We start from the raw sequence: 72089 nt of genomic DNA, 5'->3' as shown, positions 1-72089 counted from the left end.
CTATTATCACTTTTAATCAAATTTGAAGAGCAGGTCCAAATGAGTACTATAAAACAAGAAAAGGAAATTAAAGGCATAAGGATTAGAAAGGTTGAAATAAAATTTTCATTCCTTACACACAAGATTGGATACTTAATGAACTCAAGGAATTTATGAACAAATTCTTAGAATTAAGTGAATTTAGCAAGTCAGGGTATGAAAATCAATTTTATTTATTTCAGCAACAGATATTTAAATTGAAAGGAAATGTTATCATCTGAACAACCTGGACTCTCCATCTGAGCCATCTTCCTGTGCCATTCTTTACTGCACACAGGCGCCCTCACAACATCTGCGACCTGGGAGGGGTGCATCTTGGCCATCCTGTTCCATCCTATTTTCATGCCACTCACCACCATTTTTCTTCTAAACTTACTTCCCTCACCTCAAGTTCATTAGACAGATGTGTTTACCCATCTCCTGCTTTAATTTTCTTCATGGCATTTATCTATCTTATTTGCTTGTTTATAATGTCTCCACCATTAAAAATAAAGCTTCCATTACAATATAAATTTAAAAGTATATACATATAACATAAAATAAGTATATAAACATATTGCATATGAGCATATTATGTTGCAAATAATATAACTGTATTATCAATAAATATTAAATACAATATAAAAATTGAAAAGGAAATTTAATGACACTGTGATACAGTTCTGTGTCCACTTAGCTAGGTTCTAGTCTCCAGATATTCATACAAATATATATGCCGCTCTGAATGTATTTTGTAGATATGATAATTAGTTGACTTGAAGTAAAAGATTGTCCTAAATACAGGTGGTCCTGATTGAGTTTGTTGAAAGAACCTAACAGCAGAACTGAGATTTATCTGAATATAATCTGCCTGTGGTTGCAACTTTAGCTGATGCTGAAGAGTTCCAGTCTGCCTGTTCAGCCTTTCCAGTAGATTTCAGACTTGCCTCCACATTCTCTCTCTTTAAATACATATATATGTATGTGACACACACACATATCTATATATATATATGTTTAAACTGGTTCTATTTCTCTGATGAAACCTTGACTGAAAAAGGCATTGCTTAAAATTATATAAGAAATCAAATGCCTAGATATAGATATGAAAGTATAAAAGAATTTTATATTGAATATTAAATCATATTTTGAGAAAACATTTAAAGACATAAGTAAATGGATATATTACAGCTCAGAAGACTGTTGTCAGGATATAAATTCTCCCCTAATTAATATATGGATTCAACATAATCCTAATGAATATCCCAGTATGTTTTTGGAAAATTTACAAGGTGATCCTGAAATTCATAAGGAAATGCGAAGGGCCAGAAATAACTAAGGTTTTGTAAAAGATAGGAGGAAATAGTTACCAGAGAAGAATACCTATGATAAAAAGACAGTAATCAAGAGGCTGTAGTATTGCCAAAAGGTTAGACAAACTAATTCTTGGAACAAAATATAAAATCCAGAATCAGACACATACGTATATGATGATCTGATCTATGGGAAGAAGAAACTGCAGTACTCTGAATAAAAGATGATGTGTTTAATAAATAGTTCTGAGTGAAGTGAATACCCATATGGAAAAAAAATCTCCTTTGGGTAGACTTCCAGAATGGTAGTTTGAGGAGCACAGTAGATCCTATCCTCATCAAAACAACAATTTACCTACAGAAAGCTATTGTACAAAAACATTTAAAGCCTCTGGAAATGTCCTAAGGGTAGTAGAGAAGTAATAAGTCAGATTTATGACTTATATATTTATATAAGCCTTGATATGTTTATATCCCCACTACTACCAGCTCAGTGTGATAAAAATTCTACTCCAAGCATCTGCAATCAAATAGATGGGCTTCCTCTCCACTTAGCTCCCAGCCTAGGACCACAGTTTTATACTGGGAGGAGTTGGCTACCAGTATCACTTATAATCCTAAGCTTCATATTGCTGAGATGATATTCTAGACAATCACAGCAGACCAGTCTTCCTTTTCCCACCCAGGCCCGACTCATAGGATGGAAACTCTCATAAGCATAGCAGGCAGAGTGTGTTATACCCTGAACACACCTGATCCAACTCTCTAAAATGGCAGAGGTTATAGACTTTTAAAAGTTAAGCTTCACACCCAGAGCCCTGCTCCAACAGCAAAGAAAAGCATGCTTCTATCTCTACCTCTCACTCCTTTGCATTGGCATATGTTCTTCCCAGGAAAAAAGCAGACATGAGAACAAAAAGCTCCACAGATAAGACTAAAGGGCCTAATTTTATTTTTAAAAAAGCATGAGCAAGTTCAAGTCCAAAGGCATTATTAAAAACAACTTCAATTTTACCGGTGGCCAATTAAGAGAAAACTGGTAGCTTCATTATATATTTACAATAGACTAAAAGGTAGACCAACTAGAAGTTTATCACAGAGAACCAGGGAAAATACGTATCTATGAAAAGTCCTTAGGTCCTATGGTGACCTTGGATTCTAATAGAGCCCTTTATCATATCGAGGAACTTTCCTTCTCTTAATGATTTGTTGAGTGTTTTCCTTATAAACAGGTGTTGAATTTTGTCAAATACTTTTTCAGGGATTATTGACATAGATAGTCATGTGGTTTTATCCATTATTCAGTCACTATGCTGTATTTGATTAATTTTCATATGTTAAACAAACCTAGAATTTCTGGAATAAATGTCACTAGGTCATGATGTATAATCCTGCTTATATGTTACTGGATCCAGTATGACAGTATTTTGATCCATATTTATATTGGTCTGAGGCTTTATTTTCTTACATTGTCTTTCTCTAATCTTGGTATCAAATGCTTTATTGTCTATTGAGATATCTTGGGGTTTTGTCTTTTATTCTATAAATATGCTATATTACATTTATTTACTTTTGGAATCTGAACCAAATTCACATTTTTAAGATACATTCAACTTAGTCATGTTGCATACTCTTTTCTTTATATGTTTCTGAATTCACTTTTCTGATGTTTTGTTAAGAATCTGGTATTAGTGCATATATCATAAATGATATTGGCCTGTAGTCTCTTATGTTGTGTTTTACGATTTTAATATCAGTGTAATATTGCTCTCATAGTAGTAATTGGAAAGAAGTGATTATATTCTATTTTTAAGAAGAATTTGAGAAGGATTGATGCTAATTCTTTAAAAATACTTTTTTTATTTTAAAGAAGTTTTATGGTAGTTGCCAATGAAGCCATTCAGTCTTGGGCTTTTATTTATGACAAATTATTGATGACTAATTCAAATTCTCTACTTTCCTACACATGTTTTCTATTTCTTCTTTAGTCATTTTTAATAGTTTGTGTCTTTCTAGGCATTTGTTCCTTTTATCTTCTTCACTTAATTTGTCATTCATCATATTCCTTTATAATCCTTTCTATTTCTATAAAGTTGGTAGATATATTCCCTCTCTCATTCTTTTTTTTTTTTTTTTGGCAAAGTAATGTCTCTGCTTTTTTTTTTTTAGTGGTTTTTGTCATACATTGACATGAATCAGCCATGTATTTGCATGTGTTCCCCATCCCGATTCCCCCTCCCACCTCCCTCTCCACCTGATCCCTCTGGGTCTTCCCAGTGCACCAGGCCCGAGCACTTGTCTCAGGCATCTCATTCTTTACTTTAATAATTTGAGTCTTCTTTCTTTTTTTTTTCCTTGGTCATGCTAGCTAAGTGGTTCAACATATGAAAAACAGTCAATGTAATACAACACATTAATAGAATGAAGGAAGACAAACATACCATCTCAACTGATGCAGAAAAGCGATTGACAAAATCTGACATTCTTTCAGGACAAGACACTCAAAAGATCCTACTTTTTGGATAGAATGTAGAAAATCACAAAAGATCATCAACCCCATTCTCTGAACAAGAACAAGCCAGATAACATGTAAAAGCATAATGTTTTTTTCTAATACCATCAGAGATTTTAGGTGCAAAATGTTGGGGAAAAAAAAGAAAACTATTTTTCCAGAAATGATAAGCCATTCTTGAGAGGCTCATGATAATTTTATCCCTAGAAGAATGCCATGGATAATGGTAGGGAGCGATATGCCAAACTTCTTAAAGAAGCATTAAATGTCCTGTGTTGACTGGGATGACATTTTAGATTCCCAAGGAATCTCATTCAATTAGCTAATTTTTACTCACCCCCTAACAGCTTCCCAAAGCCTTCACTAAATGCATGGGGGTAATACACTGAAATCTGGTGATCCAATTAAAGCTGACAGGGATATCCCTCATCAAGTTGTGTTGTGCATAAAAACTGAGAAAAACTATTATGAATCACTGCAGGTCTTCTGTAAGTATAAATCAGAGACTGATAAAAGCCAACAGTGAGTCAGGGTAGCTGACAGACATCTCTCCACAAAAATCTAAATCTTCAACTAATACAAAGTAGCAGCTAAAGTAGTTCTTCGAAGACAGAGGGCAGGTGAGAGGCAGAGTGGGTGAAGGCAGGGCATCAGTATAAAGTGGCATCTCCTGAAGCACAGAAAACCAGAGGGGAGGCAGGACTGGAGACCTAAGAGAACTTATCAGAGAATCAAACAACTGTCATCCAAGCTCTGAAACAGACAGAAATCCTCCGTGGTTCTTGAAGTGAGCAGCAGGCCATAGAGTACAAATCAATCTCCACAGTCATATCTGTGCTTAGATCCTAAACTCTGATATAGGGGAAACTTAAATGCACATTGCTAAGTGAAAGAAGCTAATCTTAAAAGGCTACATATGTACTGTTTGATTCAAACTATGTATATGACATTTTGAAAGCTATACAAACAGTAAAAAGATCAGTGCTTGACAGGAATTCTGGGGGAGGGAGGAAGAGATAAGTAATCAGAGCATTATAACAAGATATTTGGGGCAATAAAACCATTATTTTGTATGATACTGTAAAGAGGAATGTACATCATAATGCATTTGTCAAAATGCTTATAATGTACAACACAAAGAGTAAACCATGGACTTTAATAATAACGTATCAATGTTGGCTCATCAGCGGTAACAAATATACCACCGTAATGCAAGATATTAAATAAAGGGGAAGCTGGGGACATTGAAGAGTATATGGAATCTACGTACTTCTCCTCACTTTTTCTTGTAAACTTAAACTGTAAAAAAAAAAAAACAACACACACAAAGTCTGTTGATTAAGTAAAAACATAAAAATGCAGTGAAAGCAGTACTTAGCAGGAAATTGAGAACTGTATAATACACAATATAAAGGATGGAAAATCTCAAATAAACACCTTTGCCTTCAACCTTCAGACACTGGGAAAAGAAAGGTAAAATAAATCCAAAGTAAATAGAAGGAAGAGATAAATAAGGATTAGAGCAGAAATTTTAAATAGAAAAACAATGGAGAAAATTAAAACCACCCAAAGTTGGTTCTTTGTAAAGATCAACAAAGTCAACAAACAGCTAGAATGACCAAGGAAAAAAAGAAGACTCAAATTACTAAAGTAAAGAATGAGAGAGGGAATATGTCTACCAACCTTATAGAAATAAAAAGTATTATAAAAGAATACTATGAACAACAGAAACAAAGATAATAAGCATAGAATATTCTCTTTAATGAATGCTGTTCAGATAACCAAGTATCTACATGCAAAAGAATGAAGTTAGACCTCTACCTCACATATTCCACAAATATTAACTCAAAACATATATACATAAACATAAGAGTTAAAACTATAAAACTCTTAGAAGAAAAAATTTAGGAATAAATCTTCATGATTTTGTTAGCATATGGCTTCTTTAGTATGAAACTAAAGCACAAATGACAAAAGATAAAACATAAACTAGAGTTCAACAAAATTAAAAACTTTTGTACTGTGAAGTATATAATCAAAAAAATGAAAAGACAGCTCACAGGATGGGAGAAAATACTTAAAATTATATTTTTGACAGGAGACATATCCAGTATTTATAAACAGTACTTAAATCCCAATACTTAAAACATAAAATAGCATTAAAAAATTTTAAATATATATTTCTTTAAAGAAAATACACAAATGGCAATTAAACACACAAAAAGTTACTCAGTATCATAAATCATTAAGGAAGTGTAAGTCAAAAGCACAGTGAGATATCATTTTACACAGACCAATATGGTTATGACAAAAAAAAGACCAAGAATAGCAAACATTGGTAAAGATGTAAAGAAACTGGAAACCTCATACATTGTTTGCGGGATGAGAAAATGATGCAGCTACCTTGGAAAATACCGTGACATTTCCTCAAAGTATTCATATTAAGCATAGAGTTTCTATTTGACCCAAAAGTTCCTCTCCTAAGTATCTGAAGTGAAGTGTTAGTTGGTCAGTCATGTCCAATTTTTTGCAATCCCATGGACTACAGACCGTGAGGCGCCTCTGTCTATGAGGATTCTCCAGGCAAGAACACTGGAGTGGGTAGCCATTCCCTTCTCAGGGGATCTTCCTGACCCAGGGATTGAACCCAGGTCTCCTGCATTGCAGGCAGATTCTTTACCGTCTGAGCCACCAAGGAAGGGCTTCCTACCCAAAAAAACATGTTCATGCAAAAACTTGTACAAACATGTTCATAGTTCACTATTCATAACACTCAAAAGTGGAAATAATCCAAATGCCCACCAGCTAACTAATGAAGGGATAAATAAAATTCAGTTCAGTTCAGTTCAGTCGCTCAGTCGTGTCCGACTCTTTGCGACCCTATGAATCGCAGCACTCCAGGCCTCCCTGTCCATCACCAACTCCCGGAGTCCATCCAAACCCATGTCCATCGAGTTGGTGATGCCATTCAGCCATCTCATCCTCTGTCGTCCCCTTTTCCTCCTGCCTCAATCTTTCCCAGCATTAGGGTCTCTTCCAATGAGTCAACTGTTCACATGAGGTGGCCAAAATATTGGAGTTTCAGCTTCAGCATCAGTCCTTCCAATGAACACCCAGGACTGATCTCCTTTAGGATGGACTGGTTGGATCTCCTTGTAGTCCAAGGGACTCTCAAGAGTCTTCTCCAACACCACAGTTCAAAAGCATCAATTCTTCGGCGCTCAGCTTTCTTCACCATCCAACTCTCACATCCATACATGACTACTGGAAAAACCATAGCCTTGACTAGACAGAAGGTATGTCCATAATATAGAATGTTTCTTGTGAGTAAAAAACAAACCTAGTAATTACATATAAGACAACATGAGCCAATCTTGAAAACATTTTGTGCGAAGTAAAAGAATCTAGTGACAAAAGGCCACAGAATATTTTCTTTACAGAAAATGTCTACAATTATATGTAAGTACTAGGTTTATTTTTTATTTGCAAGAAACATTCTATATTATGGACATATCTTCTGTCTAGTCAGGGCTATGGTTTTTCCAGTAGTCATGTATAAACACAGAATTTAGATTAGTGATTGCCTCTTGGGCTAGGGGCTAAGGAGAAGTGGGGAATGACCACAAATGTGTATGGCATTTATTTTCTGGGGAATTAAATGTTCTAAAATTAGGCAGTGGAGTTGGTCTCACAACTTTATGGAACTAGTAAACCATTAAATGCATGCACTAAATGACTTTAAATGGGTATGTTTTATGGCATCTGAAACATATCTCCATAAAGCTGTGTCTTTTCACTTTTTATTTTACTTTGGAGTATATAGTCGATTAGCACTGTTGTGACAGCTTCAGGTGCACAGCAAAGTGACTCAGCCATTCATATACATTCAGAAAGCTGTTTTCAAAAATTAAGGAAAGGAAAGAAATCTAGAATGGATATATTAATATCAGACATGTAAACTTCAAAACAAGCAACATTAACATGGATAAAAAGTGCCACTACATAATTATGAAGGGGTCAATTCACCAAGTGAACAACAATTCTAAATGTGCATGCATCTAACAACAGAGCTTTAAAATAGAGGAAGCAGGGCCTGGTGGTCTGCCTGGTAGTCCCTAACGCTTGAGAAGGCGACAAGGGGGGTTTGAGCATGAGCATGGCAGAAGGGGATACCCTGATATCAGTGGATTATGAAATTTTTGGAAAGGTGCAAGGAGTGTTTTTCCGCAAGTACACTCAGGCTGAGGGTAAAAAGCTTGGATTAGTAGGCTGGGTCCAGAACACTGACCAGGGCACAGTGCAAGGACAATTGCAAGGGCCCACCTCCAAAGTACGTCATATGCAGGAATGGCTTGAGACAAAAGGAAGTCCCAAATCGCACATCGACAGAGCAAGCTTCCACAATGAGAAGGTCATCTTAAAGCTGGACTATGCAGATTTCCAAATTGTGAAATAATGGTCTGCATTTAAATTTTCCAAGATACTGAGTGGTTTTGTTTTTCATTGTTAATAGAGATAGAACTATTCTGTGTTCAATATTAGAATTTGTCAATAAGTTATTTTAGCATGTTATTTGCTGGTTACTGTGTATTATATGTGTGATGAAAGAATTAAAACTATACACAATTCTAATCAATAAAAATAAAATAAAATAAAATAGAGGAAGCAAATATAGAACTTACACAGAAATAAAGAAATCCACATTTGTAATAGGAGATTTCAACACTCCTTCTCAGTAATTAATAAATCAAGTACAGAGAAATAAATATGTATATAAATGATTTGAGTGATAATTATTAATCAACTTATCTTAGTTGATATATAGAAAATACATCACCCAACAGTAGAATAAATATTGCATTCATATGCACATACAACATTTTCCAAGATTTACATAATTCTGGATCATAAAACAAGCTTCAACAAATTTAAGGAAATTGAGTCAGATAAAGGATGTTCTATGACCATGTATATTTAAATTATAAATAAGTAATGGAAAGGTATCTATAAACTCCCTAGTGTAAAATTAACACTTATAATTTTTCTTTTGAGCAAGAAGGAATAACAGAGACCAAATATACCATTCCACCTGAAAAACTTAAGAAACTGTCAAATATAGGAAAGAATAGTTCCTCAAGACACTGGAAACCATACAACAAAGGATAGTGATCCCAGAAAGATGGGAAACAAATTCAAAGAGTTTGACAATTCTCCAGTTTTATGCCAATTTTATGAAAGACAAAAACCATATTGAAAAAGTGTTTATGTAGAAGAAGTGTTTGACAAAATTTAACATCCTTCATGATAAAAATTCTCATAAATTGGGTAGAGAAGCAAAATATCTCAACATAATAAAGGCCATATATGACAAACCCACAGGTAATATACTCAATGGTAGAAGTTTGAAAACTTTCTCGCTACGATCAGGAAGAAGACCAAGGGGTCCACTCTCAACATTCTTATTCAACATAATACTGGAAGTCCCAGCTTGAGCAATCAGGAAAGATCAAGAAATAAAAGGCATCCAAACTGGAAAAAAGAGGTGTAAAATTGTCTTTATTTGCAGATGATACTATCTTACAAATAAAAAATCCTAAAGACTGCACCAAAAAAACAGTTGGGACTAATCAGCAAGTTTAGTAAAGTTGTAGGATATAAAATCACCATATGGAAATCAGTTGTGTTTATATGTGCTAACAATAAAAGAACAGAAAAAGAAATTAAGAAAGCAATCTCATTCACAGCAGCATCAAAAACAATGAAATATTTAGGAATAAATTTAATCAAGGAAGTGAAAGATCTGTACACTGAAAACTACAAGACTTGGATAAAAGAAATTGAAGACACAAACAAATGGAAAGGTATCCTGTGTTTATGAATTGCAAGAATTAACATTGCTAAAATGTCCATAGTACCTAAAACCATCTATAGATTCAGAGCAATTCTTATCAAAATTCCAAAGACATTTTTCTCAAGAATAGAAAAAAACAATCCCCAAATTTGTGTGGAACCACAAGAGACCCCAAATAACTGAAACAATTCTGAAAAAAAAGAAAAGGAACAAAGCTGAGAGCATCACATTTCTTGATTTCACACTCTATTACAAAGCTGTGGTACTCAAAACAGCATAGTAGTGGCATAAAGATAAATGTGTAGACCAATGGAATAGAGTAGAGAGCCCAAAATAAGCCCCTGCATGTATGGTCAACTAATATTTGATGAGAAAGCCAAAAATACAGTTGACCCTAGAACAATGTGGGATTTAGAGGCATCAACCCCCATGCAGTCAAAAATCTATATATAACTTTACAGTCAGCCTTCTATCCATGGTTCCAAATCAAGGGATTAAACCAACCTCAGGTTGCACTGTAGTATGAGTTTATTGAAAAAATTCAGGTGTAAGTGGACCCACGGAGTTCAAACCCATGTTGTTCAAGGGTCAACTGTACTCAAGGGGAAAAGGATAGTCTCTTCAATAAATAACATTGAGAAAACTGGATAAGCACAAGTGAAAGAATGAAATTGGAGGCCTATCCTATGGCACTCACAAAAACTTACTGAAAATGAATTAAAGACAAATGTAAAACCCCAACCTATGAAACTACTAGAAGAAAACAACATGGGGGAAATCTCAACACTGGTTTTGGCAACACTTTTTTGGATACAACAGCAAAAGTAAACAAGTTGGACTAAATCAAACTAAAAAGCTTTTTTTGTATAGCAATAGAAACAATCAGCAGAATGAAAAGACAAGCTAGTGAATAAGAGAAAACATTTGTGAACCATATGTCTGATAAGGGGTTAATATCCAAAATATATGAGACTCATACAACTGAGGGTTCCCTGATAGTTCAGTTGGTAAAGAATCCTCCTGCAATGCAGGAGACCCCGGTTCAATTCCTGGGTCGGGAAGATCCCCTGGAGAAGGGAAAGGCTACCCACTCCAGTATTCTGGCCTGGAGAATTCCATGGACTGTGTAGTCCATGGGGTCACAAAGAGTCGGACATGACTTTCACTTTCACAACTGAATAACCAAAACAAATAGTCCTATTTAAAAATGAGCTGAGGACTTGAAAAGACATTTTTCCCAAAGAAAAATGACCATTGACATACAAATGGTCAACACATACATTAAAGGTGCTTGATGTCACTAATCATCAGGAAAATGCAAATCAAAACCACAGTGAGGTGTTACCTCATATATCTTTTAGAATGGCTGTTATCAAAAAGATAAGTGATAACAAATAAAGGCAAAGATGTGGACAATAAGGAACATTGCATGTTCCTGGTAGAAACATAAGTTGGTATAGCCACCATGGAAAACAGAATGGAGATTTCTCATAAAATGAAAATTACCATATGACCCAGAAATCCACTTGGGTACATATCCGAAGGAAATGAAAACAGGGTATCAAAGAGATATCTGCACTCCCATGTTTATTACAGCATTATTCATAATAGCCAATACATGGATACAACCTAAGTGTCCATCAGTGGATAAATCAATAAAGAAAGTGTGAGATCTGTATCTATATCTATATCTACACCTATATCTATCTATATAGGTAGACAAGTAGATACAGGCATAGATATATAATTAAGCTATAAAAAAGAAGGAACTTCTGTCATTTGCAACAACAAATGATGCACCTTCAAGGCATCATGCTAAGTGAAATAAGTCAGACAGAGAAATACACACAGTATAACTTCACTTTATAAGTAGATTCTAAAGACATCAGACTCATAGAAAGAGTAGAATGGTGGCTGGGTTGCCTGAGAGGTGGGAAATGGGGAGGTATTTGTCAACTGTAAGATGAATAATTTCCAGGAATATAATGTACAGCATGGTAACTGTAGTTTAAGTTGCTAGGAGAGTAAAGAACTCTAATGTTTTCACCATCATCACCATTACAACAAAATGGTAATTATATGAGGTAAACTATGTGTTAACTAACCTTGTTCTGGTAAACATTTTGAGAAATAGGCATGTATCAAATCATCATGTTATATACCTTAAACTTACACAATGTTATACTCAATTATACCTCAGTAAACTGGAGGAAAATGGGCAGATGGCATGCCCCAATTTAAAGATTTATTGTAAATCTAGAGTAATCAAGAAATACAGTACTTAACATAAAAATAGAAAAATAGATCCATCAAACAGAAAGAACATGCAGAAATATACATAAAATGAATGATCAACCAATTGTTGATAAAGTTATAAAGGCAATTAAAAGGAGAAATTACAGTCTATTCAATAAATGGTACTAGAAAATGTGCATATATGTGTAGAAGAAAAAAATGAACTTCAATCCATGCCTCACACTATATATAAATTCAACTCCAAAAAATTTGTAGACACAAATAGAAAAACTAATTTTTTTTGAGTTTTAGCTTCTTAATATGGTATATTACATTGATTGGCATTCCTAGTCTTCAGAGAAGTGCAAATCAAAGCCACAGTGAGAAAGCATTCACACCACTAGAAGGACTGCAATAATAAAGATAATAAAAATTGTTGACAAAAAATGTAAAGAATTGGAAATCTCATGCTTTTCTGGTAGGAACACAAAATGATAAAGTCACTTAAAAAAACTGATAGTTTCCAAAAATGTTTAAAATAGAGTCATCATATCACCCAGCAATTCCACTCCTACGTACGTATCTGAGAGAAATGAAAACGTATCTCCACATAAAAACTTGTACATGAATTTCAAAACAGCATTGCTTATAATAAGACAAGAAACAATTCTTTTGGCTCTCAACTGATTATTAGGTAAATAAAACCACAAAACTTCCAGGAAAAAACATCAGACAACAGGACCAGGAGTAGTGAGGCAAATGAGGGACTTGGGTACAAAACTCAAGATGTCCTCTCTCTCAGGGATTTGCACAACTTTGAGAGATACTCCTTAAATTTTATACCCTAGACCAATTATCTCCTCCATCTGGTGCAGACTTTGAGAGAATGCTTTGAGAGAATGAGTGTGGAATGGGCAATGATTTCTTAGAAATGGCACCAAAAATAAGATCCTAAACATTTTTAACATGGTAAACTGAGCTTCATTAAAATTATAAACCTCTGATCTTCAGAAGACTCCATTAAGAGAATGAAAAACAAGTCATAGGCTGGGAAAAAAAATTATCCAGAATATAGAGAAGAACTTTCAACACTCAATCAAAAATCTCAGATAAAAATCGGCAGAAGATACTTGACCAAAGGATGGTGGAAATATGAAAAAAGTTCTAGGTTCTTCTATCCATGGAATTTTCCAGGCAAGAATACTGGAGTGGGTTGCCATTATCTACTCCAGGGGATTGATGCTGTCAAACTGTGGTGCTGGAGAAGACTCTTGAGAGTCCCTTGGAAAGCAAGGAGATCAAACCAGTCAATCCTAAAGGAAATCAACCCTGAATATTCATTGAAAGGACTGATACTGAAGCTGAAACTCCAATACTTTGGCCACCTGATGCGAAGAGTTGACTCATTGGAAAAGACCCTGATGCTGGAAAAGACTGAGGGCAGGAGGAGAAGGGGGCGACAGAGGATGAGATGGTTGGATGGCATCACCAACTCAATGGACATGAGTTTGAGCAAACTCCGGGAGATAGTGAAGGACAGGGAAGCCTGGCATGCTGCAGTTCATGGGGTCACAAAGAGTCGGACATGACTTAGTGACTGAACAACAGCTCCAGGGGATCTTCCTGATTCAGGGATCAAACCTGCGTCTCTGGCATCCCCTACATTGGCGGGCAGATTCTTTAGCACTGGGCCATGCAGGAAGCTCCAACATTATTGTTTTAGGTAAATATGAACCAAATATGGCCCATTCATAATGATAATGGAATATTATTTGACATTAAAAAAGAATGAAGTTCTTTACATGCTGTGACATGGCTGAATCTTGAAAATATTATGCTACATGAAAGAAGTCAGTCACAAAAGGTTACATACTGTGTGATTCCATTTATTTTTTATTTTTTATTTTTTTCCATTTATTTTTATTAGTTGGAGGCTAATTACTTTACATCATTACAGTAGTTTTTGTCATACATTGAAATGAATTAGCCATGGATTTACATGTGTTCCCCATCCCGGTCCCCCCTCCCACCTCCCTCTCCACCCGATCCCTCTGGGTCTTCCCAGTGCACCAGGCCCGAGCACTTGTCTCATGCACCCAACCTGGGCTGGTGATCTGTTTCACCCTAGATAATATACATGTTTCAATGCTGTTCTCTTGAAACATCCCACCCTCGCCTTCTCCCAGAGTCCACAAGTCTGTTCTATACATCTGAGTCTCTTTTTCTGTTTTGCATATAGGGTTATCATTACCATCTTTCTAAAGTCCATATATATGTGTTAGTATACGGTAATGGTCTTTATATGAAATGTTCAGAATAGTCAAGCCTGTAAAGATAGGAAGTAGTTTGGTGGCTGCCTATACTTGGGGGATAGGGAAGATAGAACGTGACTGCTAATTAGTATGTGGTTACTTTGGGGGTGATAAAATATTATTAAATTAGATTATAGCAATGGTTGCACAACTCTGTAAATACACTAATGATATTGTAAACTCTAAAATATAGATTGGAAATTATGAATAAATTGGAAATATCTGAATAAAGGTTTTAAGAATAACCAGACTTCTGCTCAGAGCAAGATCACACAGCCCCTTTTCTCCCAAACTCCTCCCTACCAAGTACAACTCTGGAAATATCTGGAAATATCTTCGGAGAAAACCAAAGGAGAATCTAAAACATAGAAGAGGAAGGTTTAAACCCTAGGACAAGAGAAACAGCACAGTACAGACATCTTATTAACTAGTCTATGTGTCTGTGCTCAGTCGCTCAGTTGTGTCCAACTCTTTGCGACCCCATGGACTGTAGCCTGCCAGGCTCCTTTGTTCATGGGATTCTCCAGGCAAGAATACTGGAGTGGGTTGCCATTCCCTTCTCCAGGGGATCTTCCTGACCCAGGGCAGGCAAATTCTTTACACTGAACCACCTGGGAAGCCCTTATTAACTCTTATGCAACAGAAAAAGATGACCTAGGTCTGCCATTTCCTGAACACAAGCTTAGTTGTAGAAAGAGAAGGTGGCCTAAATATGCTCATCCTTTTTCTGGTTGAAATGAAAGGCCCACCCATAACAGTGAGCCAGGCAGGAAAACCCAAAACACTTAAAAAGTAAAGTAACCTTTAGGAAATTTGAACAATATATTGAACTAAATGAAAATACAACACCTCAAAACTTGTGATACACTGTTAAAGCACTGAATATTTACATTAGAAAAGAGAAAATCAATAATCTAAGTTCCTACCTAAAGACCAGAAAAAGAAGAGGAAAAGAAACAATCATAAAGCAGAAGAGAGGATGTATTTGGAATGAGTTAAATTGAAAGAGACTGCTGTTTAAGGGGAATGATGTAGAAAATGGAATATGAATGGGAGGAGAATTAGAGATGGACATAACCTAGGGTGTGCAAGAGGATTGCTGAGTGGCCTGAGGGCTCAGTTGGGGTTGGAAATTCTATTAGATGAACCGATATTTGGAGGGCTACTACATTTCTCTCACGGTGGTCATTATGAGATTGGAGAAATCAAATGCTTAAAAGGACCCAAGACTGAGAGTAAATAGTACAGATGTGGTATTTCCAGGACAAGGGGATGAAGATATGTGAATTAATATGCCCTGAGATCCTGCCTGGATAAGAAAAGAAGGGAAGAGAAAAGAAAATGCTTGGGGTACTGGGCATCTCAACAAGACCAAATAGCAGATGATGTGGGATCCAGCTATTGTTATGAGATTTGAGTCATAACGGGATACTGGAGTTGAGTCTTTTGGAGATGAAATCATGCCCAGTGATGCCAGGTGGCTGCAGGCAGTTGAAATGCTAAGAAATTAAAGGATGAAAGGCCAAGTTGTGTGGGATGGGCCTTCCATGGAGATATTGAGACCACCTAGAAAGAGGACAGGACTTGAAGTGTCAAGGAAGCCTGTTGTGTTGGCCCTTCAAGTATGGGGAAGAGAGAGAATAATACCCATATCTACTCACCACTCTCAGTCCCAACTCCTTGGTTGGTAGTCAGCACTAGGGAGGACTGTAGGGGAGGCAATTAGATCAGGAAAAAACCTGGTGTCAGGGAAGGCCAGGAAGTGAAGGGAAGGTTTTGTATCAATCTAGTCACCTGCTCGCTATCTGGTTCATTTATTGATCTTCAAGCTGAGTGGGAAAAGCACAGGTAAACTCTTCCAAGGACACGTGGTACTATTTTGGCCCCGTGAAGTCCTGGGATGGATGAACTCTGTATGTTCTGCTGGTTTTAATATCTGTGAGTCCTTGATATAACTGCTAGAATCTGCCTGAGATGTCACAGTTACTGTCTAATGGCTTGTCTGAAGAAAGGATCTCTAAGGAAGGAACCTGAAGCTTGCTTGTTAAAAATGCAAATCCAAACAAAAAAAACTGAGTGCAGACATCTCAGTACCTCTTTGTGTCAGAGGAAGAATCCTAAAAGTTTAGAATAAGCCAGTCTAGTCAAGCTATGGTTTTTCCAGTAGTCCTGTATGAATGTGAGAGTTGGACTATAAAGAAAGCTGAGCGCTGAAGAATTGATGCTTTTGAACTGTGGTGTGGAGAAGACTCTTGAGAGTCCCTTGGACTGCAAGGAGATCCAACCAGCCCATCCTAAACCTGAATATTCATTGGAAGGACTGATGCTGAAGCTGAAACTCCAATACTTCAGCCACCTGATGTGAAGAACTGACTCATTTGAAAAGACCCTGATGCTGGGAAAGATTGAAGGCAGGAGGAGAAGGGGATGACAGAGGATGAGATGGTTGGATGATATCACCAACTCAATGGACATGAGTTTGAGTAAGCTCTGGGAGTTGGTGATGGGCAGGGAAGCCTGGCATGCTGCAGTCCATGGGGTTGCAAGGAGTCGGACATGACTGGGCGACTGAACTGAACTGAATATAATCCAGTGGTTAAATTTTGAAGACCAGCTGTTTTCCACCAACCCGATGTGTAGTTTGGGCGGGTTATTTGACCTCTCTGTATCTCATTTTCCTCAAGAAGAAAAATGAGGATAACAGTAACATGTATCTATTAGAGTTGCTGGGAATATTTTTTTAAATGATGCATGTAAAGCTTTAAATATATTTCAAAGAGCTCAATATGTGTGAACTTTCATTATGTTATTATAAAATAATCATTATTATAGGAAGGGCCCAATATTACATTTCTGCTGTCAGTAAAACTCTACAGAAGGAAATATCCTAAAGCAAAGTGTTCAAAAATAAATAATACACACCATTCCTCTTTCTGGAAGCCTGTCCCTGACATGGGAAGTTTCTAAGCATGTCATGAAGTCTTAGGATTTCAAGAAAGTTTGGCCGTCCCATCAGTCAAACAGAAGCATGTTCTCTTGCCCTTGGAAATCATGTCTCCAGGTGTTTCTAGGTTTGCATTTTTGACAATCCAGGGGGAATGTCTTAGTTGCGAACACTGAGTGATCTCTCCCTTTACTCCCCTCTTTCCCCACCTTTTAGAGGGCCTCCTCTTAAGTTTTATTCTTTCCCCATACTTCTCCTCTATCCCTTCTTCCATTTTACTCTCCTGCATCACATACCGCACCCCTTTATTCTTTCTCACATCTTATTCCACTTCTCCGCATCACTTCTATTCTTCACCACCCCTCTTCTTCATTCTTCATCACCCTACTTTATTCCACCTCACTTCTTTATTCCACTTCTCTCCATGCCCTTATTTCATATCACCCCTCCCCTTTATTCCCCAACACTTTCCTTTATCCCACCTATCTCTTGTTTACTCCAACTCGCCCCCTTTATTCCTCTCCATCCTTTTATCCCATGTCACCACTTCCTCTCCACTCCTCATCACCTACTCTCCTTTATCCCGCATCACCTCCATCTTGATGGAGCTTGCCAGCTTGCCTTGCTTATCCAGCTTGCCTCTATTCCACCTCACCACTTTTATTCTACCTTACCCTCTTTACTCCACCTCACCCTCTTTATTCAGTTTCTCTCCACCCCCTTATCCCACATCACCCCCTTCCCTCTATTACTTATCACCTGCTCTCCTTTATCCCACATCACCCCCTCTGTACCCCACCTCACCCCTTTATTCCACCTCACTTTTATACTATTTCTCTCCACCCCTTTATGCCATATCATCCTCCTGTATCCAACTCTCCTTTATTCCACCTCACCCCCTCTATTGCACCTCACCCCCTTTATTCAAATTCTCTCCATCCCTTTATCCCATGTCACCACTTCCTCTCTACTCATCACCTGCTCTTCTTTATCCCACATCACCTCCCTGTATCCCACTTGCCTCTTTATTCCACCTCACCACTTTTATTCCACTTTACCCCCTTTATTCAGTTCCTCTCCATCCTTTTATCCCATGTCACCCCCGCCCTCTATTCCTTATCACCTGCTCTCTTTTATCCCACCTCACCCCTTTATTCCACCTCCCTTTTATTCCGTCTCACCCCCTCTATTGCACCTCATCCCCTTTATTAAATTTCTCTCCATCCCTTTATCCCATCACCCCTCCCCTCTATTCATCACCTGCCCTCCTTTATGCCATATCACCCCTGTATCCCATCTCCCCCCTTTATTGCACCTCACCCCCTTTATTCAATTTCTTTCCATCCCTTTATCCCATGTCACCCTCCCCTCTACTCATCACCTGTTCTCCTTTATGCCATATCACCCCCCTGTATCCCAGCTCCTCCTTTTATTCCATCACCCCCATTATTGCTCCTCACCCCCTTTATTCAATTTCTTTCCATCCCTTTATCCCATGTCACCCCTCCCCTCTACTCATCACCTGCTCTCCTTTATGCCATATCACCCTCTGTATCCCACCTCCTCCCTTTATTCCACATCACTCCCCTTTATTCAATTTCTCTCCGTCTCATTATCCCATCTCACCCCCTCCCCTCTACTCCTCATTACCCACTCTTCTTATCCCACCCCCATATGCCACCTCATCCCCCCTTTATTATACCTCATCCCCTTTATTCCATTTTTCTCCATCCCCTTATTCCATATCACCCCTTCCCCTTTATTTCACTGACTTCATCCCTTTATATCATGTCACCCCTCCCCTTTATTTCACATCACCCTCTTCTCTTTTGTTCTTCTTCCCCACCTCGCTTTCCCCTTCAGCTCAAGCCAGAGCTTCCCAACTCACCAACAAAATTTCACAAAAAGACAAAAAACAAACCAGTAAGCCATGAATATGCTGCTGCCACAATACAGATGTTTATTAAGGATTAAATGCCAGAGAAGTTTTAACTATCACAAATCTTCGAGCTCTGTGGTTGTTACCCATTGTGTGATCAATTTCTATCCCTCAATACAGTACACTCTTCATTCTATGGATCTTGGCCGTGTTACCCCTCAATAACAGCTATAATTTTGGATGTCATACGTAACCCATATCTGTGTGTTACCGGAGCATGTCCCGCAAATTTGTACTGTCCCACATAGAGGAACTACAGAGACGATAATTTAGAACTTCTGTAATCAGGTGAGTTTTACTACTTGGAACTATGTGTTCAAACCTAACTAGCTGTTTTGCTGACAACAGGATGTGCCTGCCAGCTCTCTGTAAAATGGATCTAGGTAATAAAGTCAAATTTTTCCTCTAACTTTTGACTCCAGAAAAGCTCGTTGGGTTTCTCAGTATTTGGGGAGTAGCTGTTTGAAGAACCACTGGCCTGAATAATTTGGAAAACTTATCCTGAGGCAGTGGAGTGACTGCGGGGACACGGCTATGAGTTGGTGTGACATGATTGAGCATTAATTGTTAGTCAGCTGTCAGGAGGCTGACCTAACATCCTGGCATGCCTCTTGAGGGCCTTTCCAATTGAGCTCTTAGGAGGAGGGTAGGAAAGTCAGGAAAAGCATGCAATCCCCTTTGGAGGGAGGGAAAGCACCTCGAGATTTGCGAGCTTCTCTGGGACAGGTATTTTACCACAAATGTCACATCAATGAAAGGGACGGCTGAAGTAAGGGGAAAGCCAGGATCAGGGGTCAAAGAGAGAGGCAAGGTAGCACCAGGGTGCCTGAGCATGACACAGAAACATCTCTGCTTTTACCAGCAGAAGGAACCAAACGTCCCCAGGAAAGGGGCTGGCAGTGTGTTTGGAATTCTCAGCCTGACCCGAGCATCAGGTAGAACTCCTGCTTACCCTCAGATCTTTACCTTCAAGACTCTCCTTAATGTTTCCTGTGACATCCCAGGTCTACCCCCACCCTTTCCCCCTGTCCGGCACCATAGAGAAGGAAAAACATCTAAGGAAAGAAGTAGCCGCCGCCAGCTTTGGCCTCCTTCTCCCGGGGCACACGGAGCAATGGGCGGTCTTGCTCCAGAATGAGGGGGTTACCCGCTCCTTCCTCATCGTCATGGGAACGGGCAGTGCCTGGAGGCACAGCTGGCTCCTCAGAGGAACCTGGAAAATAGTAACAATGTTAACTCATGGTTCAAGACTTCAGACTTTGCACAGCACCCAAGAGACTAAGACCTAATTTTGAGTTTCAAATACAGTATGCAGCAAGAAGTTAGGGCAGAAGTGATTATCCCCATTTAACATGTAAGAAAACTGAAGCTTAACAGTAGAACATATATCTATATATCTAGGCCCACTGTGAGGGATGGAGGGTAAGAAGGCAAGGCCGTGTTAGAGAAAAGTCAGACAGATACCCCATGCTCAGAGCAAATGGAAACCACCACCAGAGAAGAGGGGAAGAGGGCGGCCTCCTAACAGCCACCACCACCCTACAGCCAGCCTGACTAATTTTACTAAGCAAAGGAGTAGCAAAGCCGGACCCAGAAGCTTACAGAACTTCATGGAGAGGCGAAAGCAGGCGTTGTTCTTCAGTGACTTCAAGAAGGACCTGTAGTCCATGACTTGGCCAAGCTGAGACTGGTTCTTAAAGAAGGTGATATCTACAAGAAATGTAACATCTGCATCTTCCTGGCAAAACCAGACGGTCTTTGGATTCTGAACTTCTTTCAAGTCAACGGTGTAAGGCACCGGGACTGTTTCCATATTCATGATTTCTTCAAGATTGACAGCTAGGTCTGGCTGAGGGTCTGGAATTGTACTGAGAATGGAAACATCTTCAAACTCTGCAGTCACATTAACCTCATCTTCTTCAGAAGTGTTGCCTAAGTCTTTCTGAAAAACTGGAATTTCGTTGCGAATTTGAGTGTCCTTAGGCTCTGGAACCACACTGAGAACTGAGTCTTCTTCAAGATTGGGATTTTCTTCCGAGTCTTGGATTTCATAGACAGCAGCAGCTTCTTCGCGCCCAGAGATTTCTTCAACATCTGAGGTTTCTTCACTGCTCAGTATTCCATTTTCACCTGAGGATTCTTCCTGGCTTTGAATTTCATCAGTATCAGGGACATCTTCGGGGCTTGTTACCACATGGAGAGTGGGGACCTCTTCAAGACTGGAGTATTCTTCAGAGCCTGCAATTCTATTGATTTCTGGAATTTCTTCAGTAGCTGGGGTTTCTTCATCATTTGGGACTCGATCATCAAGAGCTGGAGCCTCTTCAAGATTGGGGTCTTCTTCAGAGTCTGAGAGTCCATTGATCTCTGGGGCTTCTTCATGATTTGGGATTTCATGACCACCAGGGGCTTCTTCAGGGATTGGGACTTCATGACCACCAGGGGCTTCTTCAGGGATTGGGACCACATGAACGCCAGGAGCTTCTTCAGGGATTGGGACCACATGAACACCTGGGACTTCATCATAATCAAACTCTGCATCAGAGTCTGAAATCCCATTGATTTCTGGGGCTTCTTGGTGGTCTGGATCTTCTTCAGCATTTAAGGCTTCACCATTTGGGATTTCCTCAAGGGCTAGAACATTGTCAAGATTGGGGTCTTCTCCCAATTCTGGGTCTTCATCATTATCGGAGTCATTGGCATGGTCTGGAATTTCATCAATGTCAGAGGCTTCTTCGTCTGGGATTTCATTAGGATCTGAGGCTTCTTCAATGTTTGGGACAGCATCAAGATATGGAACTTCTGCGAGGTTGAGGTTTTGGTAGTCTTCAACATCTTGTCCTTCACCAAGGTCATGGTCTGGGTATTCTCCAAGGTTTGGGACTTCCTGCACATCTGGAACTATATCAGGGCCCGGAATAAAATCAAAATATGGTATTTCTTCAAAGTCTGGAATTTCAATGAGGTCTGGAATTTCATCATCAGCACCTAGAATGTCCTCAAAGAGAGGAAGATCATCCAAATTCAGGGCATCATTATCATTGTTATCGTCACTGTCATCGTCATCATAATCATCATCATCTTCATCAAGCTCTGGAATGCCTTCGAGATGCGGACCTTGAATCTCAAGGTCATTTGGAATTGCAAGACCTTGAAGTTCAGCAAAGACTAATCCTTGATTGAGATATTCAAATACTAGTTCTTCATTGACTGACATATCGTCGTCAGAGGACTCATCTTGAAGGGGCTCGTCTTCAGCAAAGACCTGGCCTCCAGCAAGGCCCTGACCTTCACCAAGGGACTCACCTGCAGCAAAGGCCTGACCTTCAGCAAGGGTCTGACCGCCAGCAGGGAACTGACCTTCATCAAAGGGCTTGCTTTGACCAAGGATAGCAGCCCGGGCTTCAGCAGAGGTTTCCACTGGGTCAGAAAGTAAAGCATCCTCTTCCATTTTTATCCGTGCACTCCTGAAGGGGAATGAATTTGAAAAAGCAAGTCAGTTGATATACTTGGGTTGACTTAACATAAAGGTGACCTGGGGTCAGAAGCCCCCATAGGAGATCCTCCTTCAGGCTAGGCATGAACAAACCCAGAAAACACTCACTGGATCTTCCTCAAATTCCTGCGTCTGATAAAATCAAGGGCTTCAGGGCTGGATTTCCACACACGCTTAGCAACCTGCTTCTGAATATGGGGAGGCACCTGAGAGTAAAATTAGCAAGGTTAGTCATTATTACACAGCATTTTAAAAATCTATACTCTTCTCTATCAGGTACCCAAAACTGAAGGCACCACGCGCAGCTACTGTACGAAGGACTTTTAGATTGGGAGATTTGTGGCTGCCTGCTTCGGCTATCCCTCAGGGTTGCATGTAGAACTCTTCCTGGTCTTGGGAACAGGAGAGAGAGAGAGCTGTGAAATGAGTGTGTCCAAAGCTTCCACCTACCTGGAAGAGGACATCCCAGTTATCAATCATGGCACGGACCACACTGACGGAGGCAACATAGTGGTCAATCCCCAGTCTGGTTTTCCTGGACTCCCTCTTGGCAGATGCCCCCTTCTTCAGGAGAGCAGATCCAAACACCAAAGCCAAATTGGTGGACGTCATACGATTGCCTGAAACCTAGGTAAAAGGAAAGCAGGAAGTGATCAACTCAGAAGCAGTAATGGCAATTACACAAATAGAAGGGTCGCTTTTGTTCTTGTTATGCTCTCTCTGTCTCTCTCTCATATATTCCCACACATGTCCCCTGCTATGAACCTCACTACCCTTTCCCGAGCTTTTTACCAATTGTCCATCAATGCCAATGGAGTCCTCGCAGTTCTCAGTGACCTTATGCAGGACCTTCAGCAGACGCTCGAGGGTGTCACTGTGGCAAGGTGGCATCAGGTAAACCAGCAACTGCAGGGCAGAAAGCTGATCCTGTGGCTTCAGCGCTACAGGGAGGAAACCAGGGGCTGGCTTAGGGGGCAGCCCGTAGCAGCAGCCTGACACAAAGAAAGCTGTGATTCTGGCTGAAAATTGCTGAAGGCTATGGGGAAGGTACCTAGGCATCTTTTCTTTGCTCATTCCCCTGGCATTTGTGCTCAGGATCCCTAAAACCCAGAAGTGCTCCCATCAAAATGAGACCCCCGCCTCTACAGAATCTAGGTTTTACTTTGCCCTGAGAGGGTACACACAGCCTCAAGAAGCTTAGAGAGATCTCCAAAGAACAGACTTGTAATGGAATCTGGAGAGGTATTTTCATCTTCTGCTATTCATTTTGCCTTAGTGCCTTGGGGTCTTGCAGTCTGAGCTGTCTCCAGAACCCCACATCCCTTGTACTATTTCCTTTCCCTGCCCAGCAAGGGAGATGGGAAGGCTCACTGGCTGTCTGGAGGAAGGACATGTACAGATCATCTGGCAGCAACGAGTCCTTCATGTCCCGGAAAAACTCCTTGAGGAGCGCGGCCACATCGTGTACATTCTGAGAGTCATCCAGCACCACATCCAGACCTTGGTCAAATTCTTCACGGAGCTAGAAAAAGAGAATACTGCCAGTGAAGGCTCTGCCCACCGCAGCCTTCCTTCTGGCCACTCCGTCAATAAATCTCAGCCCTCAGTAGAGATAGTTGGCTATATGGTGTGCCTGAGGGGCTAGAAAGAAGACCATGCCCCCCCCTCACCAGGCATGACAGTCTCTTCAGGTCTATGGGGGAGCCCCCACCCCACCTGCTTTTTCTGACTGAAGGGACAAAAGTGTGAACGTAGTTGATTTATTACCTTACGCACTCTCTTCTCAGAATATTCCAGGGTGAAAATCCCCACTGTGCTTAAGCCTGAAAGAAAAGACCAAGGGAAGCTCAGCATCTCTGCTCACCCCTCCCCCCAGCACTACCCTTTTCCTCCTCCACCGCATGCCAACCCCAACTGGTGGCAGGAATGTTGCAAGCCCTTCCTCCCTTGACCTCTTGCCCTTCCCCATCTCTAGAATACAGTCTCTTTAATTGCCTTCCACCTTGATTTCACTGCCATTCTTGGCCCCTTACCATGTTTCTCTATGAAGCTGCAGCAAGCCTCAACAACATGGGGGATTTGCTTAGCAATCGGGTTGAGGCTCATTTTCCTTTTGGATCCCAGAAGTCGCTGGCCAATTGGAAAGGAAATCCTGAAAAGTTGCAGGGTCTGCAGTAGCAGGGCCCCATCCTCCAGTTCAGCCAGGCTGTCCACAGAAACTGCGCCCTGTGGAGAAACACAGACTCTGTGAAAATGGGGGAGCCGTGGGGGGGGCGGTGGCGGGGTGTCACTCCGGACCTTCCTAAAGATTGCGTCACGTTCGCCACAGGAGACATGCTCTTACACCCCTCCAACGCGTTCTGTTCAGCAGCCCCTTCCCTCTGAGGACACAGGTCTTGACCCTCCCGCCCCACATCCCAGACACTTCACGAAGGGCCCCCGCCTGAAACCTGGAAGGTCGAACTCACTCTACGCCCACGGCGAGTAAACTCCTGGGGCAGGAAGGGCTCATCCCGTCGGCGACTGAAAAAGCGCCGGATGCGGCCAAACATCCTTTGCACCGCGTTTCCCCGACGACGACCGATTGTAGCGGGACCGGCGGCTTCTTCAATCTGCATCGCGGCTCTCAGTTCAAGTTGCTTGCGACGGGTAAGCTCGTTCACCAGCACCTCTTCCAGACGAATGCCAAAGGTCTTGAGGGATACGGCTTGGGAGCCAGGGAGAGAAGGAATGAGAAACGTCAACGCTCCACAGTGCTTAAATCGGGAAGAACTGCAGGGGCTGTAGCCCTCCTCTAAGCAACCACCCCCAGCCACCCCCCACCCCGCCAGACCCGCAGCGCCCCTCCCCCGGGAGGGAGCCAAAGAGACCCTACGGTGATCCGGCTGAACGACTCAGCTCCACTCCACTACCCCGACGAGGTCCCTGTCTTAAGACCTGCCAGGGGGTGACCACCTTGAAGCAATGAGGGCAGTTGCTTCTGGGCGATTTGTCTGGGGTAGATTCACCGGGGATCAGAACTGATGGGACTGCTCGGCACTCCAGCAACTAATGCGCCATTTCCTGAAACCATACCCTGCGGGGTTTCTGGAAGCCGGGGGTGGGGGAGGGGGGAGGAGGAAGGGGGAGGAGGAAGGGCGAGGGGGAAGGGAGGGGACGGGGGACAGACAGCAAGTCCCCCCAGGGGCAGTGGCTCTCCAATGCAGGAGGGTGAAGCATGCTGTTTCTTTCCTAAGGAAAGTACAGTAGGAGAGACCCTCACCCCTCTCTTGTCCTCTCAGAATCAGAAACCACTTCTCCAAGGTGTTTGGACGGTCAGTAGGTAGAGCTATGGGAAGAGAAAAAACGAAAATACACGCACTCTCATACAAAAAGGATTTGATAAGTGACTAAAACATCGCAGTGCACTGATCCCCAGGGACTAAGGTGGGGGGAGGGAGGGGCAAACAGCTTTGTCTTGTCCTCGCGAAGTGTTTTGCTTTCACTCAGCCTCAGTTTCCCCATTTGAAAACGGGACCCATTCTGTTTACCTCCCGAGACTCCAAGGATGTCACCACACCAGATCCCGTACGGCGCCGCGTGCGCAGCGCGCATCTCGTTACGCACCAGCAGTAGCTCAACACGACGCTTAAACCTGAGATTCCAGGGCTGCGCGGCCGCGGGACAGCGCAACAGGCGAGGGGAGGGGCTCTGCTTGCGGCGCCCGGGCGAGTAGGGGTCGCTAAGTTACTGCGGGCGCGCTCGTTCCCGGGGGGCCAGCGACTCCCCGCGCTGCTGCGGCAGGAGAAGCGGCGACCGCCGCTGGACACGCACTGCGACCCCCGCAGCGGCGGCTGCCCGTGGGGTCTCCTCGCCCTTCGCTGCGCTCCTATTTTCGGCTGCGCCCGCCGCGCGCGCGCCTGGCGAGCCCACTGCCCCGTGCACTTTTCATCACTGCGGCGGCGCCCCTTGGGCTCGCGCGACCCCCCACCCCACCTCCCCTCTGCCGCCCAACCTGCGCCCGCGCCGGGGAGACCCCCGGTGCTCTTCGACCCCCGTCCCGCGCTGGGTCCCGCTCGCTCCCCAGCAGCCCGCCGAGGTGGGCAGCGCTCCCGGCGCACCTCCCGCCGCCGCTCCCCGCACCCGCATCCGCCCTCCTGCTACTAGCCGGGATTGGCGCGTCTCTCTCTCGGTCTCGCCATCTCCCTCCAACTCTTGGTCTCTCAACCGCGCTGTCTCTGTCTGTCCCAGTCCCCTCGGAGTGTCTCTCTGCGCCTCCATCTCGTCCCGACTCGTTGTGGTACCGCACTTGGTCGTCTGTCTGTTCACCTGTCCTCTGTCCACCTGTCTCTGATATCTGCCTGTCTCACTGCCCCTCAAGCCCCCAAGCTTCGACCCAACTCAACTCATCTTTACCTCTTCCCAGTTGACCAAACACCCCTCAAGTCCCACTCCCTCGGTTATCCAGGAGCCGGGAGAACCGGCCAGGTCCGGGACCAGAGCAGAGTCCCTCCCACCCCTCGACCCCAAACCCCCAATTCGTTCCGCCCGGCCCGGAGGGTCCACTCAGCCCGAAGGCGAGGATGCCACATACCGGGGTACTGCTCACCTCTTTCAGGTTTGAATTCAGAGAGGAACTGCCTGGCCACGAGTTCGTGGTAAGCAGTCTCTTGCAGCTTCAGACGCTCCAGCTCAGAGAGGCTATGTATTGAGATCATCTTGGCCCTGCGGTTCGGGTTGTGTCCCGGGGCTCCTCCCAGGACGTTCACTAAAAAAATCAAGGCAGACAACAACAGCAAAAGGGGCATGATTCTGGGGTACCGCGTCCTTGCTGTCTTCAGAAAAGGAATGCAGCCACCCATTCTGCAATCATCGGATGATTATGAGGACTGCATCATCCAATTGTCTCTGGACCTGGTGGAGAGAACTCTGGGGGGCGGGGAGGGTGATAAAGAGGGAGGGAAAACTGGGAGGCGGCTTAACCCTCAAGCTGAGCTGCCTCTGGCTGCTTATTTAAAAAAAAAAAAAAAAAAAAAAACTCCAACTTTAAAAAAAAAAAAAACCAGCCCTGAACCGACAGTCCAGAAAAGAAAAAACCTAATTGGGCAAGAAAGAAGAAGAAGAAAAGATTTAAAAAAACCCCTACCACCAACCTTACTTAAAATTTTTCAATGAAAATTAAGGTAAGAATAAGGTAATGTTCTTCCATTAATTATTTAGAACGCTGATGAAGTTTATTTTTATTTTTTAATGATAATGCTTGATGCTGTTCAGTTTGGGTGAAATGGGCACATTCATCTAGGTTAGGAGCCCTGTAAATTTTGTATAGCTCTTCCAGAAAGTAAACTGGACACATGAATCTGAAGCCAAAAGTCATCCCCAGACGCTTTGACCCAGTGATTTCCCTTCTAGGAATCTATCCTAATGAAATCTTCCTATAGAAAGGAAAAACCATGTGTACATGGAGCATAACAGTAAAAAAAGAAAAAACCTAGCCCAGTAACAAGACTAGTTATATACATAGAATAGCCATTGTATGGAAAATTATGCAATCATTAAAGTGATGTTTACAAGGAACTTTTAAACAACAAATGTAAAATACAGAATTGTATCAATTATGATTACAACTATGTGAAGGAAAACATGCATAAAAATAAAAGATTGAAATAAATGCACCCAATTACTGGTGGCGTCTGTATTAAGTGGTAGTATTCTGTTGCCTTTTGTCTATTTACCAGAAATTGTGCAACTTGATTATGTTATTTTTTCCTGAAAAAAAAGTTTGTACCAAAACAAACATCATTTCCAGTCCGCTTCTAATGAGACTTTCTATACAGGATTGGTATATTGAAGTTTCTTTGTGTGTTGGCAAACCTGTTTTAGATGCCCCCTCTCCATGGTGCCCACTATCTCATGCACAGGAGCCCCCCCAGTGGGGATCTCCCTGAACCCCACACAGCATCCTAACTGCACATCTTCACCTCTATTATTAATTTCTTTTTTCATGCATGCATTTAAAAGAGAAGATAGCTTTATTAATTGCCCACTTTCTGCCAGGCACTAAAGATTCAAATATGAGCAAAATAATAATACTCTTTTCATAAAGGGTTTAACAGTGCAGTGAAGGAAATACACAGGTTAGCAACAATTTACAATACCTTGTGATAAGTCAATCGCCCAAGATATAAACAAACTACTGTGAGAATAGAAAGGAGGAATCCTCTAAGTCTGCCTGGAGATAAGGAGGGGGGAGCGTCCGGAAAGAGAGAACAGCTTGTGCAAAGGCAAGGACATGGGAGAGAGGTTGTTATATTCTTAAAGCTGTATAAAGGGGATGGACGGAGATAAATCTGGGTAGGCAGGAATGAGATCATGGATGACCCTATATGCCATGTTAAGAAGCTGGACTTTCTCTTGAAGGCAATAGAGAACTACTGCAGGTTTTTAAGTGGGAAGTGACAGAGAGCTGCAGCTTGGAAAAATCACAGAGCAGTGAAAAGCCTGGTTTGGGTAGAAAGCCTGAAGTAGATAGGTAAGCCAAGAGGCAAGAGACGCTGACAGAAGTCGGTGTCATTGGGGCTGGATTTTATGGGTAGAGTTGACAGGACTTAGAGAAATCTTTTATTGTAATAGGAAGGATAGCTCCAAAGTTTATAGTCTGGGTGAGTGTGTGATGCTTATTCCCAACAGAGAAGATAATTTGGGACATGGGGAACTAAACCTTTTGACAAGAAGGGAAGTGGTCACAAGCAACTTTTCTGAGCTCCCCTTGCCCATGGAGTTTCATGATAATATTCTATACATTATTGGGAGGGGGGAGTGCTTTAAACTCCAAAGATCAGGTAATGTAGTGCTGACAGAGAAAGGATAGGTAGAAGGTTATCATCCAATAATCTATATAAAAGAGCTCTATTCAAAAACAAAAAAAAATCCCTCACTTCTTTTGTTTCCCAAATTCTCTTTTGCCCATTTTCCTAAATGGCCAGAGTCACACATGTCAGAAATAAACACTTGCCTCATAATTAAGTTCAGTAGCAGATAGGATGAGGAGTGTTTTTTACGCCTTTTGAACTGAGCTATAAGGCAAAATCTTAGCATACATCTTTATAAAAGTTCCTTCAACTGCAAAGCAATATCTCTTGGCCCCAAAGTGAATACCTAAGCCCAGCCACCAAACTGCATCCACAAAATGACCATCTTAACCAAAGGCACACGCAGAGAACCTAACCACAGTACCCAATTAAGAGCCAGTAATTTCTGATTCACAAAAACAGGTCCAAAATCAATTAGCCAAAGGTCTCATTCTGACATACACAGCCTAGCTCTGGTTTAATTTTTTTTACGTGACTCCCTTTTTTTCCCTTACCCAATTCAAACATTTTGGTACCTGTTTTGGAGTTGCAGCTATTTCTTCTTGCCAAGAGTTACAAGAGCTGGTTATCCAAAGAGTATAGCTGGTTCTTTCACCCAAAAATCAAGATGAAAATCAATCCTTCTTCTTCTCCCCAAATAAAATGAGAACAAATAAGAGAACCTCAAAACAATGTCAGCCAAGAGAGAGAGAGGGAGAAGCCTTTGAGAGATGAGTCAGCCTAGATGCTTACAATTCCAAAGAAAATCAAAGGCCTTAGAATAAACCGTTTGTCATTGCCTCCTGCTCAAAGATACAGGGCTAAACTTAAGAGTAATCTTATGCTGCAATTCTGCCAGCAAAATTGACACTGTCTTGCATGCCTTCAACCCTCTCGGGGCACCAGTAGATACCAGACAGAAGCAGAATTAAGAAGGTCAGTGTGCCCAGACAAGAAGCAGATGGGGAGGTTGGGGCGGAGGGACCAGTAACTAGGCTTCAACACTATGAGGGGCACATAACAGATTCTTGAGATTTGAATATCTGTCCTAGGGCCTGACTTTCCAAGATGCTCACAAAAGGAGGCTCCTCACAGAAAGCCAGGTGCCAAGAGACCTCTCTTGCTCCAAAGTGTCTTCCCCTTCCCATTCAGCATGCTCTGGCACTGGCCAGAAGTGACCATAACATCAAAAAGGAAGAAGGAAGATGACAGCAAGCCCTCTCAATTTCAGCCTAGAATTCAACACATTTGCAAAAACAATAGCCTTAGAAAAATATCTGTAAAGACCCCTGGGGTCAGAGCTAAATAGGACTGAGTTCAAGGCCAGGCTTTATTACTTCTTAGCTGTGTGACCGACCTTAGGAAAGTTTGTTGAATTCTCTGAACCTTAGTGGCTTCCTCTATAATATGGGGAAATGGTACAGTATCCATTTCAGCAATTGTATAAGAATTGAATATTATATATGTGATATTTAGCATTGGTTTTTAATAAACACATTGATATTCAAGGTTCTTTACTGAGGGCCTGACTTTACCAGAAAGTATCAGGTTTCAAGAGTAATTGCATAATATTAGAATGTGTATCAATGCATCCATCTGACTTAGTTCAATCTTTACAAAATTTGAATTAAAACAGGCAAAAAAGATCTTGGGAGATTGTTGCAAATAGATCTTTCTTCTTCAATCTCCAATGACATCAGGGTCAAGTATTTAAAAAATTATAAAATTTAGAAAAACTAATTGCATAGGTCAAATTTTCAAATGCTACTATTCAGATTAGTAAAATGCTTGTAAGCCTCAAAATTTATCTATCTTTTAAACCATCTAATTTCACATTGTCACTAGCAAAAGAACACATAATTTCATTTCGATCAGTAAACGAGCTAGGATATTAGCAGGTACCGAGAGACAGAATTTGAACAAAAAGCAGAGTACAACCCAATCAACTCTCCAGTAATGTGAAGAGAGGAGACACACGAGTGGCATCAAGCTTGTTCCTCACATCCTCCTGAAATGCACAGCACAGATGGAGAGACAAATTAACGCCAGAAAGGTCACCCCGCTTCGACACTGTGAGGACAGAAATGTTTCAGCTAAGCATAAATCCACAGCCTTCACAATTTGGAGGACTAATTTGCTCCATTGTCCCCATCAAATAGTTAGGGGTGGTGCAGGGCTCACTAGTAAACACCTCTGAAAAAAAAAAAAAAGACTGCACTGATGCTGTTGTTAGAATCCTAATACATTAGGCATTCTATGGCACCATCAGAATTTTGCTTCTAGCCACTAAGAGGTCTTTGGAGTTTAAGAAACTGATAGTGTGCAAGGCTGAGTACCCAGAAGATATTGCATCTACGGTATTCAAACATCTACAGGCAGTAACATTGAATAAAGACATCCCCATTAATATATCACAACATGGGAGAGAGATACAGGTCTCTAGATGAAAACATTCGGGCACCAATTTGGTCTGCTGGCACATTACCTCATTCGTCCCTGGGCATTAATGAGTTAGCCTTTAAGTTGTTATTCCATAACCTCCATTTCAGCAAAGGCTGCAGTCGTGATGAACAAAATGGCTCATTTTACCCTATGCGGTGTACTGCCCCAAGATAATTAATTCGGGGGCAGCATTCTTCAATACGTGAGTCAGCCCATCACTCCAGAGCAGACGCTCATAAACTGAAGGTAGTACTGTTAAAATACATTCAGCAAAGCTCTGGCATCAAAAAATGTTTCCAGAACTTATTAGAATATTAGAATGGATCAGAGGTAGAAGGGACCCTAGCCATCACCTAGTCCAAAGCTTCCACACTACAGTTCAAAAAACTGAGGCTCAGAGACAGGAGTTTGCCCAAGGCCACACAGCAATTTGACACAAAATCTAGACAAGAACCCAGTTCTTCTCAGACCTAGGGCTCTTTCCACTGTCTCATGCACCTTTGCTCTTAATAGCTACAAAATAATTAGCTAAATAATGAAATCAAAAGAATGGATACATAATCAAAGCCTGATTCGATAAAATAAGGGAGATCATATCCGAAGGCAGACAGCCACCACAAATTACAACTTCTTTGTAAAATAAGGACAGTTGTCATTATATAGAATGTGGGTTACCTTTTAAAATTTTATTGACTAAAGAACTCAAGCTCAGAATGGTGAAAGGCAATCTTCATGCTATAAACATCCCAAACAATAGTGTAGACGAGGTAATGCGACATCAAATACAACAAGACATAGTTGTATTCGATATAGATATTCTCCCTGTTATCTGCAGTATGTGTCAGAGTGCATAATACTGCTAGTATCACAAGCTGTGTCACCCTTTATCTTTTTTCCCTTTTGGTTGCTGCTTCTATTATGTTGTGGTAGAAAAAGTAAAAAAAGAAAATATGATGTTCCATCAATAGGAGGTAATTTTTTCTAATGTCTAATTTTTCTTGTGCTTTTCACGTTCTCAAAAGTTTTCCATGTGTCTGTTATTTTCAGACCCTAGCACACAGTAGGTGTTCAATGTGTTTGTTGGGTGAATCACAGGATTATAAATTCTGACAGTTTTGAGAGAACATAAAGGTCTTGTAATTAAAACTGCTATTCGTGACTCATGGATAAATGAATCATGCCATTTTATTCTCACAACAACCCCTGGGAACGAGGTAGGTTTGGTATTACGTTTCCCATTTTACAGATAACAACAAACTAGGAGTCTGGAGAGGTTGTAACTTACCTGAAGTTGCACTAACATACCATGGAGGGATATGATCTGGGAACTAGCCTATCCCCAGACCTGGTCTTGCCCTCCCCACCAAAACATGGCATTTCTTGGTTTACATCACCAACATTTGCTGCCTGGAACTGGAATGACCTGAGTCAAGATTTCCTTTCCTAAAGAGATGGCTAGATTTTGAGGTCTTTCTTTATACACACTATTCTTGGGAAATGGGAATGAAAGGAGGTGATTGACAGACAGGATACATAGATAGAGATAAATGATGATAGAGACATATGGTTTTGAAAAACACTATTATGAAAGGTAGAGAAAAAGAATGGAGAGAAAGTCACCAAAAGTGCTCTGTATTCCACCCATCACATCTCTTGCCTCAGCCCACTCCCCAAACTGACAGTCTGGAATTCTGAAAAGGGCCTGAGACATGGGCTAGAACTCAGGCTCAAATTCCAGCCTTACCACATGTAAGTTTGCACACTCACCAACCAAGTGACCCGGAGCTGATTTTCAAACTTTTATGAGCCTCAGTCCCATTACCTTACAAAATAAAAATCATGGTACCTATTAGGTGTGGCTGTGGTAAAGATTAAATAAAAGACAGGATGAAATGAAAGAATCCTCCAAAGGGTCAGTGCTGAACCAAGGTAGGGAACGGCACCCCCCACAAATACCTGTGAGTCACATTTGAAAGGAAGACTGACAGAAGTACTGCTATATGGGATGAAGCAGACAGTGTCCCCACTGAAGAATGCCCTTGTACCATCCGTTGAGGGGTGAAAGTGGGTACCATACCCTGTCAGCAGATAGCTCACTTTCACAGGGGATGAGTTCAGCTGTTTCTTCACTGGGTCTTGCGTGATCAGAAATATAAGGTAGTTAACTGTGGGGGATGGGGATCAGTCTAGGCTCTGAAACAGAGAAAAAAAAAGCTAACTGGCTCACAAAAGGGATTCAGTCCATACCTTTTGTTCCTTCAGCACAGTGTGTAAGCCATCCATGCTAGAGATGGTGAAGGAAAGGGGGGAGCCATCTGAACTGGAAAGTCTCAGTTCCTGCCTTTGGGATCTCATAGCCTAGCTGCAGGTCACATACACATCAAGAGTCTGAAGGACTATCAAGCAAAGTCCAGGGGTCTAACATCATCCTTCCCTGCCCTACTGAAATACATTTCCTCCCCTTTATTCCTTTAAGGAGTATTAAGAATTGACCATTTCTTCAGGTCCACCAGCAGTGACCAGACTCTTTCAGCTATAGGTTGTTAGTGTACATTCAGTAAACTGATTCATTTTTCCCATCTTCTCAACTCCCCTGGCCCCAAGCCCCCTTCTTTAAGACATATTCCCTTTCAGACACACACATTCCTTCTCATAAACATCCATCCATACACACACATCCTCCTGTGTTCTCATATACGCATCTACACACACACACACACACACACACACACACACACACACACACGGGATAGACTTCCCCAGTGTATTTGCTACAACAGAGGAAGGAGGGGAATGAGATTCTGAATTAAAGAGAGAACCATCCAACATTTGCCCCTCTAGACCACAGCTGGGGCTCCAACCAGTGGACATGAGAGAGGAAAGAACATGGGTACAATTCCTCAAACCATCTGGACAGAGAGAGCTGTCAAGGAAACCTTAGAATAAAGTTGTTCTCCAAATACGTGCTGAGAACTCTCTCTCTTCACCTTTGTTCCCCACCCCCACCTGCTTCCCTCCTCCTTTGTATCTCCCCCAAGAAGCATTCAATTTTCTGCATTTTCTTTTTCAAAATCCTGAGTGGCTGTCATAGGGAATTGGGGCTGTGGGAGATGTTTTTCTGATAGTTTTCATGATAGGAATGGTATTTTAAAACTACACTTAAATCATCGTATTTTTAAAAATACCAGTGTCTGTCTAACTACCTGTATCTATCCTCCTTCAAAAATTAGACCGTCTTGGCCTACGATGCAGTGAGAAAAACCCTTAGACCAGGAGTCAGGCGGTCTGCCTAGTTACCAAAGCAGCTGAGTGGCCTTGGGCAAGTCTGTGAGCATCCTCAAGCCCCAAACACAAGGAGTACCATTTATTTATTATTATCTGGCATATCAGAGAACACGGTAGCTACACAGTCCTCACGTCTGCCGTGTCCTTGATTCTTCTACAGGACTCAGCCGCCTCCAGGACAGAGAGTCACGCTGGCGCTGTCCGCGGCTGGAGAGAGAAGCCTGCCCCTCTGCAGGTTTCTTTGCACCAGAGTAGGGAGGGGACAGAAGCGGGTCTCCCTTTCCCTCCCGCAATCAGCCCCGGACCCAGAGCTAGAAGACCGCTGATGGGGGGTGGGGTGGGGTGGAGACCGGCTGCCGGGGAGGGGGACGGGAACCGGCCGGCCTTGACTTTGCTCCCTCCCCTCGAAGGCACGTCCCGGGCTACAGGTTGTCGCTGCAGCGCGCGGTCAGGCGGGACTGCGCCCCGCGCGTCTCGCCCCTAAGTGGCTCAAGAGCGCGCAGAACCTGCAAAGTTAAACAAAGCCCCGCCGCGCGCAAAAATCACTCCTGCTGCTTGCCGCTGCCGTGAATTTGAAAAATGCAATCTTTCTTGCGTGCTCCACGTTGGAGCCACTGAACGCGCAACGCTGGACACCTTGTCCGGCACCCGCAGGCTTCCTCTCCCTGCCGCACGTCCGGCCTCCGCCCGGAGTGGCCTCACCTCCCCCGCAGCCCTCGTGTGCACTCAGGCCCCTGGAGCCCTGCCCCTGCAATACCTCTTGGCGACTCTCCTGGTCCGGCCACGGAACAAATGGCTGCGTGAGCCGCTGGTCAGTCCTGCGGCGCGACTACGACCCGTCCTGGGACTAGCTGCAGGCTCGCCGGAGAGCTTAGCTCTACGGCTCAGATTCCCCCGCGCTCTCTCTGAAGCTCCTGCGGTGGGGCAGGGGCTGATTCATAGCAATTTTCTACGCAGCAGCCAACTCAGTGCCTTACGCATACCTGTTTGCTAAATTCCCTGGGCTACTCCCACTCTTTCTCACCGTACCCCTCAATCATCTCTCACTTTATTCAAAGCTGATTTCCCTGTCAAGATTCAGCCTAAGAGTCCCTTCCTCTGAGGGCTCCCTTTCTCTTCCCCTGGCCGCGGCACACTATCTCACATTATAGGCACATTAAGGCACAAGTGGAGGTTCAGATGGCTAAGAAACTCACCAAAGGTCATTGAGCTAATTAGTGGCCAAGCTAAGAGGAAGGCCCAGAATTCCTGGAACCCAGCTCAGAATGCGTGTTATTACCCCTCATCACTTCCACTTCCCCTCTGCCCTGACTTCTATGGCACTGAAGGGCAGGTGGCATCCCTTTGGACACAAGGAACAACCCCCAGAGCCTCCTTGCCTCACTCTTCTGACTGCCTGTTTGCCGTCTCATCCAGAGCCTCTGCTCTTCCAAACTCAGAGACAAAAAAGATCCTTTTGTTCAGAGTTCAATAAACAGCAAGAAAAATAAATAAATGAATAAACAGCAAGAGCAAGCAGAATTCTTCCACCCATCTGGATGAGAATGGTTTCAGTAATCCCCTTCTCAACACAGACAGAGTCTTTCTAATCTTCTTGGCATCTGGAGCAGTCAGAAGGCCATTCACACCTGCCCAAACCATCTTACCTTCTAATATTACTTCCAAAAAATGCCTTGTTTTAATCCAACAAACATATTTTCAAATCACTATTCATCCAAGCAAAAATGTATTATTCACAAGCACTAAATATTCTCATCTGACGCAACAAGGGCAATATGGGGTTATGCAGGCAAGACCTCAAATGGGGAGAATTTCAAATACACAATTACACCCCCTCCCAGTTGAATTTTCTCCTCTCCTGGATGAAGCAAATGGATGGAGAGTGTTGTAGACAGAGGGACTGGATGGAAAAGAAAGAGGAGAAGGAAATCAAGAATGCCAGAGACTGGATGAGCCTATCGAGAGGGAAGGAGGCAGAGCAGAGTCTAGGCAGAGGAGAGGAGGAAGGAAGGGGAGGGGAGAGGATAAACATCCGTAGGTGCTGGGGCAGCTCTGGAAGACATGAACTTATTCCCCAAAGGCTCGGAGTTGTGGCTCTTGGATCTGGATTGGGAATGAGATCCAGAAGCCCAGTGGCAAGTCTCTTTTAAGCCGGAGCAAAGGAAGACAGCTTCTGGCTCTCAAAGCAGCCTTGGTGGCGCTCTTTTCGCTTCAAGTACCACCTCAGCACCAGCAATACCAAAAAGGCGCCCTCTTCCCCTGCTCCTCTTTCTTACCACCCCCCCCCCTCAGGAATTAAATCAATCTTACCCAACACAGCAGTGTAATTTGAATGCTCAGGGTGGTTTTCCCTTCCCTGGAAGGAGAGGATCTCTCCCTCTCCTGCTGAAAATGGGCTGGGTACTGCCCCTTTATACATTCTAGAGCACCAGATGAGGAGAGGGGGAGAAAGGGAGGGAGCAGCAGTTTGGAGCTGGTCCAATTTGTCCTTGGCATCCTCTTTCTCCTCTTGGTCTTTTTCTGCAGCCCCTCCTTCTGGCCCTGGCAGCTCTGCTCCCCTTCCTCACTACAGCAGCATCCCGCAGCCAGATCCCCCACCCTCAGGATAAGGGACGGACAGTGGGGTGCAACTTGCGGGTGACGCTTGCGTTCCCATGTGAGATCTTATGCTGATAAGCCAGGGAAAGATCTGAGTTGGGGGTAGGTGGGTGTCATAGAAGATGAAAAGAGAAACCCACCTAGGTAACCAACTGCCTGTAAAGCAACACACGTTGGCATTAGGGGCAGCCGAGAGACATAATCTGAACCTGAGTGCATAAGGAGCCAATTTAGGCAGAGGACTGACAGATAACTGGCTTGAGCTACCATGATTACCTTGGGAACATAAATACATAGAGATGGCATGATATATTAGAAAGCAGACGATTGAGTATCACCCGGCCTCAGTGTTCTCAACTGCAAAATGGGATAAATGCTCACCGTATAGCATTACAGAGAAGACTGTGTGGAAATAACATTGGCAAAATACTTAGCACAGGGCCTCAAGCAGAGCCCCTTTCCCCCTTAACTTCCTTCTGGTGTTGAGAACAGGAAGGAAAAGGACTTGCTCAAGGTCACGCAGCAAGTAACCGAGTCAGAATTGGAAACCAGGTCTCCCAAACATCCCCCAGAAAGGATGCTTTCCGCTCCACTTTCTCCTCTAAGAAGCTGCCTGGCCATCTTTGGGACTGGGGGGAGGGGAAGGGAAGTGTGGAGGTTAGGAGCCAACTATGCGTAACGTACAGACATTCTACCACTGGGTCCCAGCTTCAAGGGCTCACCTTTCTGCTTTAACCTGCTGATCATCACTCAGGTAACATCCCCTTTCCATCTTGGACTAATTCATCACCACTTTAGCGCCACCTCTGCGGCCCAACTCTGAGACAGTGACTCACCTTTTAGCTGGCCAGGGCCTCTGACCTCCAGGAAAGAAGCTTTCTTCTTAATGGACTGCAGAAGCCTTGGCCACAGTGAGACAACCCCCCCCCCCCACCTTTCCGGAGAATTTGAGGGATGGAGGGCTTTGAGGAGGAGTGGACTAGCACTCTGTTTAAAAGCCACTGTTCTCCACCCTCACAGTGCCTGGGGCGCTGCTACTGGATTCCCCTCTCTAGGCTCCTAACGATAACCCCTCTGTACCCTTAAGTCTAGGTGTTTCCAAGGGATTCCACCCAGGGCCTCATTTGCCGCATGTCTACAACCTGTGCTCTAGCTGGCACTGTGCTAGGCACTGGCAAGGCATAAGTTGAGAAGGTGTCCCTGGCATCCAGGGAGTGTTCACTACCGTTAAAAAAATAAGGTGGCAACTTGGAAAGGGGGAGAAGAATTCAGGGTGGGGGTGGGAATGAATCAGGAAGTTCCTTTGAGAGGTGAGGTGAGGGGCAGAGTGGTGGTGAATTGAAATGTCCTGTGGCTAGTGAATGGCACCACTAAAATCACTGCTGCGGGTGTTTCCCTTCAACAAAGCATGTTGCTTAAGTACTTGAATGCTACTGTCTAGCCTCTGGCTTAGAGGCAATACCTGGTGGCCATTTCTTCAGCCTCTGATTCCCCTCTTCCCTAATCTCCCAAATCTTTATCTTTAGTGAGGGTGAGGGAGAGGGAATGGACATCCTTGGGATCTTAACTGGAATAAGCATTTTGCATGTATTTCCTCCTTTAAGTTTCACAACCAACCTGCAGCCTAAGCCAGGTAATCAACTGCAAAGTGGCAGAGTGGGGATTCGAACCTATACAGACTCTGAAGCTTGTGCACTTTGCACCGCCCGGCGCTTTACACAATGCGCCGCCTCAGGCGGAAGTCCTCTTCCTCCTTCTCCTCGCCGACACCCGCGGTCCATCTCTACAGAAAGGAGGCAGGCGGAGGACAGGAGCCAGATGGTCATCTGGACGCGGAACATTCTGGAGTGATCTTTGTAGTTCGCTACAGTGGGAGGGGACCTTAGAGTTTCCGGCGATGGCTGTGCTGCCCGAAGGGCAAAGCACCCTCGGCGACTCTACCGCCCCCCTGCCGCCAGTGGCTCCTCGGCCGAGGCGGCTGTCCTCCGGGGGGCTTGTGTGCCAGAAAAAAGCTCACTGCCTGCCCAAGAGGGGCGACGCTGGTGCTGGGCTGCAGGCAGCCCGGCCAAATTTGGTGACAAAAGGCGCCCTACTGTGTGTCCAACGCGGTGTCGGTGATTCCTAATAGCCATCGCCTTTTATGTGAAAATTAGTGGCTCTGCAAAATAGTGAGGTCTCTAGGAAAAGACGTCTTCAAACTAGATTAGAACGAATTTCGCAAAAAGCTTGTCTGCAGGTCTAAACTCCTTACTTCTTGAAACCAATAAAGCTTTCCACCCCCAACAGTTGCTCACGCTCCCTGGAGGGAGAGGAAGCGGCACCCCCCCTCCCCCTCCCCACCCCGCCCCCATCTCCACCCCCACCCCCACCCCCACCCCCGGTCACGGGGAGCTGGGGTCTAAGCAGCGATGGGATCTGGGAGGGGGGCTGCTGGGGGGAGGAGCCTCCGGCAGGGTCGACCAACGCAGAATCAGGGTCTCCGCGGAGCTCACGTGCCCTCCGCCAGCCGGCGGGTTCCCCGGGCCTTCCAGTTTTCCCGGGTTCCGACTGGACCCCACCTGGACCAACTCACTCACTCCCGTTGCTTGGGGATGGGGAACAGGCGGGCTAATGGGGACGACACCCAGGTCAAAGGGAAAAGAGCCTCTGTGGCCGCAGCGCCTCGCCCGCCCATCCCCCCTCCTTCCTCCCCCTCCTCCCATCCTCGCCCCCTTCTCTTCCGCCCGGAGGGAAGGAGGGGGCGGGCTGTGTGTGTATGTATGTATGCATGGACCCGTGTGTGTGCGCGCGCAAGTGCGGCTCGCCTGTGTGTGAGTTCCGTGTGTGGCTGGGTGTGGGATGTGTGTTGCATGCTTTGGTTCGAGTGCTGAGTGTGAAGTGGGTTTGATTTGAGCTCCGATGTGGAGCGTGTGTGTGTGTGTGCACGTTTGTAGGTTGTACGTTTCTGCCTGGTTGGAGTGGGACTGTGTGGGTGCGGTCTGGATGTGGGTGTGTTCGATGTATGCTCTGCCGGGGTCTGTGGTCGCGCTGTAGTGTATATGTGTGTGCAGGGTGTGTATGCTTGTGTGCCCGGAGAAGCTTGTGTGCATATGTTTGTCTGGTGTGTGTTTACCCTTAGCTGTGTTGGGTCAAGATGGGTTAACGGGCGGTGATTATTGTGGTGTGTAGTGTGTGTTTGTGAGCAAGGTGCCTTTATCTGTGAGCTTACTTAAGGCGTGTGTGTTCAAAGGTTTGTGTCAGGGTGCACTCTGTGTGTGTGTGTGTGTGTGTGTGTGTGTGTGTGTGTGTGTGTGTGTGAAGTGCTCTTGTGTGTGGTGGGGACGCCTGCAGCCAATGTCTGTGCTAGGATGGAGGGCTGAAGACCCGCCGTGTGTGTGTCTTGGAGGGGGTCGCCGTGTGGTTTTTACAGGTGTAGTGTATGAGAGCATGAGGTTGTCTAAAGAGCGCAAGCGACTGTGTGCTTGAGGGTTTTTGTTTTTTAATTGGGGGTTGAGGGGGACTTTGCTCCAGGACTGGGACGAAGAAGGAGCTAGGGGCCCGCGACTTCGGCAGAGTCGCCTGGTGCCCCGAATGGCCGGGTCTGGGTCCGACGGCCCCCCGCGGTGCGCACCAGGCCCCCCGGGGGGCTGGGTGTGAGCTTACCTACCTGCCTAGAGGAGAGAAGAGGAGGGCGCCGCCCAGGATTGGCCAGGTAGGGCGCCTCAGGCGCTGTGCAGGGGCTGGTGGGAGTAAACTGGAGAGATTCTCGGTCACTGATCCCCTCCCCCGCCCTCCAGGAGATCCCAGTGCCTGCCCAGCAAAGCCCAGCTATTTGCTCAAGGCCTGGCTGTTTCACAGTTCTTTGGCTTTGTGTGGGCACCCACGGTTGCCTGGAATCCCTTTCCCCCTGGGCCTCCTGACAAACTCCTACTTATTTTTTAAGAACTCACTTAGGAGTCCCAGAACTTTCTCTGCTTTTCTGTAGCCCTCCCAGTTGAGGGCTCCCTCCTTTGAGCCATCATAGTTGCTCTCTTCATACTTCTCATGATAGCATCATACATAACTGCAGTTATTTGTCTCTCTTTTAAACTTTGGGCTCCTGTAGTAAATGCCTGGTATATGGTACAAATAATAATAGTCATCATGACCATGATCATTATGTTACCATTTATTAAGTACTTATTGTATACCAGGCATTGTGCCTGCATTGTCTGGAGTCTTCACAATGACCTCGTGAGGTAATAGAGCTATGACTTAATCACTGTTTTGCACATCATACATCAAACTCAGAGTAGTTAAGTAACTTCTCCAGGGTCACACAGCCAGTGGGAGGTAGAGATGATATTTGAATCCAGGTTTGCCTGGCTCCCTAAACCTTTCTTCTTTTCCAAGCAGCTTCACCAAGAATCCCCCATTTCTGCTAGGCATTGAGGTCTCTATCAAACAGTATCACTTCCCAACAAATCTGTCTTTTGAGCTTACTGACAGCACCAAGAGTGCTCAGCATGATTATTTTCATTGTCTCTGAGACAGCTGATAGCTTCTCCACCATACCTGCTTTGTTGACACCTCAAAATCTTTTAATTACTCTAGGCTCATAAGCACCTCACAGGCTCCAGTTCTGGGAGCTCTCCTTAGGCTGGTGCTGAAAGAAAGAGCAGAGAAGGAGCACTTTCTAGCCATAGGGTCAGGGGAGTTGAACATGGATGGGAATGGGGGTGAGGGGTCAGGATGGAGTAAGTGAATGATTTCACAGCTCCCCCTGACCCATTTTTATGGCACTACCACCAGAAATTGATATGTAGTAAATTTCAAGCAGACCAGTCATCTCCATATCAAACTACACACAGAAAAATAAGCAGAGCCCCCCCAATAGATTTTTGAATGGGCCCCCTTTTGTATTATTCATGTTTGGGGGAGCACTGTGCCTACCTAGTGGGGTTCCTGCTGCCCTGATGCCTTCCAAGCAGTCTTATCTGAGAATTTCAAATTAAAACAATACATCGCATTTTTTTTTGGAACACATTTATTGGGGGGGGAGAGGGGGGTTGGCTCCATCACAGCTAAAGGGCCGCTGGAAGAACAGATTTCCAGCTCAGCCCCCAGGGAACCAGCCTAGACTGCCGCAAAGAGGTCAGGGGGTGGATAGAGAGGGACAATTCAACAGTGGTGAGTCACTTTGCCACTTTTCAGGGGGGAAAGCAGAAAGCAAGAAGCACGATTTAAATTGCCACTGTTATTATTGTGCCCTTTCAACTGGCACAAATGAGCCTGGTGTGCAGACGAGAAGCAGCTGTAAGATCCATAAAGCTTCCCCGCCAGCTGGGCCTGGGTCAGCACCTCATCCTGGGTGGGCAAGAGAAGCATTGCCTCAACGACTACGTAGCCAGAAAGTGTTGCGTTTTGTTTTTGTTTTTAAGTGCAGTGGGGGAAGTGGTTCTAGAGAAGCCAAAGTCCCACAGGGCACAGCCTAGCTGAAGCCCCTTGCTGAAGTCTGTCCAGGAAGTTCATGCAAACTTTGGTGTCTTCCAGCATCTGGTCTCAGGCCGGTGGCTTTCCTGCTGCTGCGGGGGCCAGCCTGATGCCTCCTCACCCTCCTCTGAATATACAAGTCCACTTCCTCACTGCCATCCTGCGAGGCTTCTGCCTCCCACCCCTACACACAGACCACTCAACCACGGGACCACCTATGTAAATTCTGTTGTCTGAGTCCCACCTGAATTCGTGAAGACTGTCTGGTTCACTCCAGTCCAGTACTCTTACCTGTGAAATGGGGGACAAGCTTCACCTTTAAAGAAGCCGAAAGCTCCAAGGCTCTAACTCCAAAGATGCACTTCTAGGCTGCATAACCCACATAAATGGTGGGTTAGGAGGGGCTACCAGGACCCTCGTCAACATTGCCACCACCATGGGGTAGACACACACACACACACACACACACGCACATGCACGCATGCACACACACTTCCCTTGGAGCTTAAAATCCCCACTATAAGTCTCTCTCTCGCTCTGGAGTTCATAACAGGAGGATTATACGAGGAATTGCAAAGGTGGAAAAAATGCTTTAACAACCTGTTACTGCCAAATGTAAACAGAAATTTGCTTGTTTTCACCCTAAAAACAAGAACCCATACGGGCAAGGCACCAAAACAGGAATTTTATCGAAGAGAAAGATCTTGGTTTTCCCAAGAAAATGTGAGTAAAACCCTTAAAGATAAGGACCTTCAGACAGCTTTGAGTTTGTATCCCAGCTCCATCACTTACTTGCTGTGTGATCTTGGGAAGGTTACTTCATCTCTCTGAACCTCAGTTTTCTCATCTGTAGATTGGAGATGTTAACACCTGCCTTAGACATGCTCAGATGACTGAAGGAGGTAAAATATGGAAAGTGTCAGCCAGATGTCTAACACATCTAGTAAATGTTCAAGAAAAGGATAATGCCCTCTCTTGCTTAAGTCACCCCCCACCCACATAGCCCAAAGTGTCCCAACTGGGGTGTTCAGGGACTGAAGCTGACTGACTAAGCTGCCAATTTTTCTCATTACTGGTGTGTCTGACACTCTTGAAATAGCCCCTCTTCTTTTAGGGTGATGTTTTGATCAGCCTAATGCAGCCCGGAAGAATTGGACCCTAAGTCCAATTCTCACTCTGCAGTTTCTCCTGGCAGTGTTAATGAGACCAAGGTTTCAGATGTAATATTCCATATAGGAAAGTTTCCAACTACCCGCTCAGCATCTAGACTTCCTCCCATCCCAGCTATGGACTGCGCTTCCCAGCCCTCACATCAGAGCCAGTCCTGACCCCGTCTCTTAAATGTGTGCCATTGTACCCCAGAGAAAGACAGGGTGAATATTCCCTGGCTAAACTGCCCCGACGACTTCTGTTATGTTTTTTGTTTTGTTTTCTGAACGCTAACCTAGAAATTAGGAGGGGCTTCCAAGGCCACCCTTTTTCTAGCAGCCACCAACGTTGGGGGGGGGGTAGATGAGGGGAGAGATGATGTTTCTGTGAAATATACTTTGCAACACCTAAAATACTGTTCCAATTAGTTGTTATCTAACCGTTCGCAGTGAAGGGAAAGTAAAACCTCCCCTTTGGTAAAGTATAAGAGAAGACCCCAGTCAGGGCCCTTTCCTCTCTGACGCTATTGCCTCCCTCTAGAGACAAAAACAAGTCACTACAAGCTGAAGCTGCATCTGGGCAGAGTGGGGGTGGAGGTCGGAGTGGAGGCTAAGAAGTTGAGGGGAGGGGGTGGATATAATCCCATGGAGGGATAAAGAGGCTACAGAGTATTGAGATTTATGGCAGAAAAGCTCTGAACGGCCAGGCTCCAGGTGCTCTCAGTCTCTGGAAGATGCCTTCAATTCCTCCCTCTTCTTCACCGCTCGTGTTCATCCTGCATGCTACCCCTCACAGACCCTAGACTCCACCATGTGAGATGATCTATTAGTGAGTCCCTCTGCCGATTTAGGAATTTAAGCTTTAAGTTCCTATCCCTGTCTGCTTCTGAGGAGGACCTGTAGCCCCTGCTTTGCAGAGGAAAGTGGGAGGGGTCAGCTACACCGTACAGAGAATTGCTGGATCAGGGTTCGAGAGCGGCCCCGGCCATTTAATAAGCATCGCTGAGTGCAGGGGCCTCCCAGTTACTGGGTAGCAGGTGCCTGTCCCGAGGAAGCTGTGTGGGGTTTTTCAAGAACTGTATCTGAGACATGACAGCAGCTGCCAAGGTTCATCAAACATGCCATCTACCTACTTCTGCTGATACATGTGAGAGCAAATGATACTGCCAGAAGGAAACAGAAATCGTTTCCTAGTGACTCAGAGCCCCAGCAATAAGAACACAGGTGGTGTTTGCATTGCATCTTTCCAGTTGAAATGTGCACCTTTTCATAGAAAGGAATCTATAAGTAATCAAGCAGATCAAAGACCAGAATTTGGACTCTGGGCAAGGAAACATCATCATCGTATTGACCACCTAGTAAATGTCTTGCTTCTGTACCAGCATAGTAATGGAAGCTTTGCCAGTGTTATTTCTTTTAATCTCATGCAGGCTTTGAAATCAGACGGAAAGGACTTGTGGTCCTTGCTCAGCTATTGTGTGGCAGTGAGCAAGTTACTAAACCTCTCTGAGTTTTTGTTTTACAGTGAAGATGGTAATACCTCAAAGAGTTGTTATGAAAGGTAAATGGGATCATTTGTGTAAGATGACTGGTACACAGCAAATATTTGGAGAAGGAATAAAACACATCTTTGATACTTGAACCATAGAAGGCACTTAATAATGATATCGCCAATAACAATAATACAGCTATTATTAAATAGTTATTAAAAATAATAACTATTACTATTTATAACTTAGAATGTAGGCATTATTACATTATTTTAAGAGAAGTTAAGACACGCTCATTGCAAGACTATGAAAGCAGGGCAAGACTATGAAAGCAGGTCTGGGATTCAAGCCCATTCTGCCTTTTCCCACCCTGTCTTAAGGGACATTTCATGATCGTTGGGAAGATCACATTTGGCTGACCTGATTTAGTCATTACATTTACACTAGAACTTGAAGGAAAAATATCCCTTAGATTAAACTACGTATAGTGGGATTCTAGATAATTATAATTATTGTATGGACTATATTATATGGACTATTCTATGGACTATTTACATTCAACTAGCATTTTAAGAATCTCTTTAAAATATAAGAGTAATTTAAGAACAAACTCGATAAAAATTTGGGGAAGCAGAGAAAAAATAACTATTATCCTATCAACCTAATAGGGTCTCTTACTTGACCTTGTTGCTGAATTTTCTTCCAGTCTTTTTAAAAATGCATACTTGACACATAAATCATACCATTTTCCATGTTGCTACATCTTTGTCATAAACAGCATTTTTATGGGTGTAGACTAGTCTAACAAGTGGAGATGTCGTATATTTTATTTAACCATTCCCCTACAGGTGGAAATTTAGGCTGTCTTGGTTGATAAGTTGAAAAAAGGAATGACGTTGCATTCACTGTTGCCATCATCACCCTCAGGGACCTGGTATCCTGCTCCATCAATGCCCAATATGCTTTCTGTCATTTGATATTTAAGCTTGATGAATGTCAGCTCTGCTGCTGGAGCCTGAGATACACTTGCGAGAGTATCATTTTCTGCCGGTTTTCATCACACAGATGCTGCATTTTATACTATGCTGGGTGAAGCGTGGCCTAACCTAGGAACCTAAGCTCTGGAGTGTCACATTTTTTTTTCCTTTGGAGAAATGTCTTTTGAGGTGCAAACAAATGATTTTCAAAGGCACTTCAGGAAGTCTTGCCATTGGTGGATGGGGGTGCTCGTCCAATGCCATGATCAGAGAAGCGGGGCGTCTCATTGGCAAACTTGCCCCCGCTCTGGGAAGTAATCCTGTGCAGTGCAACCAGGCCTGGTCTCAGTGCAACGATTGGGTCCCATCCCCCAGAAAAGATCAAATTTGTATGTAAAGTGGGCCCTAGGGTCCCTTCAGCTTTAGAGTTTTGGCTGCTTTACAGAAGTCCAATTGTCTGAGGCTAAATCCAATGCCAGGAGTGAACTGGGGACAGAATTTCAAGTGGGTCAATTGTGCTGTCCCTTTCCCTGGGAAGGAAGTCCCTTCTGGGTCCCCATTCTTCCCACACCTAATTGATGCTTCTCCCAGATGTCTTCATATGGTCATTGATTGCCCATCGCCACCCTCAAAAGATTGCTCTGACATACCAACAATGTCCCAAGCAAGAGGTGGTTGGGTGGGTAAAGGAACATTGAGAATGCTTCCCCTAGTCTTCTCAATCATCAGTCAGCTACTCCCTCCCTCTGACTCCTGAGGATTTCTGGAAGGCATTTGGGAGGAGCCACCAAGGGCAGCTGGAGCCCTACAGAATCTCAGTAGTTACCATAAAGTTACACTGAAGTGAATCAGTTCTTACATGGCCAAAAAACTGTACCCCCAAACCAATTACTTATTTCAAAATGATGTTCTATGACTTAAGTGAGATCACATATGTAAAGGACTGAGGCTGGGGCCCAGCATCTGGGTAGTACTTCACATATATTAGCTGCTCTGTACAAGTAATAGAACTGGTGTAGGCAGTGGTGTATCCCACTGGCATATGTAGGGGGACAGGTCTCACCAGCTTGGAAATGCAGTAGCAAATATATGTCAAACAACTACAGAATACAGACTCTGAAAAGAACTTGAGTTCACTTTTTTCTTCAGGTGAAGAAAGTACTTCCAATATAAATGAGCAATTTGTGTGAACTATGTGGCATGTACAAGGGCATGTGCATGTGTGATGTGGTTATGTTGTGTGTGAAAAGTATGTGATGCATGTGAAGTATGTGTTCACTGGTGACATTGTAGGTGGGAATGTGTACGTATGTGTGTGTTTACGGCTACTTGTCTGTGTACCATGAGTGCGAACCTGGTCTTCCAACAGAGGGAAAGTCAACCATCCAGGACTATATTTACAGGGACACAGCTAGAAATCCTCTTTATGTCAGGTCATTGGGCATTCACAACTTGGAGCACGTTCAAAGAGGAGCAGCTAGATGTGGGTAGGAGCCTTGTAGCCGTGTCACGTGTTAAACAGTTGAAGGAACTGGGGAGGTCTGGCCTGGATGAAAACAGGGGTGAGTGGGGGTGGGGAACGGAGAGGGTTGGCCCTGTTCTCTTGGAAGGATCATGAAGGTCAGCACCAGAGCCAGAAAAAGAGATTTGGGTTCAGCTTAAGGAAAAAGCTTCTAATTCTAATAGAAAAGACTGTCTTTAGTTGGGAATGGGCTACTTGTGTGATACTGACCCTCTTCCCAATGGGGTTATTCATAAAGGAGACTTCATATCCTTGATCTCATTGGAGTCACAGCTTTCAGGCCAGGCAGGAGTGGAATGGTTCATTCCATCCCCTGTTCAAGGGTAGGGTGTTTGAGCTGAAAGGCCTTAAAAGGCATCTTATAAAACTCCCTTATAATTATTTTTGTCTTCTATATACCAGGATCACATAAACTAGAAAAAAAAATATACAGAACAAAAAATGAAACTCTCTGTGTGTATGCAGATCTAGAGAACGTGTGGCCTGCCAGAGACTGCACTTAAACTTGCTAAGCATGCTGCAGCCCCCTAATAGTAGGTCAGAGTTCTGGGATGGTCCTCAGCAGGGTGCTCTGGCCGGCAAGGACTAAAAACCGGTTTCTGCAGCATTAAACTGCCTAGGCCCCTCCTCTCTCTGCCTCCCCTCCCCTCCCGGTGAGGGGGCAGAGGAAAGAGGAGACAACCCCAGGTTTGGTCTATGGCTGGTGACCAATGACGCACTCTCACCAATATAGATTTTGGAGGTGGAGACTATGGAAAAACAGGTGGCAGTGGGGGCAGGTGGCAGCCTAGAGGGGGTGGGGCCTGCCAAGGGAGAGTGAAGGACAGTGTGGGCGGGGGTCCTGGGAAATCTCAAAAAGAAAATATAAGTCTCCTGAAACTTAAGGAGGAAAAAAAAATAAATGAGTCTCCAAAATGTACTTTATAGAAGCAATTCCCAGGAAAGGCCACCCACATAGCACCCTAGCCCTGGGATCTTTTGTACACCTATGCCCTCAACTCCACAGGGATAGGGAAAACAGCACTGATCTCAAAGTACCCATGGGAAGACCCAGACTACAGACCCCAGGCCTCTGCCATTGGGCAGTTTGGGGCAGTGGGCAGTTGACAGAGCCTCTGCAGAAACAGATTGACTGCCAACTCCTTGTGTGACCTTGGGCAGGCCTTTGCCATCTCTGGCCTTCAGTGTCACCATCTCTTAAATAAAGGGGCTGAATTTGATGATCCTAAGGGGCCCCTGTCGATATTCTGTAGTTAAGATTGGCACATGGGGGACAGGCTTCAAGGCAAAAGGAACCCCGCCCCCCCCCCACCTCCATCTTCAGGGTTCGCGGGCCTGAGCTGCCGGGCGGGGACATTCATCCTGGGGCCTTTACGGCCCTTAGGTTTCGGGACTCTTGCTCCTAAGTGTCTGGCCCCGACGCTCTAGCTGTCCCCGAGGACGGCTGAGCCAGCGACTCCGCCCCCGCGCTCGCCCCGCGTCCCGCCGAGCCATTAGCGCGATTGCTCGCTGTTCCCGGCAAAGCCGGTGATTTATGCGGGGCCTCGACGGGGCAGTCCTCGAGCCAGGAACAATTAGCTAAAAGCCCTCAGGAAGGGAGGCGAAGGGGCGGCGATCCAAGCCCCAGGGCGCCCGGCCGGGGCGGCAGCCGCCGGCAGCCCCCCGGCCGAGGACCCCAGCCCCCCGACTCGGCGGGCCCCACTCACCGCGGCGGGGGCGGGGCTCGAAGGCCGACGCGAAAAGGCAGTCCAGCATCCACGCCATGGCCCGCGCTCGGCGCCGCAGCCTCGCAGCCGGCGTCCGCGCCAGCCCCCGCGCCGGCGGCCCTAAGTAGCCCCCGGTGACCACGCCCTGAGCCGCACCCTGCACCCAGCGAAGAGTGTCTCGGTCACCGGACACCTCGGGCCTGTCACGAAAGGGGCAGGGCCTCAGGGGAGCCCCCCCTCCCGCCGGACAAGAGCCGGCTGGTCCCACAGCCCCTTCCCCCACGCGGAGGGAGGCCGAAATCCAGCTCGTGTCCCGGGAAGCCCCTGTCCCGGGGAGCCCCGAGTCTGAGGGGAGACGCCATCTCAGCCCTGGTGAGCCCCGAAGCTGAGAGGGAAGGGAGGCCTCTGCCCCCAGGAGCCCCAGTCGGGTGCGTAAAAGCCAGCCTGTCCCCCAGAAGCTGGTATTTGAGGGCGAGATAGTGCACCTGCCTCTGGGAGCTCAGATCTGAGGGTAAGATTGTACCCCAGCTCGAAAACCCCCATGTTTTAGCGGACACATCATCGCCGCCTTCGGGAGGAGGCCCAGTCTAGGCGGGAAGTGGTGTCTGCCTTAGGAGCCCTGAACCGGAGGGGGAGGCCTGGCCTCCGCCCCTGGGGACCCCCTTGTCCTAGAGGAGGCATCACCTCAGCCGTGAATAACTCCGGATCTGATTTGTGATGTCACAGCTCCGTTCTCCAGGACCAAGAATGTGGGAGCCCCAAAGTTGAGAGTACTTTTACTGTTCCTGCCCTGTGGATCCCTCGGGCAAGTGGGAGATGCTTTCCTATCTGGAATCATTTGTTTGGAGGGGGTTGGTCCCCAACCGAGACAAAAGAACACGGCATCAAGTGTGTATGAATATGGGGCGTCCCTCAGTTGTCGCTAACTTACGGATTCCACCGCCTACGCCTTTGCTCAGGGCACTGACAGCGGAGGGGCACCAACATTTATTTTTAGAAAGAATTTGATATTTGATATTTCAATGGGGGGTGGTACTGTGTTAGATTTCACTGCACTTCTTTTATGGCTTTGAGTTTTTAAATTTTAAATGCAGACGGGGGCACATACCATAATAGGTTCAGTGTTTGGGAGCCTCCGGTGCTCCAGTCCTACCCCCAAATCCTGGGGTAGAAGCAGCCACCAGAGGTGGACCATTGGGGACAAGAAGGGCTTCTGAGAAAAATTTCCTTTTCTATACCTGTTCAGCCCCATACTAATTTCTCCCCCAATTCTCCATTGGCAGTTGTACAAACGTGACTCTGCCTTGTTTTTCTCTACTGGGAAAATGGGGCTCTGTCGATCAAAACGCTAGTGAGGAGCTAGAAAAATTCTCTTCCAACAGCTCGATTGCAGGCTTGAGGAGTGGAAGCTGCAATCAAAGGTCCTTTGGGGAGAGCAGTTATTACATTTGCTTTGCTAACCACTGATATTAGCATTAATGCAGCAAAAGGGGTGCATAAAATGGAAAAATCGCCTGTACTTCACCGTGCAATTCTTAGTAAAGAGAGCTGTAGTCAGAGTTTAAAGGGTTTCCACTCATTTCCCTTCCTTTCCGGGAAACATGGTACCTCTCTGCCTTTATACCAATTTCTAAATCATTTCCAATTTCTCTGTTTTCTAAAAGCAATCAGAGTCAACAAACATTCACCAGACCTGCTCTTTTACCAATTTCTGCTGTACAAATACCCAGTCATCCAAGCCAAACAAGTCTGACATCTAAAAATGTCCAGTTTCAGGTTCTGGTTATTGAAATCTCGGCCTTACCTCTTCCCCTGAGCATATATACCACTAGCTTTTGTGATGGTCTCAATGGGTTTCTTTTTTTTTCCCCGCTGAATGAGATTTTGTGTGGGGGGAGGGAGTCCCCTCCCCTGCCTGCCCAATCCAATCCAATGGCCTTGAGTAACTGAAGATTCTCTCCTTCTAAAATAGCTCTACCTGAAGTACAAACTCATGAGCTAAGCATGCCCACAGGCCTAGACTGGAAGCCCGATTGTGCTATGTACTGGCTCTGTAACTTTAGGAAGGTATTTTACCTCTCTGAGGCTTAGTTTTCCTCATCTGTAAAATGGGGATGTTAATAGTTGTGAACAAGCTCTTGGCAAACCAAAGCTGACTCATTTGGAAAAAAAAAAAAGGGAAAATATGGAGTTCAGAATTCTCAAAAAATTTTGTTTAACAGTCAAGTTAGCAGTTTTTCCCAATTCCTTTTGCTTTGACCCATGTCCTCTGCCACTTAATTACTTAGTGTTGTTTCCTTTGAAAATATTTGCCCTTAACTAAATGTCACATAATAGGGGAATGCATTTATCCATCAATCCATCCATTCATTCAACAAATATTTATTAAATGTCCTTTGTGTACAAGATATTGAACTATGGATATAATGTTGATTCACTCAATGAATTATCATGCAATTATTTTTAAGTGCATAGTTTGGAAGCCTATATGATAATTTGAAAAAAACATTTATGATTATTTTAAGTGAAAATAATCTAAATGCAAAATGTATGCACACTATTATGTAAACAGCAAATAAATAACAAACTTATACATAAAAAAATGTTAACAGAAAACACACCAGGATCTTAGCAGTGACTCTTATTTAAGCAATGCAATTATGGGCAATTTTAAACTGTTTCATCATTTCCATATTTTAGTATTTTCTAAATTTTCTTTAATAAATGTATATCATTTTCTGGAGTTAGAAAATACTACTAATAGGAAATAAAACTATAACTGTCTGCTGAGTAAAGAATGAGGTTAGGTAAGGGAAAGACGGGCCTTTACGCTGGGGTTGTGCTTTCAGTACAGGGCTCTGGGCCTGGCAGCGGTGACTCAGAAAAAGCTGAAACTTGGTCTGTGAGTAAAATACAGAACTCCCCTCCTGTGCAGGGCCACAGAACCCATATGGTATCTCCTTTCCAAGAATGCAGAGGTTCATAAGACCCCAATTGAGCAGCCAAGAACCTGCTAGCTTGGACCTGCAACCCCTCACCCCAGGATGTTCAAGGTGTATTGGGTATAATTCCCCTTACCCTGATAGTTTAAGGCTTAAAGCTTAACAACTTGCTGCCTCTTAAGGTTGTTTCATTTCAATTCCAATTAAAAGCCAAGCACCCTGCTCCTAACTTAGGTCATTGTTTGCTGTGTAGGAAAAAAACATACTAGCTAAGAAGGCACAGTGATGAAATCAAACTGGGGGCTCACTGACTATGAAAAGAAAGCTTTCCTATCTTTTTTCCTGAACTTCAAAAGTACTTGGCACCCAGGCAAACAGTTTGCTATTTAAACAAGATTCCAAGCATCAGAGGCCTGTAAACCTTGTCATGGGTTAGCATTTTTTGAAGTATGGTCCATTGGACCAGCTGCATCAGAATCACTTGATGTGCTATAAATGAAGGCCCCCTGCTCCCACTCCAGATTTTCTTATATACTCTGGGTAAATACCCAGAGAATCTCTGGGCATGGGGACCAGGAAACAGCATTTTAGCTCACCTTGGGGGCTCCTGTACCCAATATAGTTAAAGAAACTAATACAGAGGAAAGAACACCTTCCCTGAAAATCTTCTACCACTGTCTGTTTCCACGGCACTCCAACTATGAGGAACCTTGGGACAGCCCTATGGAGAACTTGATCACTTTAACCTCACTCCGCTTCCTTTGGGTATATGGGTAAATGTGTAGCATGAGAAATTGAACAAACCTCAAAACTTGACTCCTGATAGGATCTAGTGGACTCAAAATGAGCCTTCACTTGGATTGTCTAAGAATTGTGTATGTCGATGTAGCATTTTTTCAGTCAGGTTATCTCATTTGGACTCCCTGCTTGGGGTCCTTATGTGAGGCAAGAGGCAGTGGAGGCACCGTGGAAAGAGTATGGCATTTAAAGCTAAAATATCCGGAGTGGGGCTGGGCATTTCGACTGACTGGCTGAATGGATGCTTCCAGTATGTCTGCTTCGCAACCTGAGCCCCAGGCTCCTCCTCTATGAAGCGGGGATCTCCGTCCCCGCGCCCTCTTTCCCAGCTGATTGGTATGAAGGTCTCTGCAATTTCAGAAGTGAAATAACAAAAGTATCTTCCCCCAGATCCATGGAAGGAAGTGGGAGATTAGCAAGCCTGCCTCCCCACACCCCCTTTTGAGGAGTCCTATCAGAAGGTCCACATGGTGTGTATAGGGTCATATGGGTCTTCTAAAGGGGGCTAGAAGCCTTAGGACCTGAAGATCTTGCCTCCTTGCTTTTCTATTTGGGAAGGGTTTATCTGAACTCATGGTGAACATATAGTATAATCATGGGGGGCCATTTGAGACCTCTCTGAGTCTCCGAAAGGCATGGGTGTCCTCATTTTTTAAGTGGAGTTTTACAAGGAGAACTTGAAGTTCTTTTGCAGCTACTTAGCATTCCTAGGATACACTGCTTCTACAGCACTTTATTTTTTTCCCATAGCTCTATTACTTCCAAGCATTTTCATATCACCAAAACCTGACAAGGTCCTGGCATCATCTTTGTGAGGCAGAAATGGGAGAAAATTATTCCCATTTTTTAAGTTAGAAAAGCTGAGGCAAAAGACAGTAAGTAACTAGTCCGCAGTCACCCGGCAGGGGAGAGATGAGCTGAGACTATCCCCGAGATCTCTCACTCCCCGCCCATTCTTTTCTAGTACCCCTCCACAGATCCCAGGAGCTGTCTGTCAGTGTGCTGACACCACTCAAGAAAATGCAAGTTTCATCCTGACACCAGGAAGACAGAGCTACGATTACGCTTCAGTCCCCAAGGAGCCAGAGAAATTGCTTTTAGTTGACAAGTGCATCTCCCACACACATACCCCTCTGGTTGAATGAAAAGATAAAATCAAGTTAAAAATCCCAAATGCTCACTTAATTTTGTAAAGCATTTTGCTCTTGGAGCTAAAGGTAGGCAGGATGATAGAATTTTTAAGTCTAGAAGTCTCGACAGGGTGGGGCAGAATAGTAGGAATTAAGGGGGAGCACAGAAAAAAAATGTCAGAAGAAAAAGTAGAGAGATGATCATTTAGTTTGTGCCATAATCAATAAGAGAAAATGGAGCTATCTGAAAAAAGAACTAGAAAGAACTGGGCGTGTGTGTTTTTATGCCTTTTGAAAAACTGCAAAGATATGAGCCACTAAGATTTCCATTATAAATGGAAATTTTGTGGCTTTCAGTAATAAGAGTTTGGGGGCTGAGTAGGGGGACTGTCAACTCCATGGGTCACCAGGGAAGTTAATCTGTTGGTCTTTACTAGCTCTGAAGGTCATTTCTGTAAATCACTTGCCCTTAAATGTTTAAGTGTGACAGCTCCCCATGTGTCCTGGATCTGTTTCCACATCTGATCCTCATACAGCTTGGGAGATTGGCAGGACAAAGATTAGCACAATCCCCATTTTATAGATGGAGAAAGTGAACCCCAAGAAAGGGAAGTGACTTGCCCAAGGTCATTCTGCCTTTGGGACCACTGTGCCTCTTTCTCTTGTGTTTAGCTCCTTCTCACACCACCTGGATGCAGACTTCAATCTGGTCTTTAGACCTCATATACTTCTTTTTAAAAAATATTTATTTATTTTTAATTGATGATTGTTTTACAATATTGGCTTGATTTCTGTCATACATCAGCATGAATTAATCATAGGTGTACATATGTCCCCTCCCTCTTGAATCTCCCTCTCACCTCCCGCCCATTCCCACCCCTCTAGGTTATTACAGAGCCCCAGTTTGACTTCCCTGAGTCTAGACCTCATATACTTCCTGACTTCCTTTGGACTCTATAGTGACTGAAGATGTTCCCCTAACTGAGCATTGTAGGGCCCTTAAAAAGCTTTCCAGTAAAGGACACTCTTGTTCTTAGGAGTTATGGGCTGAAGTATCTGTAAGTGAAGTGTCATAATGTCTATAATATAGGAGGTGGGGTGGGGAAGGAGAGAGAGAGAAGAGAGAGTATACAAATATGGCAAATTATTAATGAGGGTATGTACAAATATTTGTGTTATTCTTTCAATGATGCGGTATGTTAAGGAATTTGAAAATATAAACTTGGGGAAAATCTGTCCAACCCAGGTAGCCCCCTTACCTGCCTGTGCTAAAATCTAGTAGGTCAATAGCATATCCCCTTTCACAGGGAATCCTTCGGAATGGCCCAGCCCCAAGCCCAGACCTAGTTCAGCAGGAGGGACAAACTGGACCCATGACTGGTTTTGATGTCTTAGATGGAGCTTGGGTGGTGGGAAAATGACTGCATGTATTGAGTGGGTGTTTGGTATGAGGGGTTTTGTGGCAGTGCAGCTAAATGGAAGCCCAAGAGAATCAGAGCTTGATTTTTTTCCTAGAAAAGAGTTTGCTTGTTTTTTAAATTTCAGGGTTCGCTTATCAGAGCTGGAAGTGTCATTAGAGATAATCCAGTCCAACCTCTTCACATGCCAGGGAGGACATTGAGATCCAGGGAGGGAAAGTGACTTAGCCAACATCACCCAGTGAATTAGTAGCTGGAATGGAACTAGAAGCCATGTGTCCAGCCTCCTTGTTCCCGGCTTGGTCCATGACATCTCACTGTCATCTCACCTTGGATTCGAGGGCTCTTGATAGGTCATCTGCCCATCCCAGGACTTGCCCTCTTCAGACCAGCATGGCACTTGGGGATTTGCAGTCAGCGACAGTCCCTGCCACTGGAAGCAGAGCCAGGTGTCTGAAGATGGCACCTGTCACACCCCATTGGAATGAATGACCTCCCTCTGAAAGCGAGATGGGCCTGGCAGAATCTGGGAGTGGCACCTTGAAAGCAGGTGGGCCAGGCCTGTGTGGCTGGTGTGCCATGGACATTCACGGCATAGGAGGTCATGGATCTGTCCTGAGAACTGTTTGCTGGGGAGTCTTCCACCTCTTGAGGCCCCCAAGTGATTTATTATTTGGGGGGCAGCCACTCTAGTTCATTGGTTAAGCTTTCATTGCCCCTGAGGGGGCGGGGTGGGGAGGTGGTCGGCCTGCCGCTTCTCCTGCTCTGACTGCTCATGGGATTGGTTCATCAGACAGCTTAGCTAGACCCTCGTGATCCTGTCGGGATTAATGGCATTTGACTGTAGATCATGAGAAATCACATCAGTAGCTGCTGGTGGGGGTGGATGGAGGAAGCAGAAAGAGGGCACTGGAGAAGGGAGAAGGGAAAACAGTAAAAGGGGAGGGAAGAAAAGTTGGAAGGAGAAGGGCAGAGGAAAATTCGATGAAGGAGTTCTCTTGCACACCAACCACTGACATTTTTGAGGCTGTAGCTTGTCTCCCTTTTAATCACCTTTGTTAATTGCCATTTGTCAACACAAGTAAGTCTCTCTCTGCTATAACTTAATCTTGGGGCAACTCAAGTCTTAAACAGGGACTCAAGGCTAAATCCAGAGGCCAGTCTTCCTTAGCTAGTGAGTTGTCTGTCCTTTTCCTCTGCTTTCCTGCACCCCACGCACTGTGGGAGCTGGTATGTGAACACCAGACCTGGCCTCAGAACTAAAGATGCTGAAGTGTGAAAGTGAACATGTTAGTTGCTCAGTCATGTCCAATTCTTTGCAACCCCATGGACTATAGCCCGCCAGGCTCCTCTGTCCATGGGATTCTCCAGGCAAAAATACTGGAGTGGGTTGCTGTTCCCTTCTCTAGGGGATCTTCCCAACCCAGGGATCGAATCTGGGTCTCCCACATTGCAGGCAGATTCTTTACCGTCTGAGACATCAGTGGACAATTAGATTGCTTCCATTTCTTGGCTTTGTGAATAGTGCTGCTGTGAAAATTGGGGTGCATGTATCTTTTCAAATTAGAGCTTTCATCTTTTTCAGATATGTGCCCAGGTTACCTATGGTTATCAAGGGGGAAGTGGGGAGGGATAAGTTGGGAGTATGGGATTAACAGATGCAAACTACCATATATAAAATAAACAAAAGGATTTACTGTATAGCATAGGGAGCTATATCTTATAATAAACCATAATAGAAATGAAATGAAAAAAGAACATATGCATATGTGTGTGTGTGTATAGATATATGAACCACTTTGCTGTACACTTGAAACTAACACAATGTTGTAAATCAACTATACTTTTTAAAAAAGAAAGTCCCTCTTACCTTAGCTGTATCTCCCATGTCTCGGAATTTTGCCTGCTTGGTAGCCGTCTCATAATAAGCTTCTTACTGACCTTCTCTTTCCCTGTGGGCTTCTTCCCATAGCCACAAAGATATTTAAACTCTCCTATATGACAGCAACCCTTCTCTGACCCCAAGTCCTCTTCCAGCTATCATCCAGTCTTCATTTTCTCAGCCTTATTCCTTAGCACCTTCACAGAGCTGTATGGACTTTCTCTCTTTACTTCTCACCATACCCATTCCTCAGCCCACAGCAAGATAGTAACTGCCCTGTCTCCACACACACACACACACACACTCTACTGAGACTCCTCTCACCGAAGTTACCAATGGCTTTTGGGAGGTCTAATCCAAAGGGACACATAAGTGTAGTCGCTCAGTCGTGTCCGACTCTTTGTGACCCCATGGACTGCAGCCCACCAGGCTCCTCTATCCAAGGAATGGGACACATATGTGTCCTAATTTTATTTGGCTTCTCTGTGGAATGCACATGTAGCATTCACATGCTAATGTGAACATAAACATGTTCACATTTATGTAGCATAAATTGTGAATCCCTCCAGTCTTCCCTTGGCTCTGAGGATACTGTGCTATATTAGCGTCCTTATCCATGACTTCTCCTGGCTCGGCCTTCTCCCCTGGCACCCCAAATGGGAGCATCTCTCAAGGTCCTGTCCTTAATGCTCTGTTCTTGTGTGGAGGGGCTCACCTACTTTATTTGCTCTGTTATCTCTGTATCACTTACAGGGCCTGAAACAGTGTCCAGTGTATAGAAGACGCTTAATTAATGTTTACCTAATCGACTAACATTTGTTAATTGCATAGGTCTGGTACATAACAAATGTTCCGTAAAGCATGTTATTGAGGTCTTACAGTTTACAAACATTTCCTGTATACTTACCTAACTTCACCCTTATAATAATAACCTGGTGAGGTTAATTCTTTATTATTCCCATTTTTATAAAAGAAAGAAGGGGAATGGAGCCAGAATTTGTCTTCTGTCTATTCTGTGCCAAGTGCTTTATAAACATTTGAATTTAATCTTTACAACAGCCCTGTGATGTAGATGTTCTTAGCCACATTTTACAGATGGGAAAACTGAAGTTCAGAGAGGTACCTAAGATCACAAAGAGTATGTAATTTACCTCCTCTGCTCTTTCATTGTTCTGTGCATTTGATCATACCAAATTTAGTGAGCAATACTGGGGAGGCATATAAAAGGTATCACAGAATGATATTATAATTACTGTTTACATCGAGGTTTTCTTTTTGAGTTTGCATTCCTATGAAATGTAATGTCAAGCATAAAAAGAACTGAAGAGGAAAATAAAACCCTTGTATTTCCAAACACCCCTTGCCTTTCCCACTGTGTGTTGTAATAATAGGAATTGATTATTGAGTGCTTCCCGTGTGCCTGGCATTATGCTCAGTGCTTTACATGTGTGCTTTCATTCGATCCTCACCATCACCCTATGTGGTCTGGGCTACTGTTACACCCCAATTTATACATAATGTGATTGCACCTCATAGGAGTAAAGTAACTTGTTCAGGGACCCCTAGTTCATTTTTGAGATAACTGAAATTTTAAGTCAGGTTGCTCTGACTCCGAAGTTAGTATTCTCTCAGTACTGCTAGGCTGTCTTTCCGAGAGGATAGGGAAACCAAGGCTCAGAGAAACTAAGTGACGTCAAGTCTCCTGACTATCTTATATTTTTCCAGCTGCTTGCATCCCTTTGTTGAAGGGATTGCTTTGTATTGTCAGTAATCTTTATACGTCTGTGGTCTGTCTCCTCAGCCACATTGTCAGCTCCGCCAAACCTCTTTCGGTCCCCCCACAGAGGGTTCTCACGAAATACTTGTCAGTTGATAAGCAGGGAGCTCTCCTCAGTTGAGAGAATTATTAATAAACCATCAGGCTTTGACAAAGCCCTTCTCATCGCCAAAGGAGTTGAGCCCTTGGTGCTCAGATGTATCGATTCCTCCCCTTCCCTCAGCTTGAAGTCCAGAGCCCACACTCTCCGCCTCCGCATGGCATCCATTCTCCAGGGAGCCTCAGTAGCGTCAGAATCATTTCAATGAAGGCTGAATTACGTGTGTGACTCTGGGAGGGGGAGGTCCCAGGCAAGGAGAAGAATGAGGGCTGTTTCTCACCATTTGAGATGATGTGTCAACCTCTAGCAGCCACACTCCACAGAACAAACCCTAAAGATGGATTGTTACTGTTATTATTGGGAGTATTAATAATCTTTCCTACATTTGTGCAGTAAACTTCCATTTATACAGAAGGGTCCTGCACAAGATCTCATTAGTTTTAACTGTGTACTGGCCTTCCACAAAGCCTTTTTGGCTTCAGTATTCCTCAAAGAAACAAGTCCTCCATCCCACTTTGGAGGACAGGACCTCCCCAGGGAAGTTGACAGCTGAGACCCCAAGAAGGGGAACATTAGCCAGCTGGAATTGATCCTGGGGAGCAACACACTACTGACACGTGTTTAGTGGTGATCCCCAGCCTCCTTCCTTCTCTTCGCCTGTTTCCCGAGCCAGCCAGTCCTTCCAGCCCAAGCAGAATCCTCAGCTCTCCCCGCCATCAGAATTCATCCTTCTAGGTCCCTTCCCCCATCAGTGGCCTCAGGGACACCTCTGCAGAAGCTGGCTCATCAGTTTTCTCTTCCCCTCCCCCAGACCAGTTTTCTCATGCCTTTGTGTGAGTTACCTGGTGGCCTGCAAAAAGACAGGCAGTAGTAGCAATCATAGCTAACACTCCGGGAGCTTTTACTATGAGCCAGGCACTATATTAAGCACTTTACATGCATAATCTCTCTTCATCTTCATAATGGTATGATGCGGGAGGTTTATTAGGATCCTCATTTTTATAGAAGAGAAAACTGAAGTTCCAAGTAAGTAAGCTGTCAGCCCCAAGGTCACGCAGCTAGTCATTGCAAAGCCCGGATTCACACCCAGGCCTGTCTGACAGTATTCTGTCTCTCAGTGTGGGCTTCCATTTCCCAGATAGATGAGAAGCAGAGATCAGAAGGTCATCTTACATTCAGAGGAAAGAATCTCAGAAAGTCAGAAAAATAGAGTTTCCTTTCCATTTCTGCCAGTAATGAGCTAGATGACTCTGGGTGAGTCACTTAAAAGCCCCTGCTTCTAAATTCGTAAGCAGGGTCCGCAGCGTGTCAGATTCCAAAGTGATAAGCGAGGGAAGGTTAATCGCCTCCAAATTTATAAAGTTTAAAAGCACCATGCAAATCAAAGCATTCCTTATGATAATCCTTAACATTATTATTCCAGCCTATTCATGTACCAATGAACTTGGGATAGAGTCCCGGCTCTGCCCCTGGATTCTGGTGCCATTTAAGTGCCAAGACAAATGGTCTCAGGGAGTCGGGGATGATCCATTATCTGGATATGGATTATTTCTCAGGAGTAAATCGTTAGCCCTGTCGGGCGGCTGATTAATTTCCCCATCACACCTGGGGGCGCATCGCTCTGCAGGGGATGTGCGGGGAATGCCAGTTGGAGTTGCAGTGTGACTCTGCAGACGGGTCCTGGGGTGGGCAACCGGCTGAGGTTCCAAGGAGCAGCAACAACTCCACCCACCGTGAGTAAGAAGACGGATAATGAACCCCACCTACCCATGGCCCTGCTCAGAACAGAAAAAGATAACTTACTCTCTCTCCTGATGCTTAAAGCAGTTTGGAGAAGACAGAGCACAAGAGACTGACAGATTCATACACAGGAACTTATTGATAGAAGAATGGGCAGCAGGGAAGGAGGTTCAGGATGGAGGGGACACATGTATACCTATGGCTGATTCATACTGATGTATGGCAGAAACCATCACAATATTGTAAAGTAATTATCCTCCAATTAAATAAATAAATTCTTAAAAAACTGAAAAAAGTTCAAATGACAAAAAAAGAAATAAAAGATGGAGATAAAAAGAGAGAGGGAGAGGAAGAGAAAATGAAAACAAATTTAAAAACCAAAAAAAAAAAAAAAGACAGGGAATAAGAGAAATAGAGTAAAATGAGAAATTCAGAAAGAGGAGCTAAGAGGACAGGGAGAAAGAAAAACAGTAAGAAAGCAGCTCCCCAAAAGGGAAAAAAGATAAACAGAAAATGAAATGAAAGTGTTTTCTAAGGAAAATATATGGAGGAAGCTAAATCTAGTAAGAAACAGAAACAGGAGAAAGGAGCAATAAAGTAGCAAAAATGAGAAAAGGATATAAAGAAATAGAAAAGTAGAACAAGAAGAGATAGAGGGAAAGAAAAGGGGATGGGAGAAGGAGAATGGGAGGGGAAAAACAGATGAAGGAAGGAGAGAAACATAGAAGAGACTGAGGTCTTAAAATGCACAAGAAATATTTTTTGTTTTTGTATTTCCTATTTGCATCTTTCCCTTTTGCTTTGCGGCACACGCGATTTTAACATGATGACTCAGAACATCAGAGTCACCAGGTTTCCCTCTCTTCCACTTCTCCCATTAGTCATTCCTGTGGGGTAATGCATTGAAAGCAGAAACAGAAAGGTAGGGACAATTGATTTACCAAACTAAAAGTCACAGATACGGCGTGCTGAACATACAGAAGAGCACGTGCGTATACAGACACACACACGTCTGCAAAATCGGGCAAACACATCGACACTTTCTGAGGCAAGCAGCTGCACAGGTGCTGAAAGATTTGAGACGTAGGCAGGGACAGACCCAAGCAGACAGGTGTCAGCAGAGACAACCTGAACACGAGGGTGGCCCCCAGCAGAAACCGACAAGGAACTAGAGACACTCCTGTGAACGGTGACGCAGAGGCGCAGACAAAGACGGACAGACAACCAGACAGGTGCAGAAGCAGACACCAGACAGGGTGGGAGGAGGAAGGGCCGCTTTAGCTCTGATCTTCCTCTCTTTGCCTCTGTGAAGTGTCCTAATAAAAGGCCTTTACTCCCTGTATCTCGCCCCACCTCAGGATTTTCCTCTGGGCCTTGTGACTATGGGTAGCAGTGTGTTTTATTTAAATAAACTCACTCCTGCTAATGAATCTGTTCTGTTAGTTACTGTGCTGTCCTTCCCAAGGAGCAAATGTCCCTAACTGTATCGAAAAGGCCCCTTCAGGCATGAGTTTAAATAGTGGAATATCAGGACCTGTGGCTAAGACAAATCCACAGTCTGTCTTGAATCTTACTTCAAAACTAGGACTTCCCCCCCCTCCCACCCCCACACCAATATTCCCTGATCCTTTTTAACCTCATTGGATTTTCCTTTTATCTTCTGCAGTTTGAAGCAAATAAGAGGGGGAGGTCAAGCAACAAGAACTAATACCCACACTTCCACTTAAATGAGAGGAACACCGTAAAGTTTCATGCGATAAAAAGTGTTTCCCACAAAAGAAAAGTTTGAAAATCTCAGGATTACACAGGGCCAGATGAGTTCTAAGGGTCCCTCCAGCTCTGACATTCTAGGATTCTATGACTAAGAGCTAATTCGTTCAAATCTAAACCCACAGTAATTGGACAAAACTTGATTGAATTTTCTGAGCAAATATGGCGTCACTGTCTGCCCCAATAAATATTTAGCCATGGCCCCAGTTTATTGATTTTGTGCAGTATCAATATTTCTTGGCGCAGTTTCCGACACTGACGAGTAGGCCTGTAATGATATGAAACATGCAGGCTCAAGATGCCCTCCCAGGAAAACCACAGATGGTTGTTGGCGTGTTCATCTGGCTCACGCTGACACACAGACTGCACCACCTCCTCTGGACAGTCCCGGGCACGTGGAGGGCTGTGACATTATGAACACATTATGTGACATTATGCCCTTTTGAACGGGGCATAATGCTTGAGTTGGTAGATGAAGTTGGTTTAGAAGCTCTGAGATAGTGTAGCCAACTGATCACAAAAAGAACCTAAGTGAATGGGGCTTGCTTTCTGCTGCTCTGCCTCGATGATGGAAAATATCCCTTGGCACCTGTCTCACCCTTCAATTGTTCATTCATTCTACGATTACTGCTTTCGCTATGCTGAGCTCTGTACTACAGCTAGGGATGTAGATGTGAACAAGATACAATCAACTCTCTCTCAAATATCTTATTTATGAACCAGAATTAATTATGGTACAATCGGAAGGGGCCAGTATATGTGCTAAAGCCAAGCAATATTGATGCTGTTCAGCATCTACAAACTTTGGCTATGGATAAATATTTATGAGAAGAAATAATTTGGTAGCACTGTTACACTATATACATGCTTTTAATTATTCCCAGTGGCAAAACTGGTGAATGAGACCTTTTTTTGTGTGCTGTATTCAAGATGCTTAGTTCAGGTAAAATAACCTGATTGTTTTCTAAGAACGACTCCAAAAAGTACAAGTTAACCTAATACTTTTTATTTATCTTTTAGTTACACATTTTTGGTGACAGAGCTTCATCTGTTGGTGATGGTTTGAGATCATTGTGTGTGGGTTTTTGTGTTTTTTTTTTTAATTAAGGCATTTACTGGCAGAGAAAGGGAGATTCATTCCTCTCTTTGATGCTGCCATGACATTAACCCTGTCATTTCTAGAGATAACTTTGTGTAAGTTGATTCTCCCAGTCATTCATTCATTTTATTTAGTATTTCATTCATTCACCAACTGTACACCAAGACCATGTCTGAAGCATGTACTGGGTCAGGTGTAGGGATACTGGAAAGATTTAGACGTTGCCCTTGCCCTTGCCCTTGAGGGCTTCCCTGGTGGGTCAGTGGTAAAGAATCCACCTGCCAATGCAGGGACTCGGGTTCAATCCCTGGGTCGAGAAGATAGATCCTCTGAAGGAGGAAATGGCAATCCACTCCAGTATTCTTGCCTGGGAAATCACATGGACAGAGGAGCCTGGCGGGCTACAGTCCATGGAGTTGCAAAAGTCGTACACAACTGAGTGACTGAACATGTACTTGCTCTTGAGGGACATACACACCAAGAGGGGAACTAACACATAACTTGAGGACTTATATCAGGAATGCTGTAGCGGAGGTGCGCACAAAGGGAAGCCGTAAAGAATAAGGACTAAGAGATGAGGGTGGCTGGAGAACTTTGTGATACAAGATGACCCACTGGTGGGGGTAGGTCTGAAGGTCAGCCCTATTCATCATGACTACCTGGAGCCGTCCCCATTCCCCAAGTTGCATTTTTAATCAGTATGTGTTTGTATGAGCGACAAAGCTACACATCAAGCAGATCAGTCTGTGGCTGGGGTTAACTCGGTAACCTGCATCAGTTTAGCTATTTCAATTTAAGATGAAATATAACCACTCCTTAACACACACACACACACACACACACACACACACACACACACACACACAGAGTAAAGGAGTTGGTCAGAAACAGGTTCTATCCCCTAACTCCAGCTTCTTGAATCAGACTTTCCTGGCCCACTCTGTGCCCCTTTCTAGCAGAATTCTTCTCTCACCAAGTAGGGGGGAATGTGTTTGAGCTATACTCAAACTGTGGGTACCATGGGTACTCTGGTGGCTTTCAAATTATTCACATTCCAAAAGAGCTTTAATGATTTCCAAGATAATTGGCTGTAGAAATAAGTCCTTCTAAAAATCCAGCAATAGAATATTCGTGATGCCACAGGATGATTCAGAACATTTGGCCTTAATTACTTTGATTGTCCGCCAGGATTTAATATATGAATATTACATTGAGATCTTCAATTTAATTTCTTGTGTAAATGGATTGTGGCAGAATCCTGTAGTCCTGGAACTGGCACATAATTCAGCGTGGGAGACACTATCTTAACTCATCTCATTACTCAAGCCATTTGTTGTCTTTCAGGAGATGGGAAAGTAGCAGAGGTGAAGTGATCTCTCAACCTGGGTCCAGACAGACATGAGCCAAAGTCTCTACTGATTACGTTGTTACACAGACACAGACAACACTTATTTTCAAAAGAAAAAAAGAACCCACTCTTGTCAACATACAGCTGTGGGTCCTGGTGTTTCTTAGCATAGTGAAGTGGAAAAGGTATGCAAAAGGCCTGGGTTCTAGTTCTAGCTTGGCCACAAAAATGCTGTATGACCTTGGACAAGTCCCAGAATTGCTCACCATGGGAACTCAATTTCTCTGGGCATTCAGTTCTTCATCATTAAAGAGAGAACCACATGATCACTAAGGGCTTTTGAAAGTGCAGATTTTCTGACCTATGACAAATCTGACATATGTGACAAGTTTGACATGGCAAATCTGATGGCTTTGGTTGGGATCATGGATGAAATAAGGTGATTTCTATTCATCCTGTGCTTATCATAAGCAGCCCCCCCAAGAATGAGCAATGACAGAAGGAGGGAAGAAAGAGACAGGGGAGATCAGTGGGAAAGAAGGTGACGGATAAAAGGGAAGTGAAGGTGAAGGAAACAGCCTTGGGTGAGCTTGTTAAAACCTTAGCAAAATGGGGGTCATTTGGGCCCCAAGGGGCTGATAGAAATTAGAGGGAAAGAGTAAGACTCAAAAAGTATCAAGTGGGAATCCATGGTACTGGAGAATTTATTTGCCACATATAAAAGATGAGGTGTTTGCATCTAAAATGCATGAAAAAATCCCTACAAATGAATAAAAAAGGACAATCTGGCAGGAAAAACATGGAGAGAATACCTAAAAAGGAACTGTTCAAAAGAGTATATCTGAAAGACCAATAAACATATGGACATGTGCTCAATCTTATTAGTCACCAGAGAAATGCAAATTAGACCTCAGTGAGATACCACTGCACGCCCACCAGAATGATTACAACTTAAAAAGCTGACAATACTAAGTGTTGATAATAATTTGGAGCAATGGAAGAGTGTAAATTGGCATGACACTTTGGAAAACTGTTGAGCCCCATCTACCAAAGTGGAACATGTGCAGTTGCTATGACTCAGTGATTCCACAAGTAACAGAAATGCATGCACACGTGCACCAAAAGTCAAACAAAAACATTCACAGAAATATTAGACCTGGTAGCTCCAAACGGGGAGTGGTCCATAATCCCATTACAGTAGAACGGATAGATTGTGGCATAGTCACAAATGGAATAGTAGAGAGCAATGAGAAGGACAAAAATAAGCTTCATGAACATGTTGAATGAAAGAAGCCATACACAAAAGAGTACATACTGAATGACTGTGTAAACATCAATAACTGATAGAACTATAGAGTTTAGGGATGCACGCTGATGAGACAAGTATAAATGAAAGCCCAGAAGTCATTGACGTGTCAGAAGAGTAACTTTTAGGAGGTTGGGAAAGAAGCTGTGATTAGGAAAAGGGGCACAAGTTGGACATCAGGGGTGCTGATAATCTATTTTTTGATTGAGCGAGAGTTAACACAGGTGTTTCATTGACTAAGCTGTGCATTTATGACCTATGCCCTTTTCTTTATGTGTGGCATATTTCACACACACAAGAAAAAGCTTTAAAAATACAGATATAGGAAAAATCCAGAGACAAATCTTTTTCTCGCACTAACATCACCGCAAGTTCTATCCATCCTCTCAGGAGGATCCTGCTTCTGGCTAACGGGATTCTAGACTTTAGACAGAGAAGGCCAAGATTGTGCCCCATTCCTCTCTGTATGCGTGTGCCACAATTCTCCATCTTTAAGGCCAGACTGACCCACACTTGTATCTAAACAGCTTTCTGATAATTGACAAAGTCAAATAGTCAAATTTGTCAGCCGAAACCAGTAGTCAAAGATACTACCCCGGCTACTGTCTAGGCCCCTTTTCATCCCTCCCATTCTCAAACTGTTCTACTTCCATTTCAGTTTTTCTCCCGAGTCTTTATTTTGTCTTCTATTTTCAGCCTTGTTCATGCCTTTGGACTTATGATTGAGTGACCCAGCTGGGTTTCCTTAGCTTCAACCTCAGCAAGCCTTCCCTCTCCAAAGCCTCCTTTGTTCCCATCCAGCTTAGGTAGGGTATCCAACCCCAACTTGCCCCCAGATCTTACAGGGCTAAAGTGCCTCACTGAAAACCTGCAAGGCCAGATGTTTCAGAATTCAGTTTGGGGGCTTTTTTTACCAAGGTAATCCTCTGCATTTGCCTATATTACATAATACCTCTAGCAGGTTGTGACATAGCTCCCCATAATCAAATACATTAATATTTCTGTCATGAACTACATGAATATTCATAGAGACAAATAAAGACTATCAATATCTTAACATGACTTAAAATCAGTTTTAGCATCAAACTTGTGAGGAAATTTTTTTTTCAGAACTTTATGGATTTGGAAGTGCAAATGAGGATTGATTGTCTGTAATAGGAATGACTTAGTGACTGAACCACCACCATCCATGGAGTAATTTTTAGGGCTTCCCTCATAGCTCAGTTGGTAAGGAATCTGCCTGCAATGCAGGAGACCCGGGTTTGATTCCTGGGTCGGGAAGATCCTCTGGAGAAGGAAATGGCAACCCACTCCAGTGTTCTTGCCTGGAGAATCCCATGGACAGAGGAGCCTGGTGGGCTGCAGTCCATGGGGTCACAAGAGTCGGACATGACTTAGCGACTAAACCACCAGTAGGAACCCAGTGCTGTTTTGGTGGATGGATGGATACAACATGTTTACATATGTTTGCTGCTGCTAAGTCACTTCAGTCGTGTCCGACTCTGTGCGACCCCGTAGACGGCAGCCCACCAGGCTCCCCCGTCCCTGGGATTCTTCAGGCAAGAACACTGGAGTGGGTTGCCATTTCCTTCTCCAATGCAGGAAAGTAAAAAGTGAAAGTGAAGTTGCTCAGTCATGTCCGACTCTTAGCGACCCCATGGACCACATATGTTTAGCCTCCCGAATAAGTGACAGATATGCATTTAACAAGAGTCTTCACAGCTTTCTTTAGACAAGAGTTGCCAATTGTGGGCACATTTTGAATCTGTTGGTAGTAAGAGGTGCGCTATTAGAAAAATCTACCACAAAAGTCTGCTACCACATCATGGAGGGCCTGCCGGGGGTCAAGTGACCAAACGAGGCCAATGAGTGGCCTCTCCTGTTAATAAATCAACCAGCCTTTTCCTTAACAATCGTACTTTGGGTGAGATAGGCCTAACTAGAAGGAAAAGGTGGGCAAGGCAAGCACCTAGGGCTCTTCTGTTGAGTCCAACGTGAAAGGAATAGATAGGCTGCATTCATCTTCAGGTTATCCTCCTTAAATAGTATTGCTTTCAGTCATGTTTTGCAAAGGTATGGAGGCAGTGAGTTTGAAATCGCCCTCCCCAGGAAGGACTTGGAATACAGTGAGTTTATATTGATAGTTAAGTGTAGAGCTAGATGTTTTTAGTTCCAGTCACCTGGGGGCAGAGATGCTATGTCCTGTTGAACTGAGATGCTCCAGAGGCAATGCAGAGAGTTAGCCAGGGACTTGAGCATGAGTCAAAGCTAAACCTTCAGGCTCCACCAACCAGAAGACTCCAAGGAATCATGGGACAATTCAGCAGCTTAAAACTACGCAAATACTTCCAGGACCAATGCCTAGAGGGGAAACCCAAGGGAAGGGAAATCAGGTAGAAGTTAGAAGGCTCAGTCTCGGAGCTCCAGGGCACTAGGTTGTTTGCTCCTAGAAAGTGGAGACTAGGAGTTACTCACTTGCTGCCTCTCACAGCCATGCCCCAGGCTTTTCAACCTTAAAACAAGGAAATGGGACCTACATGATCTCTAAGCTGTCTTCCTGCTCTAGTTTTTAGCACCCATGCATCTATGATTTTCTTTATTAAATGTTTATTGTTTCTCATAAAAATAATGCACACTTCTTGTTGAAATTTTGGAAAATGAGATAAATATATGGAAGTAAAATAAATAAATATATGGAAGTTTACATTCATCTATCCTTCTACATCTTGCCCACTTGAACATATGTGCTTTTTGCTTGCTTGTTTTATTTTCCATCTCTCTACAAAATTGTGATCATAGAGTTTTGTACTGTGAGTTATATACAAGTATATCATGAGCATTTTCATATCATTAGAAAGCTCTGATTCTAGTCTAATTTGAATGTCTACCAGACATTGTAGAGTACACTAAAAAGCTCAACCTGTGTACCTTGCCCTTATGGACCTTATAATCGGGCTGAGAAGTTGAGACTAATGTGCATGATACCAACAGTGAAAAATTAAAAATGGAATACCATTAAGTGTCATTTCTCAGGACAGACCGGAAGGATAGTAAGGACCCAAAAGAAGGAGAGATTGATGTGGGCAACACTAGTAAGGGAAGGCTCAGAGAGAAGGCAAACCTTCGGTTTCCCTGTAAGGGATAAGTAAAGGAGAATGAAGAAAGCAGAGGCATCAATGAAACAGAAGAAATCAGGGGAAGCTGGACAGAACACTCAAAATCCCTTTATGCTTTGTTGTTGATGATGATGATTCAGAGCTACCCATGGCCAGGATTTCAGGACTGTCCAGGGGCTCATCTTACATATGAACAAATAAACCCATGTCTCCAACTTAAAGGGAACTTGGAGAATAAATGTATGAAAAATGAAGCACTCATATTAATGTGGCATAGGCTCAGACCTTTTTCAGTTTAGTAATGACTTGCTTCTTTGCTGTCTCAAACAGTAATGGTTCAGGCATCATGGTACTACTGGCTAGAGTCCCCAGTTGAACAGCTTCCTATGTACATAGCTGATTTTTATCCTATGTACATAGCTATACATTACGTGATTTCAGAGCCCTGGTAAGAGCCAGTTCACTGCTATGGGCTGATAACCACAAGAAGAGAAAAATGCTTATGGCACAAGCTTCCTTCTCCATCCATTGAAACAGATCAAAACTCACTGAGAAAGTTAATTAAGCTACATCTGTGGTCTAAAGAGCTCCCCAGTGGGACTAGGAGTTTCTCAGGGGCAGCAAACCTGTGCTGCGAAGAACAATAAAAAGGCACGGTTACATGAAATACCACAGTTCTAGATTCATTTGTGTTACATCAGAAAGTGCCCTTGCCTCTGGTCAGGAGACTTGCCACTAGTTCGCTGTGTAACTTTGACCAAATTTCATTACCTGTCAGAGTTTACTTCAGTTTTCTTCTTCTTCTGTAAAATGGGAAACATTCCAAGGTTCCCTTTTGGGCACAAAAATTCTATGAACCTATGATTTCTTTAGATTATCACAGCCTTTCATAGTTCAGGAATCCCCTATGACAGCGCAGATAACCCTGAGAAAAGGCTACTTCTTACCCTTGTGTTGCCGGTCACCACCACACCTGGGAATCGAAGTCCTTTGGGGAATGGGACCAGGAGAGCGAGCAGGCCCAGCCCAACGGGAGAGGCCCAGAAAGGAGAAACGGGTGGGCCCCCAAGATGTCACCAGTTAAGCAGAGGGGAGGATCTTGTTACCTCCTCCTCTCTCTGCCTCCTCCTTCAGTGCCCAGCAGCAGGCTCTGCTTGACTGCATGCCTACGTCGGTGCCTGCTCACCACAGGATGCCCTGGCTGCCAGCATGCTGTTCCAAGCCAATGAGAGAGCCCTGAGGTGAAGTACCTTGGGGCCAATCATAGGTGGAACTATCTCTTTAATGGCCAGAGAGACTGCATTTTTGGCTCCTTTTCATTGGTTCAGGCCAACTGAAGGCTCCCTGGACTCTCAGCCAATACTGAGCCGTCAGCCAACAGGAGTGTGCTCGGCTGCTGGTTCCTGTTTTCCTCTGAGGCTGATGGGTAGCCCTCCCTCAGAGGCTGCCCTCTATCCCCGTTGTCATTCCCGATTGAGAACTTTTGCCCTGCAGCGCAGAAGGCATGAGCAGAGGGACCTAATCAAGGCAGCTCGATGAGAGGTAGGCATGCTGGGGGCCAGGAGCCATGCCCAGGCCCACATCCCCTGCAGGT

At 44.1% G+C, this 72089-nt stretch overlaps 2 protein-coding genes across 5 annotated transcripts; one reads left to right on the top strand and one right to left on the bottom strand.

The window, feature by feature from the left end:
• The first annotated feature begins 7956 nt into the window (after positions 1–7956).
• Positions 7957–8500, top strand: LOC110134963 (acylphosphatase-1). Its single transcript, XM_070462313.1, has one exon. The coding sequence runs from the start codon at positions 7994–7996 to the stop codon at positions 8297–8299; it is 306 nt and encodes a 101-aa protein (XP_070318414.1). The 5' UTR covers positions 7957–7993; the 3' UTR covers positions 8300–8500.
• Positions 8501–19120: 10620 nt separating this feature from the next.
• Positions 19121–50154, bottom strand: ARHGAP36 (Rho GTPase activating protein 36). Of its 4 annotated transcripts, none has more exons than XM_070462268.1 (12): positions 50070–50154; positions 27209–27367; positions 25883–25948; positions 25089–25327; positions 24654–24846; positions 24388–24443; positions 23992–24142; positions 23413–23561; positions 23071–23247; positions 22729–22826; positions 20727–22591; positions 19121–20337 (listed from the first exon to the last, which is right to left on the bottom strand). In XM_070462268.1, the coding sequence occupies exons 1-12, from the start codon at positions 50125–50127 to the stop codon at positions 20180–20182; spliced, it is 3369 nt and encodes a 1122-aa protein (XP_070318369.1). In that variant the 5' UTR covers positions 50128–50154; the 3' UTR covers positions 19121–20179. The 4 variants fall into 4 exon arrangements, with proteins under 4 accessions (XP_070318369.1, XP_070318370.1, XP_020745388.1 ...); XM_070462269.1 differs by having other exon boundaries at positions 22485–22591; XM_020889729.2 differs by lacking the exon at positions 50070–50154 and having other exon boundaries at positions 22485–22591; positions 27209–27565.
• Positions 50155–72089: the final 21935 nt, after the last annotated feature.

Source organism: Odocoileus virginianus, unplaced genomic scaffold (genome assembly GCF_023699985.2).
Source record: "Odocoileus virginianus isolate 20LAN1187 ecotype Illinois unplaced genomic scaffold, Ovbor_1.2 Unplaced_Scaffold_2, whole genome shotgun sequence".
Lineage (NCBI taxonomy): Eukaryota > Metazoa > Chordata > Mammalia > Artiodactyla > Cervidae > Odocoileus > Odocoileus virginianus.
Note: the sequence above shows the minus strand (reverse complement) of the source record. Positions and strands in the feature narration are given on the sequence as shown.

Coding starts and splice junctions, on each gene's coding strand:
- LOC110134963 (XM_070462313.1), top strand. CDS start 7,994: ATGAGCATGGCAGAAGGGGATACCCTGATATCAGTGGATTATGAAATT.
- ARHGAP36 (XM_020889728.2), bottom strand. CDS start 27,461: ATGGGTGGCTGCATTCCTTTTCTGAAGACAGCAAGGACGCGGTACCCC. Junction 25,328..25,882: donor TCTGAGAGGACAAGAGAGGG/GTGAGGGTCTCT, acceptor CTGGCTCCCAAG/CCGTATCCCTCAAGACCTTT. Junction 24,444..24,653: donor CAGCTTCATAGAGAAACATG/GTAAGGGGCCAA, acceptor CTTTTCTTTCAG/GCTTAAGCACAGTGGGGATT.